Genomic DNA, 72,089 nt, shown 5'->3' with positions numbered 1-72,089 from the left:
TTGGAATCTGGATAAACATTCATGCCCTTCGGAGCTCTATCAGACTGGAATCCGAATTAACATTTGTGCCCTTCGAGGCTTCATCGGATTGGACGCAACTGGTTTAAGGATCGAATCTCGATAAATGGGAGGATATGATGTATAAAAAAGAGTTCATTAGAATATTGTCATTGATAATATTTTCTAACATTTTTAGAATTTCAAGTGCGGAGAATAACAGATCTGTCTAAATTTTCAATTCTATAAGTCCCTAGGCGAACTACATTAGTGACTCGATAAGGCCCTTCCTAATTAGGAGCCAATTTACCTTGCTCAGTAGGCTTTAAAACTTTAGCTCATCTCAAGACGAGGTCATCCTTTTGAAATGACTTCAACTTCATCCGAACATTGTAATATTTAGCGATCCTCTGCTTATAGGTCGTCATTCTGATATGGGCATGTTCTCTTATTTCATCAAGAAGATCCAGATCGATTTTCAATCGATCAGAGTTGGTTGCCTCATGAAAATTTCTGATTCTATTAGATAAAGCCAATCTCCATCAAGATCACAGCTTCGGTCCTATAAGTGATCCTGAAAGCAGTTTCTTCTGTCAGAATCCAATGTGTGGTTTGGTACGCCCACAGTACACTCTGCAACTTTTCAGTCCATAGATCTTTTGCATCAGTAAGTCTTGTTTTCAAATCATGAAGGATAGTTCTATTGGTTACTTCAGTCTCACCATTTGACTGTGGATACCTAACAAAGGTGAGTCAGTGATCAATATGAAACTTGAAACAGAATTCATTGAACTTGGGGTTATCAAACCACCAACCATTATCAGTGATGATGACTCGAGATAAATCAAAATGATAAATTATGAATTTTCAGACAAAATCCTACATCTTTTTCTATGTGATCTAGGCTAATGGTTCTGCTCCTATCCATTTTGTGAAATAATCAATAGTTACCATCAAAAAAAAATTTTGGTCTGTTGCTACTGGGAAAGGTCCTAGTATATCCATTTTCTAAATTGCAAAGGGCTATGGGGCGGTAATAGAAATAAGCTCAGCAGTAGATTGATGTTGGATATTAGCGTACCTTTGACATTAGTCATACTTGTTGATAAGATCAGCTGCATCTTTTTGAATAGTTGGCTAGTAGTAACCTTGTCGGATTACTTTGTAAACAAACGACCTACCCTCCAGATGATTTTCACATATACCCTCATACACTTCTCGAAGTGCGTAGTCAGCTTCATATGGCATCAAGCATCGAAGTAGAGAAAGAGAATAAGATTTTTTATATAAATAACTTTCTTAGAGAACATACCATGGGGCTTGTCTTTTAATGCTTCTGGCCTTGATCGAATCATTGGGTAGAACTCCTTTAGATATATAATCCATGAGAGGATCAATTCAACTCAGCTCATGACCGATCTAAAATATAGAGAGCACTTCAATACTAGGCCAGTCCAACTGTTCAATCAGTACCTTCTGATTCAGTTTGGAGAAATCCGAAGTGGCAAGGTGGGATAGAGCATCAGTCCGGGCATTTTTCGATCTAAGAATCTGGAGCACTTCAAGCTCTTCAAAATTTTCGGATAACTTTTTGACATTCTGCAGATAACAGGCCATTATGAAGTTTTTGATCTCAAACTGACCTCGGACTTAGCCGATAATAAGTTGCGAATCTATAAAAATCTTTAATTTTCTGACTTCAAGCTCTTTTGCCATTTTAAGACTTGCCATTAGGGCTTCATATTCAGTATCATTATTAGAAGTATTGAAATTGAACCTCAGGGTCTGCTCAGTCATAAACCCTTCAGGACTAGTCAAAATCAAACTGGTGCCACTTTCCTGAGAATTTGAGGCTCCATCCACATATAGAATTCAGAATGAATCATCACTTCTAGGACTTGATAGGATTGACCCATCATCTGAGATAGTGCATTCTCCAACAAAATTAGCTAGTACCTAATCTTTAACTGCAGTTCGAAGTCGGTAGTGGACATCAAATTCACTAAGTTTAATGGCCTATTTGATGATCCGACCTGAAATATCAATTCTTTGTAATATCGATCTGAGTGGTTAATCCGTCAGAACTGTAACAGTATGAGCTTGAAAATAAGACATGAGTCTTCGAATTGCTATGATCAAAGTATATATCATCTTTTCGACCTTCTTATATCAGATCTCTGCGTCTCACAGCAATTTGCTAGTGTAGTAGATAGATCTTTGAATGCCACTTCTTTCCGGATAAGAACCGAACTAATTGCATAAGGTAAAACTGAAATATACATATATAGTTCTTCACCTTCAACTGACTTAGAAAGAAGAGGTGGAGAGCCAAGATATTTCTTAAGATCCTCAAAAGCAGTCTGACATTCTTCTATCCAGCTGAAATTTTGGATATTTCTTAGTATTTTGAAGAAAGAAAGATATCTTTCAGCCGATCTGAAAATAAATCGGCTGAGCACTGCCACTCATCCGGTGAGCTACTGGATTTCTTTGATAAAAGTCGGGTATTTCATTTCCAATAATATTTTAATCTTTTTAGAGTTAGCATCTATTCCTCTTTGATTAATGAAAAAGCCAAGAAACTTACCTGAGCCAACTTCAAAAGTATATTTATTTGAATTGAGCTTCATTTGGTACCTTCTAAGTTCTCCAAATGCTTCCTTCAGTTCAGTAATATGTCGATCTTCTTCGATGCTCTTCACTATCATGTCATTAATGTAGTCATTCATATTCCGATCAATTTGTTGCTTGAAAATTTTGTTGACAAGTTGTTGAAATGTAACTTCTATATTTTTAAGATCAAAAAGTATCATTTTATAACAATACAAATGACAAAGATAGTATTTTCTTCAATTTTTAGAGTCATTTGGATCTGATTATAGCCTGAGAAAGCATCCATAAAGCTGAGGAGCTTGTGTCCGAAGATAGCATCTATAAGTTGATCAATTCTCGATAGAGAAAAACTGTCTTTTGGACAAGTTTTATTGAGATCTTTATAGTCGATGCATATCCTTCATTTGTCGTTGGCCTTCTTGACCATAACAACATTGACTATCCATTTTGGGTAGTGAGCTTTCTTGATGAATCTTACTTTTAAAAGCTTGTCGACCTCCTCATCGATGGTTTTTTGCCTTTTTGGGATGAAACTTTTTTTCTTCTGCTGAACCAGCCTACAATTTGGATCCACATTGAGTTTATGAATAATCATATTGACAGGGATGTCAGGCACATCGACAGAGATGTCAGGCATATTAGAAGCTGATCAAGCAAAGACATCAGCATTTATTCGTAAAAACTTGATTAATCGCTCTCTTAAATCAGGCTTAAGGTTTACACCAATCTGGACCATTTTACTCAGATTATCTCCTAAAGGAATGGTCTCAAGCTTTTCTGTTGGTTCACCTCGAATTTTTTTGACCTCATCCAATGCATCCGATATATCAATTGGCATAGTTTCTGTCGGTTGGTTCATTTTAGCAGAAATCATAAAGTAGTATTGAGCCACCATATGGTCTCCACGTATTTCACCAACTCCTTTAATCAGAAAATATACTAGTAGATAGTGAGTAGAGGCAATAGCCTTGAGGGCATTGAGATCAGATCGATCGAGGATAGCATTATAAGCAGATGGGACTCTGACTATAAAAATGAGCTGCACCATTGACTACCTTAGTTCCTATCCTACCGTAATTGGTAAGGTAATTTCTTCCTTAACTGCTACTGGATTTCTTGAGAACCCGACGAGGGGAGTACTGATTCACCTGAGTTATTCGGTCAGATTTATTTTTGAGAAAGCATCATAAAATAATATATCAGCAGAACTTTCATTATCAACGAGAATTCTCTTTACATCATATTTTACTATCGTCACAGAGACAACGACAGCATCATTATAAGGGGTTTGGATCTCCTTTACATCATTTTCAGAAAAAAAAAAAAATATATCTTTAGTTCTCTACCTCTTGAAAGATGGGTCATCAGTATCAGATAGGATGTCAGATATCATATTGATAACACCATTAGTTGGTCGGTTGTGATCATTAGAAGTTCCTTCTACTGGAGGCTTGTACTCTCCAATTTTGATCGATCTGACATATTTATTGAGGTAACCCCGATGCACCAAGATTTCTATTTCATCTCGCAGCTATCTGTATTCCTCGATGTCGTGGCCATGATCTCTGTGGAAGTGATAATACTTTCGTTTGTCTCTCTTTTCTAGAGGGGCCTTCAAAGGATCAAGCCTTCAGAGATATCTTTCTCTTTCAATCTCCATTAGAATTTGAGCTTGGGGGGCGGTCCGAGAGGTATAAAAATTAAAATACCTGGGTGGACTCCTGGACCTTGGATTTTTTCGAAGTCATTTTGAATTTTCAATCTACTCATCATTCTCCCTCGAATCTTTTTTCCATTTTTATCCTTCTTTGCCTCCTTTAAGATAGTTTCTTCCTCCTCGACTTGAGCATACTTGCATATCCGATCAAGCATCTCATCGTAGGTATCCAAAAAATTCTTATTCAGAGAAAAAAATCAGACGATTGCTCTGGAGCCTCTTTTTCAAAGCAGACATGGCAACTGATTCATTAAAATTCTTTACTTCCAGAGTGCCTCCGTTGAAACAAGCCATGTATTTTCGAAGATCTTCTCCTTCTTGCTACTGAACAGAAAAAAATTGACAAACAATCTCCCAAGCTACTCAAAAGAAGAGATGGACCCCTACGAGAGTCCAGAAAACCAAACCCCGTTGCCTTATTAAGGGTTGCAGGAAAAATAATGCATAGTAAGGCATCAGAGGCCCCTTGTAAAGCCATGAGGGCTCTATAACCCTCAATGTGATCCATTGAGAGAAAGAGCATCGAAGAATGAAATTATCTTTATTCTGAGATCGAGCTCCTACTTGGAGCTCCATCAGATGCCTTTCAAAATCCAAGACCTTGTGCTCCAGATCGCCTCCTCTTTGAACTTTCAGCGTATTGAGAGCGAATTTACTGTCAGCCTCATCAATGTGGTATTCGTCTTAATGGGTTGGTTGAGGACTTTGCTGGGACAAAATAATTAGGAGAGGAGCTTCTTTCGACGTCTGCTCCTCCTTCTTTTGAAGCTGCTGAACAGCTGTTGTCAGGACTTGGACTTGCTGAACGAAGAGACTGAATTGTTGAGGATTAATAGTAATTGATTGCTGTGATGGTGCATCAGGTGCTTCTTCTTCTAGAGTGAAGGGAAAGGGATGTTGAGCTTGTGCTTTGACCATCTTTTTCACAAAAAAAAATCAGGCCCTCTTCTAGCACCAATTTTTTGCTTTAGGGCTCAAAATCTAGAGTAGAGTGAATCAACTTGAGTGAGATTAGGCTAGAGCAATCCTTGTGATCTGACAAAAGCTCCTCCAATCTATAAAACCAATCAAGAAATCGAATGGGGATCCTCTGATTCTGCCCTCCGATGCTTAAATCAGTTCGAGCCTTGAGAATAGAAATGAAAAAGAATGGAAAAGCAAAATAAATTGGATGGAACTAAAGGAGAACTAAGTAAGAGTCAAGAAGCTGGCTTAATTTTCTACTAGCAGAGTTTTTCTTAGTTTTAAAGAGCAAAACTTACCGATAGAAGATCCCTGAGCCTCTATTTATAGAGTGGCTAAAGAAGTCATTTCAGAGTTTATTAGGTCGTTAGAAAAATTTATTAGGCGGTTAGAAAGCCACCTGTAAGTGAGTTGGAATATAGCTGTGCATATGAGCTAGACATGAGATCGTAGCCAATTGTGGTCTGGTTGAGAAAATCACTGTGGGCGTTTGCAGAATGGTTAAGTCCATCACAATAATAGCTTACCTCGGTAGATGATCGGGGTGAAATAGAGATAATATAACATTCATTCTGGATAAAGAAGGTATCAGGATATAGGTCAGTATATATCCGACCTGAATATTTTTTTGTCAGCTGAGACGTTCGAATAGAATACATAAGGATGCTTATTATTCAGCCCGATAAAATATCGAGCTGAATCTGCTTATAGGTAAATTAATATACCGATATTTGGTGCTTTAAGATTGATATTTTTTTATCTCATATGATGATGCCACGTATCTCTAGGCTGGTTTAATGTACCAACAATACCCATATCATCTAACATCGTTAAAAATTAATGATTTAAAATTAAAATAACTAAAATATCCTTATGGATAGATGTATAAAAAAAATTATAAAGATATATATATATGTAAATAGCAATTTTATAAGGGTATTTACATAAATTTGAATATTTAGAAGAGTATATATGCAAAAAATCCTTAACATAAATACATCTCTCTTGGTTCGTTAATTTTTTTTTATTCTAATAGAAAAAAATTAACATATACAACTAAAATAATAAATTTACTTAAGTTATTAATTTACATAGATAAAATGATCTTTTTATCAAATAATAGATCAAAATTATTTTATCCAAAAAATAAATAGATCGTAACCATTCATGTTTCCTCTAACATATAATAATATACTTTTAAAAAAAGTATCTAAATATGATATTAGATGAATAGCTTGTACATTTACATAGAATGGACATAGTTGTGGGTTTAGACATTATGTAATAATAAGATTTTATAATCTTATTATTTTTGGTTTAAAAATTTTTATTCAAAAATATCTTTGTGAAGTGTATAAGGTATATCATATTGTTATAAGATGGACATAATCATCCCATCTTGCATAAAAATATAATATAATATAATATTTTACTATATAAGATATTATATAAATCGTCATCGTGTTGTTATATTATATAACATGTTACTATATTGTAGAGTAAGAGGGCCTGAATCCATCTAGATGAAATAGATACAAATTCAATTAGAATTTTTTGCGTATATATACCTAAATATTCAAATTTACATGAATATCTTCATGAAATTGCTATTTGTATATATACCCTTATAAATTTTTTTTTTTGCACATCTATCCATAAGGGTATTTTAGTCATTTAAATTTTAAACCATTAATTTTTTAACAGTGTTAAATGATATGGGTGTATATGCAAAAAAATAAGAAAAAAAAGATATACATGTAAAACAAGTATTTTATGAGAGTATACATATAAATATCAATTTTCAAAGAATATTTACGTAAATTTGAATGTTTAGAAAAGTATACATGCAAAAAAAATTCAAAAAAAAAAAACTTCTCAACTAGTTGGATTATCTAAAAAAAATGTACTTAATAAGTTCTTCCAACACCTAAACACGTCTTCGCCCTCAGCCGGCCAAGGCCAAGTCATTTGGGATTATCCTAACTTTCCCAAGAGCTTCTGTAGTATTGATTTTTGAGCTCATACACGTTTATTCACGGGGAATACTTGCTCAGTGGAACAAAAATGAATTTTTTGAAAAAGACTACTGATTTGTTTTTGTGTTGCAGTTAGGATAGCAAATGCGAGCGATGTGGATGTGGTTTAGAAGTGGTTTTTAAGCCAGAGGCATTGGTCGAGATACAGCTCTGACGAACCAAACAACTCAGGATACTTAAGATTGGTGATTGCGGCTAGCAAAAATGAATAAATACACAAGTAGGTATTTGTTTATTATTTGTAAAAAATTATTAGACAATAATGGCAAATATTAATTTAAGTTACCAATGTTCACGCGCTAAACCGCAATCTTCTTGAACTCAAAGCAGTTCCCATTTTGTCTAAAGATGGAAGGACTAAAATGCCCAACTAACTTATTTCGCACTGTTTTCTGGTGGAAGTCATCCCAACTTTTCGTACTAAAAAGTGTGCCACAATGAAAAAGAAAAGGTGAAAAAGAGAAATAATTCACAGACTGTGTTAGACCTGTTACATCTCTGCCAACGGGGGGACATGCCACGCTCTGCAACGTGGAGCCCTATGAAAAAAATGGTAGAGACAATGAAAGCAAATTCAAATTTGAAAGACACAGCTGCTTTGAGAATAGACAAGCTTAGCTTTCTTTTTCTATGGAGGATAGGAAAAGTATACTTCCTTCAAATAGAAGCTAACGCACTACTATTCGGCATGCAGACGTGCTGTATGCACAAGCAGCCATAGAAGTAAGGCTCTCGGCTATTTGGAGATGAAATTGGTCCCAGAGATGGGTTGGATAAAAGAAGGGATACTTTAATCCCATCATATCTACCACCAAGGAGTTGTCCTCCACTACAATGTGGCCCAACACGAGCCCAGCACCATGTCTGCTTAAAGACAACGAAACCACATCGCTTTTACGGGACCCAAAAAGAAACACCACGGGAATTGATGAGTGGACACTACACTGCCCATTTCCTTGTGTCAGCTTAATGGTACTAATTATTGGACTGGAACTGTTTTTTTTTTTTTTTTTTTTTTGTCTAACAGCACATTGCCATGGGGTCCATAACTAAAGAGAGCAAGCACCATGAGTTCATGTAGAATGAACAGGCTATTTCGTGGGATCACATGAGGCTATGGTATGATCTACATGGATGAGCAAAACTCAATATTCATGGCCACCATTCCCATCTAGAAGAGGTAATCCAAAACCTCATGTTGAGATTCTTAGCAAGGTTGGGCTCATGAAGTGGAAGTCAAAGCCTTCCCAGAGAGTCAGATTCTTCATATCTCAGCTGCCCTATGCTATATCTATGGAGAAGCTGGATAACCCCTAGCATTCTGGTAATAGCAAGGAATCTGCATCCCAAAAAAATCATTTTCAGCACCAAGTTAAAAATAAAAACAAAATCACTTTCACATGCACTAACCAATCTAGAATCGCAAAATTTGGAAAAGGATCCCAAAAACCACAAGAGAAAACATCAACTACTGTAAGCAAAACATATCCCACACTCTAAAGAAAAAAAAAAAAAAAAAAGGATACAAACAATGAGGGTGTTGGGGAAAAAAAAAGCTTGATACCTGTGGTTTAATTTGAGGTCTGATTGGTTTAAGAAATGAGAATATTATCCTCATGAATTCTAGGGTTTCCAAGCTGATGCCCACACCACTGGTTCATCCTTCCACGTCAAGTAGAAGCCTGAAGCATCACCCTCTGCCGGCAGGAGCGACCACCCTGACCGATACCTCTTCAACAATACCTTAACATCATCGATCGCATCGTCGCTAAAGCTCATAGGTGAGAAGCCTTCCATTAGCCTTGCACACCATTGGCTCCCCTTCTCCCTCCTCTCGCAGTCTCCACCACCATTTTGATCACAAGCAAGGACGCTAAGAATACTCCTGGAGCACTCCCTCTCCAACATCAACCTCTCATTGCTGGTGGGAGCAAAGCTTTCCTCTAGCATCTCAAAGAAGACACCGTAAAACCTCAAGCACTCCTCAAAGCACTTGACGAACTCGCTCCTACAGCTTGTGAAGTCTACCTCCTCTTCCACCACAGTGACCACCTTTGGCCGGATGCTGCGAAGCATTTGTAGGAAATCATTCCTCTCTTCCACGCCGACCCGTCGCAAGGCTCCGACGCAATTCACGGCGACTGCTTCATCCTCTTGCAGTCCCAAGTGTTCTTCCTTGAGCTCCCCTAACCGTGTCGCCACCCTCACAACTTGGAACTCAAATGGCACACCCATCAATCTCGCAAACTTTTCCATCCTGTGCCCAATCTCCTTCATGACCGATCCCCCCATGCCGACGGTCGCCACCACCGTTAGCCTTAAATTTGGCGTGTCATCATTTCGGGTTGCCAATGCTTCCAGCAAAGCTGGCCATTGGGTGCAGTAGGTGTTACTGATGTCGATAATATGAAGCTTAGCCTCTCCTTCCATGGCTTCTAAGATCGCACCATTGGATGCTACATGACCAAATGTTGTCCAAGGACTCACCTCCTGAAACTCGAGGATTACCTTCCTTGCAGAGTCAAAAGAGTGGCTCCTCTCCACGACCGATACTAAATTCTTGTAGCAGCGCTCTCCTGATTCAGTTGCTTTACAGAAGAGAGCTTGCAGGAAATAGAATGCCAACTTTTGGTCACATTCTCCGTAGGGGGATGCAAGCTCATTCAACATCCATAGGAGGTGATGGATCTTGCTGGAGTCCTTCTCTGAGATGGCCTTTGCGCACTCTTGGAGGAGCTTTGCAGCCCATTTCTCAGTTGCACCGGTGTCGTTAGGCTCCGAGGTTGTCGGCATGTGGTGGTGGTGTTGGTTTGGATTTTCCATGCTTGCTTGATCATGAGATATATTGCTGGAGGAGATGGAGTAAGGTGGCTTTGGAAGGTGGGGTGTCCAGTCCGTGTAAGGTTTCATGTGTTATGTATGGACACCAAAAGCGAGAGGCAGGGTGAAGGGAGTGCTTTAGTTCAAAGGTAGACTCCATGGAGCAAATCCTATTTTAATCAAATCTTCATCATGCTGATAATCTAATGTTGTCTATTTGCTTATCCCTAGTGATTTGTGTAATAATATTGATGACATGATTAACTACAATACCGCCATCAGCCATCATCTTCATGACACAGTTGTCAGTTTATAAATAATTTTTATTTGGATGTTAGTAGAGATCCTGCAATAGTCCAACTATTATTCCCTTGGAGTTTACATTAAAGTTCATGCAAAATATTTGTACAGACTGATACAGTAGAAAATCTATTTCTTAAAAAAAAAAAAAAAAAAAAATCAAGGAGTCAAGTATTCCACATTTTTAGAGGCCACTAGAATCATTAGAAAGAAAGCACCATAAGAATTTATGTGCATTCATACTTCATGCAGGAAAGAATTGTTTAACAAATGAAGCAATCTATATTTATGTGGACACACATTATTTAACTAAAAGGCCTGATGCTCTTTTATATTTTCTTGTCTGAACTTAATAAGAAGTTCTTTTACTGAAGTAGTGGATAGAAAAGGAGAAGCAGCTTTAGGCCTTGATACAATAAAGATTCATCTATTTGTGCAAGTGAATTACAAACCTCACTCACTTGTTGGAAGTGAGAAACAAGCTTAATTTGTTGTCAAACAAAGTCAAGTTTGTGACATCGCATCATCGCAGATAGAGATTTCTTTGTTTCTTTCTTTGTTTCTTTTTGGGTTTTTTGTTTTCTAAGATCAATAGTTCTGTGCACCAAAATTTCATTAAAATCAGAAGAAGTTACAGAACATCATTGCAAATAAAGATTGAGGAACAAACAACGCACTCCATTTTTTAGCACATGGAAATAATTAAATCATCATCTTCTTAATTTTCACCTTTATTAGTGGCTGGTATTTTCTGTTTGATTTGGCGACTCATGAGTTTCAAATGTGATGAGACAACTAATGCATCTGTATGAGCTCCTAAACCAAAAGGAAAAAATGTGAATACCGTCCTTGTCAGAGTCGTAAAAGGTAATTTTATTTTCAGAAAGTTACACAGATATGTAGCTAATTTTAATTGCTGAGAAAAATATCTTTCTGCCGAGCCATCCTTAATTCTTTTATTATAATAACCTAAATTTGTAATTTTCCATTTGGACCCAACCCCAAGTGAATAATAAAAATATTGGAGCCAGCGGAAGAGGCCAGATGCTCTTTACATTGTCATTATGAACTTAGTCGATATCTGATTCTCTCTTTTTTAAAACTGAGAATTTATGTTGATGGACCTGCAACAAATGCACACAAACAAACAAATCATCAGAAATGAGCTTTCAAAAGACTGAAAGAACCAAAGACCAGGGTATCTTAATTCTAATATTCCTTGTTGTTGATTCCAAAGAAGGACAAGACACCACCCTCTTTTGCTTCTTCCAATCATTAGAAAATTGTCATCCCAAAGCCCCATCTTGCAATGAAAATAGTTGCACGCCATTTTGGGATTCTGGCTCTGTGGCCAATAAAGTTGCAGAACATTTTATCAAGTGTTTCCAGACCCACGAATCACTAGTGTGCAGCTAATGGCCACCATTTTAATCTACAGGGCAGAACCGATGCAACAAGTCCCAACAAAAGGTGGGAAAGATTTATAACTTTTTGACGATATTGAGTGCCTCCGTTCGTGTAATACTAAAGAGACAAATGGTGGGATAAGCTTGCAAAAAGCTTGCTGCACACCAAGTTCATATTCTTGGGTATTGAGTGTGACACCATTCTATATGCTGTGGTGTTAGGAGTTACTAACACTAAACAAAATTTTCAGAAATTAGATGGGTTGATGACACCTGTAATTTTCATAATTGGGCTAAGTCTATTTACTTTACATGTGGAATAATTCTTGTTATTTCTTTGTGGAACCTCTTCATCAGATTGATTAACCATTCTGTTGCTGTATAACCTGTAAACAATTGCTCCACTAAAAACTTCTCCATCTTGAATCACTAATTTTAGTACTACAGGACATTTTATTATTGCATAATCACTTCTGTCATAAGAGAGCTGTGGGATCACACTTGGGTGATTAGCTCCACCCTCAGCTTTTCTTGGGCAATATCTGTACTCCTTTTGGGACTGTAAGCCTGAAAAGGAGCAGGATCAATGCAGTACTGATTGCCCATGCTATTAGACACACCTGCTTCCACACATGCCAGAGGCCACTAGTACCAATGTTCAAAACAATATATTAGTACATGAAAGATTTTGATAGGAAACTTACTGATAGAAAGAGTGGGAGAGCTTGAGCGTGCAAGAATGTTCAACATAAAGGTTTGCACATGCCTTGTCAAGGAACCAACTTGACAAACTCATCAAAAATCAAAACTATAGCATGCGATGAAGAAGGTTTAAATCTAAACATGTAGATGAAACTAACTTTATCGGCAAATCATCTCACGTGAGTTGCCCCACAATGTTTGGTAAGCTCAGTCAAGGTCGGGCCAATCTTTTCAGATGTGCAGCTTTTGCTATTTGCAAATCAGAGGCACTACATAATGCAAGCATATCAGTCCTCTTTGGCACTCCCTGTAGAAAAGGTTTAAGCTTTTCCTCGTTCTCTATGCATCCTGGACCAATGCGGCTCTGCATAGAAATGCTTAGAATTTCAAATCCAAAATGTGGAAATTAAAGTGCATGTCTAGTTCAATAAAACCAACTTGCAGATCTCTGGCTTTGCCTGCTCCTTATTTTGTCACCCCAACAAATACGAAATTAACTTTCGTTGTGCCTGAATAAAAGCCCCACAAACTTTTCATGATGCTCAGAATCTTTGACTGATGAACATATAACTGACAGAAACATGAGCAAAGATAGACAAAGATACTAAAATAAAATTATTTCTATGTTAGATTGTTGCTCTTTGAATTGATTTTGATGATTACAAAATATTTGAGGGGGTTACTAATGATTTTGACTTGGAAAAAGATTTATTGTATTTCAGAGGCAAAATCGTAATTTTATCAAGTTGTGATTCAGAAGCCTCAAGAGCAAGAGCAGAAGATTTGTAATCTATTGGAGGCAATTTCAATATTTTTGGATGTGTATTTTGAAAGAAAATCATGTTTATAAATTTGAGTCGGCCCCATGAGTCGACTCATGGTAAAAAGAGCTGAATGGCACGCTGAATTCTTTGGCTGACACACTCTGTGAGTCGACCCCATGAGTCGACCCCTGAGCATGAGTCGACCTCTGCTGCTGTGTAGGCCAAAATTATAGAACAGTTATTTTCTATTCTGTGCCACAGAAGTCGACCCTATGAGTCGACCCCTGTGATGGAAAAATTTTGCAACGACTAATTTTCAGCTCATTTTGGCTGCATTTAATGCCTATTTAATGTGCTCCAACGGCTCTATTTCAGCCCAGATTACTCTCCACCATTATTTGAAGTTATAAAAGGCACTTAAAGGAGAGAATCAACAAGAATTTAAAAAGGTTCTTCAAGCATTCATTTCAACCCTAAGCAAGAGCCCTCTTAAAAGTTCAAGAAGCTTTTATTTCAAATTCACCAACTCCTCAAGAGCTCATTTAAGTCTTCAACCACCTTGAGAAAAATCAGAAGAGCTTCGTTCTTATTGTGTAAAGTGTATTTAAAGCTTTATTTGCTCATTAAAAGAGCTACATCTGTATTTCTGTATGATTAACTACTATACTCTATTTTGAGTTGATATTTTATTGTGGAAGGGTTCCAAAACATGGAAAGGTTGATCCGAATCTTGAATCGGATTGTATTGGGTTGACTTGTACCCGAAAAATAAGTGTTCTAGCTTGGAATAGCTAGAGTCGGAGGTTCCGGCGTTGTATTCGGGTTGAATACGGTTTAGTGGATTTGAATTCCCAAGTAGGAGCTTGGAGAGTGGACGTAGGTGCAAAGTTGGCACCGAACCACTATAAATCTTTTTGTTTGTGTTGTGCTTACTTGCTCTCCTTTTAAATTTTCTTATCTTCTTGCATTCTTGCATCCAACTTCTACATCTTACATAAATTTCACTCTCCACATTTATCCTGCTCATTGTTAAATAATCCTCATAGTTGTAAGTTAATTTTTAAATTTTTAAAAACTAATTCACTCCCTCTCTTGGGTTGCATAGCTGGGCAATAAATGGTATCAGAGCACGGTGCTCTAGCCCTACTTTGATTTAACCATCAAGAGCTAAAGATCTATGGCAACTCAAGTTGGCACTTCACTAGCCGAGGGGCAGTCCACTTTTCAATGGATCAAATTATACCTATTGGAAAGCTCGGATGAAAATTTTTATTCAAACACTTGACTATGATATGTGGAGTATCATAGTAAATGGACCACACACACCTACTAAAATAATTGATGGTGTGGAATCAACCAAATCCGAAAAAGAATGGGATGAGGTTGATAAGAAAATGGCTCAACTAAATGCTAAAGCCATGAATATTTTGTATTGTGCTCTAGATGCTAATGAATTTAATCATATTTCAACATGCATGTCAGCTAAGGAAATATGGGATAGATTAGAAATAACTCATGAAGGAACTAATCAAGTAAAGGAATCAAAAATCAACATGCTTGTGCATAAATATGAACTTTTTAAAATGGAGCATCATGAATCAATAACTGAGATGTTTAATCATTTTACTGATATTATTAATGGTCTAAAAAGTCTTGATAAGTCTTATTCTAACAGTGATTTTGTAAGAAAGATTCTTAGGTCTTTACCAAGGACTTGAGAGGCCAAAGTGACCGCAATCCAAGAAGCCAAAGATCTGAATATCTTACCCTTCGAGGAGCTTCTAGGATCACTGATGACTTACGAGCTAAGCATGAAACAACACCAAGAAGAAGATGTCAAAAAGAAGAGGATAATCGCCCTCAAATCCACTGCTCAACCTGATGAAGAATCTGATGATACAGAAAATGAAGAGCAGAATGAAGAAATGGCCCTCATTACTAGAAGGTTTAAGAAGTTCTTGAAGAAAAAAAGATAAAAAATAAGGAAGATGCCACCTACAAAAGGGGAACATAGCAAAGAGAAGGATAAGGAGCAACCCCTTATTTGTTATGAATGCAAGAAATCGGGACACTTTAAGTCTGAATGCCCACAACTGAAGAAGGATCACAAGAAGTACAAGAAGAAGGCCATGATGGCTACATGGAGTGGAAGTGATGAGTCAAGTTCTGAAGAAGAAGACTCAAATGAACAAGCCAACTTGTGCCTTATGGCACATGAAAATAAGGTAAATACTGAAACTCCTATTGACTTTACCTTTGAAGAACTTCATGAAGCATTTTATGACCTAATTGATGAACTAAAGAAGATAGGGGTAAAGAACAAAGAATTAAAATCAAAGAATCAATCTTTACTAAAAGAAAATGAGAATATTTCAAATAAAAAATTAATCCTGTCTCAAGAAAATCTGAACTTAAAAAATGAGATTGTCAAGTTAAAATCAATGGTTGAAAAGTTCACTTTAAGTTCAAATAAACTTCACATGATACTTGACAATCAAAAGGCCATTTATGATAAAGTCGGTCTTGGATATAACCCTTTAAAGAAATAAAAATTTCTAAAAAATATCTTTGTAAACTCATCATACAATAAGTTTTCAAATGTAACTTGCTTTAAATGTGGTAGAATATGACACAAATCCTATTCATATTTTTCTAACAAATCTAAAAATTTTAATGTAAAGAAAATATGAGTTTCAAAAGGAACCATTATAACTAACCAAAAAGGACCCAAAAAAATTTGGGTACCTAAAGTCAAAACTTAATTCTTGTGTATAGATGTGTCTTGCATCCCAAGGAGCAAACCAGAGATGGTATCTTGATAGCGGGTACTCAAGACACATGACTGGTGATGAATCCCAATTCATCACACTTATTGCTAAAAATAGGGGGATAGTCACCTTTGGAGATAATGGCAAAGGAAAGATTATCGGTTTAGGTAACATTGGTATCACTTCCTCCAAGTATATTGAAAATATTTTATTAGTAGATGATTTAAAACATAATTTATTAAGCATCAATCAATTTTGTGATAAAAGATACAAAGTCATTTTTGAATCTTCAGTTTGCATTGTAACTAGTCCTATTAATGAAGGCATTAAATTTATTGGGCATAGACATGGTAATATTTATATGGTAGATTTGAATGATCTTTCCAAAATAAACATGCAATGCCTAGTAGCCTTGAATGCCAAGATTAATGAGACTAGTTGGCTTTGGCATCATAGGCTTGCACATATTAGCATGTATTCACTCTCAAAATTTATTAAAAAGGAATTGATTATCAGCTTATCCAAATTAAATTTTGAAAAGGATAAAATTTGTGATGCATGCCAAATAGGTAAACAAACACGAGTCTCATTCAAATCTAAAAATATTGTTTCAACTTCTAGGCCATTAGAACTATTGCACATGGATTTATTTAGACCCACTAGAACTACTAGTCTAGGTGAAAAATGATATAATTTTGTGATTATTGATGATTTTTCTCATTTTACATAGGTCTTCTTCTTAGCACATAAGGATGAAACTTTTCATACTTTCTTAAAATTTTATCGAAAAGTCACAAATGAAAAAGATTTTTCAATTCAAAATACTCGAAGTGATCATGAAACTGAATTTGAAAATTAAGATTTTGAAAAGTTTTGTGATGAAAAAGGTATTGACCACAACTTTTCAGCACCTAGGATATCCCAACAAAATAGAGTAGTAGAAAGAAAAAATAGAACTCTTAAAGAAATAATCCGTACCATGCTATATGAAAGCAACCTTCCAAGATATTTTTGGGCAGAAGCAATTAACACGGCATGTTACATATTAAATCGTGCTTTAATTAGACCAATTTTAAAGAAAACTTCTTATGAGCTTTGGAAAGAAAGAAAATCAAACATTGCATATTTTTATATTTTTGGTTGTCGATATTTTGTTTTGAACAATGGTAAAGAAAGACTAAGAAAATTTGATGCAAAATCTGATGAAGTAATTTTTCTTGGTTACTCCTCTTCTAGCAAAGCTTTTAGAGTTTTCAACAAAAGAACTTTAATAGTAGATGAGTCAATACATATTATTTTTGATGAAACTAACGATCTTCCTTCAAAGAAGAATGAAGGTATTGATGATGCAGATCCTCTAATAGAAGGGATGAAAAAAATTCCTCTAAAAGACTCAACCATTCAAGATGATGAAGAACATGAAGACAAACAGGATGAGAAAAGTAAAGAACAATAAGAACAACCTCTAGGTACAAATGATCTACCCAAAGAATAGAGATATGATCACAATCACCCCAAGAAACTAATCATTGGTGATCCTACACATGGTGTAAGAACTCGCTCTTCACTTAGAGATGCATTCAATCATTTTACTTTAGTCTCTCATCTTGAACCTAAAATCATAGATGTAGCTGAAAAAGATTATAATTGGATAAATGCAATGCAAGAAGAACTTAATCAATTTGAAAGAAATAATGTATGGACTTTAGTTTCAAGACCTAAAAATTATTCAATAATTGGCACAAAATGGGTATATAGGAATAAATTGGATGAACATGAAAATGTGATAAGAAATAAAGCGAGATTAGTTGCAAAAGGTTATAATCAAAAATAAGGAATTGATTTTGATGAGACCTTTGCACCTGTTGCTAGATTAGAAGCAATTAGACTTCTACTTGCATATGCTTGCTTTATGAATTTTAAGTTATTCCAAATGGATGTCAAAAGTATTTTTCTAAATGAATATATTGCTGAAGAAGTTTACGTAGAACAACCTCCAGATTTTGAAAATCATGCTTTTTCTAATCATGTTTTTAAATTAAACAAAATATTATATGGTTTGAAACAAGCACCTAGGGCTTGGTATGAAAAGCTAAGCAAATTTCTGCTTAATAATGATTTTTCAAGAGAAAATGTAGACACAACTCTTTTTATTAAAAGAAATCAAAATGATATATTAGTTATACAAATATATGTTGATGACATTTTTAGGTCTACTAATAAAATACTTTGTCAAGATTTTGCTAAGATCATGCAGGGGGAGTTCGAGATGAGCATGATGAGAAAATTTTCTTCCTCGAACTCCAAATCAAACAAATAAAGAAAGAAATCTCCATCACCCAAAGCAAGTATACAAAAGAACTACTCAAAAGATTTAGAATAGAGAACTCCAAAGCAATTGGTACACCTATGAGCCTATCATGTAAGCTTGACAAGGATGAAGGAGGTAAAAATATAGACTTAAAATTTTATAGAGGCATGATTGATTCTCTATTGTATTTAACTGCTAGTAGACCAGATATTATATTTAGTGTTTGTCTTTGTGCTCACTTTCAATCAAATCCGAAAGAATCTCACTTGAATGTAGTTAAAAAAATTTTTAGATATTTAAATGGTACACAAACTCTAGGATTATGGTATTCTAAGGACTCATCAATTGTCTTGATAGGATATTCAGATGTCGATTTTGCTGAATGTAGATTAGATAAAAAAAGTACTAGTGAAACTTATCAATTTCTTAGAGTTAACTTAATCACTTGGTTTAGCAAGAAGCAAAACTCGATAGCACTGTCTACGGCCGAGACCGAATACATTACAGTCGGAAGTTGTTGTGCTCAAATCTTATGGATTAAGCAACAACTTGAAGACTTTGGCATCAAACTCAATGAAACTCCCATAAGATATGATAACACCAATGCTATAAATCTAACTAAAAATTCAATTCAGCATTCTAAATCAAAACATATTGAAATTAGGCATCATTTCATAAGAGAACATGTCCAAAATAAAGATATAATTCTTGATTATGTTTGTACTGAAAAATAATTGATTGACATCTTTACCAAGACCTTAAGTGAAGATAGATTTTATGAAATTAGGAGAGAACTAGGAATCCTTGATCCATCAGCTTAAGTATCTCTCTGATTCTAAATTCTTAATGCCAAAAATTCATTGAACCAAATCTATTGAGCTCAACTCTCATTTTTCTTAAGAGCTCAAAAGCTCAAAACTATCATTCACATGATCAATATTTAGGTAAACATCCTTCTCTCAGAGTTTTAATTTTTTTTCAAAATTGTCCCATCATTCTTTTGAATTTTTCTGTGCCATGAGTCGACCCCCAGGGTCGACCCTAGGGTAATCTTGCAATTTTGTCAAAACCCTTCGAGTGCTCTCTTCTTATTGGAAATTTTTTCTTGAGCCGACTCAGCTCTTCGTCTTCTTCCTCCCACCGATCCAAAAGCTCTCCATCTCTTCTCCCTCAAACCAAAGATTTCTCTCAAATATCTCCTCCCATCGATTTTCACTCTTCAAATCGTCCGTTTAGGAACCAAGTTTCTCTCCTGTTCCTTCTTCATTTGGGGTGGTTCGAGCTTGCCTTAGACTCTACCCGTCTTCTCCAAATCGGCACATCACCTCTCCAAAATCCTTGCCTTTTTTTCTTCCAAAATCCTTTCCTCTCTGCCTCACATTTAGTCTCCTAAGCTTCTTTCAAGTCTCTCTTGACCTAATGGCTCCCAAAACGAAGTTACCGCAAAGAAAAAAATCCGTTCGCGGGTTGGAAGACAGTGTGCACAGAAAGAGATTAGCAACCGAGCCCTCTCCTGCTTCAATTCTTGCTCCAGATCCTGCTTCAGCTTCCACTCAGTCTCCAATCAGCCCAAGCAAGGTACCTCACTCTGATCGAAAAGTGGAATCCAGAAAAAATATTGATTTTAAGTTTTTTGAAAAAGAAGAGTTCATTATTGGATTGAAGATTAAGTATCAAGGATGAGAATTTTATTGCTCTTTAAAAGAAAATACTTATGTCGATCTAGTCAGAAAATTTTACTTAAATTTGAGCTATAGCAATGGAACAGTGAAATCTATCATAAAAAATATTGATGTTATTCTTGATCCAGTACATTTGGGACAGATACTATATTTGCCTTGTGAAGGCTATACCAATATGGAGCTTCCTATTAAAGAAGAAGGAATTAATGTTATCTTAGGGAGAACCTATACTGGAAGTCTAAATAAATTAGAAACAAAAATTCTTTCTGTTGAGATGAGGCTGTTACATCATTTGGTAACTAAACTGTTTGTCCCTAGAAGTGGTAGACACGACCTTCTATCTGGTAGGGACATTTACATTATATACCATGTGATCACCCAAACCCTCCTGAACCTTCCAGCATTGATGTTTGAGGCCATAAGGGAAATCCTGAACAGGTCCAAGGCTCACTTGCCTTTTGGTATGGCACTCATCTTAGTTTTTAGAAGGTTCAGAATCAGTTTTAAGGGGGAGGCAATTGCTAGACTATCTCATTCCGACACCATCAACCGTCACACACTGCATCGCATGGGTTTCTCTAAGACTGATGGCGGTTGGACAAAGAATGCTGAGGAGAGAGCAAAGGATAGAGCAGAGGAGGAGGGACCATCTTCACCTCTTCGTGATCACAGAGCATCCCCAGATATTCAGTTCATATCTGATCACGAGGCTGGTCCTTCAGAGTCTGTGAGGAGGCATGCTTCAATTCCACAGTCAGAGAGCAGGGTACATCCTTCAGAGTTCAGACTAGCAGATAATCAGATTGAGATGATGTCCCAGCGTGTTGCCTCCATTCTATCTCAGCAATTTATCACTTCAGTCTTTGCACAGAGATCGACATCCCAGGATGACTCAGACCAGACTCTGATCCCTCACATTTTTACTATTTTTTAGGTGCTCACTGCTCAGTCGGTACGTATTGAGCAACTTGAGGGATATATTTTGAGATTGACAGGCAGAGTATTAGATTTACAGGGGCAAGTATTAGCTTTAACCCTCCCCAGCTGCATGAGGACATCACAGAGGTCTCAGACCTAACTGCAGAGGCGGCTAGACTTCGAGAAATCTTAGAGAGTGGTTTTGACTTCTTGAGGAGAGAGATCAGGGGCTCCAGTGAGAATGCTTCTACTCAGTTCAGTGCCTTGATGCAGTCTATATCGAGAGCCTTGGATCTTTTGGACACCATCAGACTTTCTCTTATAACACAGTCTGTAGCTTCTCAGGCTCCAGGATCTTCTCACCCCTCTACTCGTGCTGGTACCTCTACCCGTGGTCGAGGCAAACGCGGTCGAGGTCGTGCCCGTGGACTTGATCCTACATTTCCTCACTCTATCTCTGATTCTTCAGATTCTGATCTCTCTAACCATGACATCTATTAGATCTAGATTAGTTTATCTCCTATGTCTAGGATCTATCTTATGGGCCTTGTATTTATTGGCTAATTAACTCTTGAATAGTTTCTATCCATGACTTTTGTATTTTGAGTTGACTCATGTGTATTGGGACACCTTTTGTATTCAGTCATTTTTGAATATATATATGTGTGTGTGCGCGCGCGCGCGCGCTTTGACTTTCAATGAATATCTATGAATGTGATCAAATTGAATTATTTTAATTATGAGATATGAAAAATAACTCATATTAGTGCTGAGAAATACTATGAATTGCAATATCTTCTAGATGAGCAAGTTGATATATCCTTTATGTTTGCTATCTTGAGGGGAAGTAGAAAAATAAACAATCAAAGAAGGGGGCTAAAGAATTAAAATATGGTATCAAAAAGGGAGAGTAAAGAGAATATGTCCTTTTTGTCATCTTTCTTTTCTTTTTTCTATCCTTAAAATCTCTTAAGATCTTAATTGATGCTATCAAAAAGGGAGAGTAAAAAAAATTTGTCCTTTCAAGATCCCTTAAAACGAGGCGTAGAGAATTTTAATTGATGCTGTCAAAAAGGGGAGTAGAGAATCAAAATCAAATTTGAGCAATAAGCAATAAAGAAATGAGCAATAAGCAATAAAGAAATTAGTAATAAGCAAAATTGTTAAGCAAATGTGTCAAAGAACCAAAAGCGTCAGCTCTTTTTTTATCTAATTTTTAAAATAAATAAACTTATAAGCAAATTTCAAATTGATTTTCAAACTGCTTATGATGCATTTCGTTCAAATACTTGGCTATGATATTGAAGTGATGCATCTTCATAAATTTGAAATTCATGTTCAATGCTTTATATATGCTTTTGCTCAAGTATTTTGTTATCATCAAAAAGGGAGAGATTGTTGCTCCTTGAATTTATTTTGATGATTACAAAGTATTTGAGGGGGTTACTAATGATTTTGGCTTGAAAAAAAATTTATTGTATTTCAGGAATAAAATCATAATTTTATCAAGTTCTAATTCGGAAGCCTCAAGAGCAAGAGCAGAAGATTGTAATCTATTGGAGGCAATTTCAATAATTTTGAATATGTATTTTGAAAGAAAATTATGTTTATAAATTTGAGTCGACCCCATGAGTCGACTTATGGCAAAAGAGACTGAACGGCACGCTGAATTCTTTGGCTGGCACACTCTGTGAGTCGACCCCATGAGTCGACCCCTGAGCATGAGTCGATCCTATGAGTCGACCTCTGCTGCTGTGTAAGCCAAAATTACAGAACAGTCATTTTCTGTTCTATGCCACAGAAATCGACCCCATGAGTCGACTCATGAGCATGAGTCAACCCCTGTGACGGAAAAATTTCGCAATGGCTAATTTTCAGCTCATTTTGGCTGCATTTAATGCCCATTTAATGTACTCCAACGGCTCTATTTCAGCCCAGATTACTCTCCACCATTATTTGAAGTTATAAAATACACTTAAAGGAGGGAATCAACAAGGTTTTAAAAAGGTTCTTCAAGCATTCATTTCAACCTTAAGCAAGAGCCCTCTTAAAAGTTCAAGAAGCTTTTATTTCAAGTTCATCAATCTCTCAAGAGCTCATTCAAGTCTTCAACCACCTCGAAAAAAATCAGAAGAGCTTCGTTCTTATTGTGTAAAGTATATTTAAAGCTTTATTTGCTCATTAAAGGAGCTACATCTGTATTTCTGTATGATTAACTGCTATACTCTATTTTGAGTTGATATTTTATTTTGGAAGGATTTCAAAACGTGGAAAGGTTGATCCGAACTTTGAATCGGATTGTATTAGATTGGCTTATACCTGAGAAACAAGTGTTCTAGCTTGGAATAGCTAGAGTCGGAGGTTCCGACATTGTATTCGGGTTGAATACGGTTTAGTGGATTTGAATTCCCAAGTAGGAGCTTGGGGAGTGGACGTAGATGCAAGGTTGGCACCGAACCACTATAAATCTTTTTGTTTGTGTTGTGCTTACTTGCTCTCCTTTTAAATTTTCTTATCTTCTTGTATTCTTGCATCCAACTTCTACACCTTGCATAAATTTCACTCTCCACATTTATCTTGCTCATTGTTAAATAATTCTCATAATTGTAAGTTAATTTTTAAATTTTTAAAAATTTAATTCACCCTCCTCCCCACTTTTGGGTTGCATAGCTAGACAACATAGGTTTAGAAATATATGCTGATTAAACTCATTTCAAGAAATCATATGCTTTGGCATCTATTAAAGAGATCACAAACATTCAGTTAACGAGAGGTTCTTTCCATGGAAGGAAAATCTGCACCTCAAAATCACGTGTAGTCTTCTCCTTCTGTATCAGTAAACAGACCCTGTAAAATGCAGAAGCGAAAATATACAGACGCAAATGCAAGTAGGAAGATAAGTTTATTATTCTTCCTCACAGTTTTGACTCCATGAAGATACTAGCAAAAGCTTAAATGAACAGTAACCCCATTGACCCCAACAAATGTACTATCTTTATTATAATTACAACAATGAGCAATCTCTATGATTTGTTCACCCAGCAGCCCATAAACTTAAGCAACTTTTGTGTAGGATTTATGAGCTATCAGTCACAAGTCGTAATCTTATGCGACTACAATAAGTTCTTGTATGTCAGAGACCAGCGCATCTTCCTTATTGTACTGCTTTAAAGTTTTGTGATCCTTGAAGGTGGATCAGGAGACTCACTACTTAGAATATATTGCAGCACCTGAAAACAATCACATGCAGAAATTTTCCATATGCTGAATGTAAAACAAATGGGGGTATCATCTGAAAAAGGACTAGATGGAAACAGAATGAACAGTTTCTGTCCCAATGCACCACTAACATCTGAATAATATTTGGGGGCTCAAACCTATTACCAAGATTTTGACTGGCCTACCATTGGCTCAAAGGGGATTGGTGTGATTCACAAGGGATGGTCGTATGAAGCACCGAAGAGTTGTGGTATGAAGCACCAGTCCCCTTGTGCCAGCGGTGCAGGCAAAATTTTTGGCAATAGGTTTTCAGCTTTGTAGCATTTTAACTTTAGAATTTTGGAACTTCCAATACAGAATTCCAGAAGTTTGGAACGAAGCAAACTAGTTTGATTTTACATGTTCAGTTTTCAAAGAACGAAAATTGCATTTATCAAATAACTCTGTTCCTGAAACTGATCATGCTAGCTCATCCTGCCTTCTATTTGCTTTCATTGTTGTTCTAAATTGAAAAAGAGAGAATTGGAAAAGCATGTCTCATTACCCTACACAATCTTCTGATTATCACTGAAATATTAAACAGATGAATGAAATCCAATATAAATTCAAAAACATAGACCAAAAGCCTCATTCAATTTGTGAATTTTTTTCTGCCCATTAGTGTTGGGAATTAAGGCCTCAGGCTTGAAACTTTTTGCAACGAAGGAACCTGATACCACTGGTAATAGGATAAAGGACATGATAACAAACATATGACATAACTGATTATAATCACCAAGAACATTCTCCACAATCTTGTAAATCTTGTTTTTTTCCTTGAGAAACCTCAACTATCTTGTAAATCATATGTAGGCATTAGGTACCTAGTAAGGAAAAAGTTCTCAAGTTGTCAATTGCATTTACATGGGAGCATATAAAGTTATGTATGGTTTCTTCAACAGTAATGAACTGGACTTGGTTGCAGTATTAGCAGTTTGCATATAATTTCAACTTGAAAACAAGAAAATATATGCTTAGGCATTTTCACTGTAAATTACCCCACTATTGCATTGCCGATCGTACTCTAGCAGTTTCACCTGTAAAGTTATTCAAACCAAAACTTAAATTTTACATGTGTGGCATTCAAGTCCTTAATACTAATTTCCTGCCTTCATAGAATCTTTTACTGGTGGGTACAGATCCAGTTAACATAGTTCCACAGTTCTGACTTAAGAGAAAAATTCACAAAGTAACTTCACCAAAATACTACTTTTCCTCACTATTTTATGCTTAAATTCAGATAATCACACTCATGAAAGAAAAATTATTCTTTTCTTGGTGAGAAAAGGTTATCACAGTTACCATCCTGGAGTAGTGTGTATGTATATCAAAAGATGGAAAGTTTCTTGCTGAGACACCAAAGTATTCAATACAAACAGCAACTACTTTTATTTGAACTCCTCATCATTTTGATGTTTATTTGATCAAAATATTATCAGCTTGTCATCTAAAAATAGATACAAGAGAAGTCATGAGAAGAACCTTAATGATACATTTGAGCTAAAAAAAGAACATAAACTGTATCAAAATTGGTGATGAATTATTGCTTGTGGCAGTCACATACATCCCATCATTGATTACAAAGGATGTTGCTATGTACTGACAAATTGTAAGCAGTATCAGTTCGTTTAAAAATCAGATATAAAAGTTAGAAATAAATGTCATAGCCACATTCCTTGCCAAAATTTGCATTCAACAAAATCTTCTATACAAGTTATCACCAATAGCGACCACAAGAGCAAAAACCCTTAAAGTGATGGAAGGGATTGGACCCTAGCTGTGATTTGATGCCCAACAATATAGAGATGACTGTCAAGACACTATGGCAGTCACCACAGACACGTCTGTTCTTTGTGATCCTAATGGCAGTTTCAGGAGAGGCCGCAAGGATGCAATAGGCAATAGCAGGTTTCTTGCTGTGCTTGGAGAGATGGAAACTTTTCTCTTCATCATCAACTTGTAAGGCAAAATGTGTTTGAGGTACGCATCCAATGGCTTTGATGCACGCCATCAAGATCCCTAGAACATCATAGATCTGCCGAGAGTGGAATGAGACCTTTCCCCAACAAAAATTTGGGCAGTGCCCTTCTTCCCCTGAATCCAGCTGCAGCCTGTTCTATTTTTGATCCCTGACTTCTTCATAAATCAGGTATCTGATCCTGGTCACATCTCTCCAACACCAAGCATTCGCAAAAATGTTGGAGAGCAATGTATATGATCCATTAATTTCATACTCCAACTCTAACAATCATGCTGTAGCATATCCACTAAGCTCCAAATTTGCATGAATTCTAACATGCGCTGAGCAAGGCCACCTACACAACTGAAATTGGCTTCATTGGCACACTCTTTAATCATTTCTTAAATGACCTGCACAGCTCAACAGGTCAACAACATAACCATAACGTTCTGCACCTGCAACCACCCTGTCGACCTACCCATGTTGTGAAAGTGCTTCAGCCCCTGATCAACCATGTCACAATGACTACAAGCATAGAGCACCACAAGAAAGGTAATCCCATCAGGCATGAACTCCACTTTTTGCATCTCCTCAAAGACAGCAGATCAGCACCATGACCATGCATTCCATACCCAGTAATTATGGATGTCCAAGAAACAGCATTCTTTTCTGGCATCTTGTGGAAGACTCTTTGAGCAGGCAGTTGGCTATAAACAGCATTGCCGGATCATAGGGATTGCGGGTCATATATGCATGGATCTGTTTACCAAAACACAATGCAGCCAAACGAGCACAAGCCATCAGAACACAAGATATGGTAGAAGAATTAGGTCCAACAGAGCTGGCTTTTAGTATTATCTGGGAGAGGAGTTCCAGGGCAGCATTGGCATCTCCATGCTGTGCATAACCACCAATCATGATAGTCCAACTCACAACATTCTTATCCCTCAAATATGTGGAATCAAATATTGAGCACGCTGCATTAATACTCATGCACTTTAAATACATATCTAACAATGTGTCCACACCATGAGATCTTTGCCTTCACCATCATCATCTCATAAGGCATTTTATAAGAGCTTTGGTATGTGGTTCTTTCCCTTGAGACAAAGCTCCCACAGAAGCATAAGCAGATAGGAGAGAGATAATGGTGACTGCATTAGGCTCCGATCGCCATAATTGCATTTGATGAAAGGCTCCGGGGGCCTCATGGCCTTTATGTTCCACCTAAGCATACGCAGCACTCCATGCAACAACATTTAATGGTATGTTCTCTTCATACATCTTTTTTGAAAAGGTCAAGGCTATTCCCAGTGTTGGCATTTTGGGAATACCGGGTGACCATCACATTCCAAGATATCACATCTTTGTCCTCCATCTCATTAAAAAACCTTGCAAGCATCCTCCATCATCCCACACTTTCCATACACATCAATAATGGTATTGCGCACCAAAATACCCAAGAAGAAACCATTTCTTAAAGCATAACCATGAATATCTTTGCCTGGGGCAATGCCTTGAGAGAGGCACAGTCAAGAAGGATGTTGGCAAGGTGATGATACATATGTCATGGATTTGGCTGACATGTACTTGAATCAATGTATGTCAAAAACTGAACAAAGAAGCAAAGGGGTTAGATATTAGGCTCGAACCTAAATCAGTTTTAAAAGACTACTACAGATTAGAAAAAAAAAATCTTAAAGATCTAATTAAATAGGACCGGTATCAATAAAATCTAGGCAGATTTGGAAGGACCTGGCATCAAAATCAGTCAAAGTTCTCATCCAATCAACAGATGTATTATAGAAAATATTCTTTATTCTTGCAACTATTTTCCACAATTGCAGCATAGTAAATTAAATCCTAGCATATTGTGGAGAATTTTTTTTCTTAATTGTAAAACACTTTCCTTTTTCAGCAAGAAACAAATATGGACACCTCTGTAAGTAGGTTCCCTACAATTATAAAGAGCATCTTGAATGGACTAAAATTTTTAGTTCTCTATTGTCCTGTTAATTGAAAGATCTTTATTGTTGCTTCTTCTTCTTCTTCTTATCTTGCTATTTCATTTTTGGTTAGATCTTTTTTTTCAAGGAGACCGAAATTTCTTCTTAAAAGTGTTGGGTGATCTTTCTCCTTGAGGAAGAAGATCTACTCAACAATGGAGTTACAAGATAGAAGAAATAAGCAACAATAAATAACTCTCAAACTCACCGAATTATGTAGAAGAGAACTAGAAATTTCATTCAATTCAAGATGCTTTTTACAATCGTTAGGCACCCTGTTTATAGTTGTAGAACCCTTAGACCTATCTACAAATGTATCCATATCCATTTCTTACTGATAAGGTAAAAGAGTTCTACAAATAAGGAAGAAATATTCTCTATAATATGCTAGAATTGATTTGGTACAAATATGGAAAGTACTTGCAAGAATAAAGAATATTTTTTATAATATATCTCTTCATCAGATAAGATCTCTAACTAATCTTGATTCTGGATTCTTCCAAATCTACCTAGATCATATTGATACTAACCTTATTCAGTTAGATCTCCAATATTATTTTCCAATCTATAATAGCCATCTAGAACTGATTGAAGATCAAACCCAATATTGAATCACTTTGCTCATTTAGTCAGTCTTCAACACACATGTCAACCAAGTTTGTAACACGTGCATCACAAGGCTTATGATATCTGAATCTCTGCAAGCTAGCCTTGTTGTTGGCATTCTTTTCTATCTAGATAAATACCTCCAAGGGTTTGCCACACTTGAGTTGCTATCATTAAATTCCATGAAATCAAATCATCTATTCCTCGATAAATAATTTCATCAAATACACACCAGCTTCCTAAGACACATAATAGCAGACGTACATAGCCACTAGGATATTGCACAGGAAACATTTGACACAAAGCCGTTGCTGCATACAACAGCATAGACAATAGTCCCCCACCAGTGGGAAGGTAGCTCGCCATAAACCTTGAGGACATAGGGGAAGGTGTAATGGTCAGGCCTGATTCTAACTGTTATAGCCCAAAGCCCAAGCCCATCTAGCAAGACCCAAGTCCAAAAAAAAAAAAAAAAAAAATGAAAATAGGGGAAAAATCGGAAAGAAGACTCCCGATAGGAGTCTTCTTCTCCGATGAGACCTTGGTGAATCGGAAGTCCTAGGACCTCTCGGAGACCTAGGACTCTCTATAAGAAGACCCTCCCCTTCCTTAGAAGCCGATCATCAATCTTCTTTCCCTCTCTTCCTCTCCGATTTTTCCGAATTAGAGCCGCGGATCCTTGCTTCGTTCTCACTGTGATTGCTCACCGGCGGGGTCACCGGAGGCCGAAGTAAGTTCTCCTTCTTTTCCTCCCTTCTTTCCCCTTCTTCCCGTGCCACTGTGCGCGACTGACGGCGACAGGTATCGCCGATTTTTTTGGTCGAAGAAGAGACCCCTGTTTTGGTCTCTTCTTCCCGTGGATTTTTCGGCGCCGGCGATCGCAACCGACCGCCGGCCTTGCCCCTCCGAACCCGGGAAAGTGGCCCTTCCCTGCCGTCGGGTCCGCCGTGTCGGCCGTGGCCTGAACGGCCGATCAAGACAGGAGACCCGTCGGTCCCCTGTTTCGGCCTGGAAGGAGCCTGAGAGAAAAAGAAGAAAAAGAAGAAAAAGAGAAAAGAAAAGAAAAGAAAAGAAAAAGAAGAAAAAGAGAAAAAAAAAAAGAAAAGAAAAAATATATATATATATATAAATAAATAAATAATAATAAAAAATGAGAGAGAGTTTCTCTCACTTCTCTCTCTTCTTTCAATATGAACCCTTATTTTCTCTCTCTAGAATTTTCTCTCTCTAGATTGTTTCTCTCTCTTGATAGATTTCTCTCTCAAAAGTTATTTCTCTAGAATTAGCATAGTGAAAGGTTTCATTTTGATGATTTTGATCGAGTTTAAGGAAGAGCCTGATTTTAAGTGAGGTTTTGATTTTGGATTTGTTTAGATTTAATTTTGAATTAAAATTAATGTAAAAATATAATTTTGGATAATAGGCACTGAAGAATCTCCTAGAAGTTAGTCGATCTATTCATTCAATGCTCCGTGAAAGGTAAGTAATGAATCATCTTCTCGAGATATTTCATATTTATTCTGAAAATAAATAATTATTCTTTAAAATTATGCATGAATTATGAATTATATTTTGAAAGAAAAATACTTTTGAAATATTATGGTACGTCGATTATGCACATGTTTAGTGAAAAATTATGATATATTATGATACAAAGTATTTTGATACACATCAGATTTATGCTCTCAGCCTAACTATGTTTCAGTGGGCCCCGCCAATGGAGATTATACGTTGGTACTCAGTGGACCCTGCCAGTGGGAGTTGTGCGCTAGTGTTTGTGAACCCTGCCAGTGGGGGTTGTGCGCTGGTATTCAGTGGACCCCGTCAATGGGGGTTAAACGTTGGTCATAGTCAAGGCTGTTGAGTTACGAGTGTTTTGAATCGAATCAGATTTATAATTATATTATATGTGAATATTTGAAAATATTAGATTTGTATTAAATCAGCATGAAATATATTTTTATATTTATTTGCAATATTGTTCTTGAAAATTATATAATATCTGAAATATCTAGTTGAGATATTTGTTATTTACTGGGCTGTCTAGCTCATTACCTTTCTTTCTATTTTTTAGATTCAGACAATTAATTTCGAGCGTGAGAAGAAATATTGGGACAGAGCTTTTAGAGGCGAGATTTAGCATTGTCAACTTCATTGAACTTAGATCTATTATTTTATTTTTAGTAAAATTTTATTGGATGTAAGATATTTATTTTAATTACTTGAATTAAAGTTGAATAATAATTATTTAAATTTATTCCGCTGTGATGCATTGATATCGTGATGAGATGTCTTGCGTGCTTATGGAGAGAGTTCTTCATAAGTATGCGGCGGTTGCCGCGACCTCCTGCTCGCGATCTCGGGCCAGGGGCGTGACAATTAATATGGTATCAGAGCATAAATAGATAAATTATGACACATAGAATTAGACATAGTATGAGTGTAGGTGGGTAAACATTAGAAATATTGGGACGATAAAGTATGAGCATCATAATAAACCCATCCTAACAAACAGATAAATGAATCTAATAAGGTTTTACTACTACAAGGTTATCATGCCTCCCCATAGAATGACAAGAACTACTCAAAGAATTGCAAGAGAGACATCACAACCACGGGATGGTAGCACTCCCCATCTGACCAGTGGCACCCCTCAGGAGGAGGGAGTCGTAGATCCTAATGGAAGTACTTCGAGAGCACGTCAGGAACCAGATATGACTTAGTTAATGCAGATCCTAATCAGGATGGTACAAACGCAACAACAAATACAACAGCAAATGCTTGAACAACAGTAGATACAACGAGATACACAACAACATCAGCATCCACCACCACAACATGGAGAGCAATCAGTACAACAGAACAACATTTCAGAATTTAAAAAGCTTGCTCCTCCAGCTTTCAAGGGGACTACTGAACCTTTGGAGGCTGATAACTGGATAATGGAGATGGAAAAGGCCTTCGCTGTCCCAGAGTGTCTTGATGAAGAAAAGATTCGATATGCAGCTTATTTACTACAAGGAGAAGCATACAACTGGTGTCAGCGACTACAGCACAAGTATGAACAAGACGGTGAAATACTTACCTAGGAAAGATTTCGGATTGCATTCTACGATCAGTATTTTCCTCGGAGTATAAGGATCCAGAAAGAGCAAAAATTTATTTATTTGAAGCAAAAGGGTATGAGTGTGACTGAATATGAAGCAAAATTTACAGAGTTAGCAAACTTTGCTCCGAGATTAGTTGATGGTGAGCAAGAAAGTGTTCACAAGTTTGAGATGGAATGAGAACTGAGATTCGAAAATAAGTGGTTCCATATGAATTGACAACTTATGTAGATGTGGTAAACAAAGCACTGATAATTGAAAGAGAAGTCAATGAAGAACGCATGGAAAGGGAAAGAAAGCAAAGAAAGAGAGCAAAATCAAATGATACACAAGGGTAGAATAATAAAAATATCAAAAGTTCAGCTAAGGGAGCAATAGATAATAAGACTCAACAGATTGACAGTAAGCAGTGCTCCAGATATGGCAAAAATCATACAGACAAGGATTGCCATTGGAATACAGGTGCTTGTTTCAAATGTGGTCAAATGGATCATAAAATTGCTAGCTGCTCGCTAAATACTGAAAATCAAGTTGGCCAAAGAACTTATGAAGGACAACATAAGGGTGGTGGACAGATTTCTAAAACCCAGGGAAGAGTTTATGTGCTTACTCAACAGAATGCACAGGCTTCCAATACAATGGTGACAGGTATGAAAAATTTCGAGATCGAAATTTTTTTTAGGGGTGAAGAATGTTATAGTCCAAAGCCCAAGCCCATCTAGCAAGACCCAAGCCCAAAAAAAAAAAAAACAAAAACAGGAGAAAAATTGGGAAGAAGACTCCCGATGGGAGTCTTCTTCTCCGACGAGACCTTGGTGAATCGGGAGTCCTAGGACCTCTCGGAGACCTGGGGCTCTCTATAAGAAGACCCTCCCCTTCCTTAGAAGCCGATCATCGGTCTTCTTTCCCTCTCTTCCTCTCTGATTTTCTCGAATTAGAGCCGCAGATCCTTGCTTCGTTCTCACCGTGATTGCTCACCGGCGGGGTCATCGGAGGTCAAAGTAAGTTCTCCTTCTTTTCCTCCCTTCTTTCCCCTTCTTCCCGTGCCTCTGTGCGCGACTGACGGCGACGGGTATCACCGATTTTTTTGGTCGGAGAAGAGATCCCTGTTTTGGTCTCTTCTTCCCATGGATTTTCTGGCGCTGGCGATCGCAACCGACCGCCGGCCTTGCCCCTCCGAACCCGGGAGAGTGGCCCTTCCCTACCGCTGGGTCCGTCATGCCGGCGTGGCCTGAACGGCCGATCAAGATAGGAGACCCATCGGTTCCCTGTTTCAGCCTGGAAGGAGCCCGAGAGAAAAAGAAGAAAAAGAAGAAAAAGAAGAAAAAGAAGAAAAAAAGAAAAGAAAAGAAAAGAAAAAGAAGAAAAAGAAGAAAAAGAGAAAAGAAAAGAAAAAGAAGAAAAAGAAGAAAAAGAAGAAAAAGAGAAAAAGAAAAGAAAAGAAATATATATATATATATATAAATAAATAAATAAATAAATAAATAAAATGAGAGAGAGTTTCTCTCTCTTCTCTCTCTTCTTTCAGTCTGAACCCTTACTTTCTCTCTCTAGAATTTTCTCTTTCTAGATTATTTCTCTCTCTTGATGGATTTCTCTCTCAAAAATTATTCCTCTAGAATTAGCATAGTGAAAGGCTTTATTTTGATGATTTTGATCGAGTTTAGGGAAGAGCCTGATTTTAAGTGGGGTTTTGATTTTGAATTTGTTTAGATTTAATTTTAAATTAAAATTAATGTAAAAATATAATTTTAGATAATAGGCACTGAAGAATCTCCTAGAAGTTAGTCGATCTATTCATTCAGTGCTCCGTGAAAGGTAAGTAATGAATCATCTTCTCGAGATATTTCATATTTATTCTGAAAATAAATAATTATTCTCTGAAATTATGCATGAATTATGAATTATGTTTTGAAAGAAAAGAACTTTTGAAATATTATGGTACGTCGATTATGCACATGTTCAGTAAAAAATTATGATATATTATGATACAAAATATTTTGATACAGATCGGATTTATGCTCTCAGCCTAACTATGTTTCAGTCAGCCCCGCCAATGGGGATGATACGTTGGTACTCAGTGGACCCTGCCAGTGGGGGTTGTGCGCTGGTGTTTGTGGACCCTGCCAGTGGGGGTTGTACGCTGGTATTCAGTGGACCCCACCAATGGGGGTTAAACGTTGGTCATAGTCGAGGCTGTTGAGTTACAAGTATTTTGAATCGAATCGAATTTATGATTATATTATATGTGAATATTTAAAAATATTAGATTTATATTAAATCAGCATGAAATATATTTTTATGTTTATTTGCAACATTGTTTCTTAAAAATTATATAATATCTGAAATATCTAGTTGAGATATTTGTTACTTACTGGGCTGTCTAGCTCATTACCTTTCTTTCTATTTTTCAAATTCAGATAATTAATTTCGAGCATGGGAAGAAATATTGGGACAGAGCTTTTAGAGGCGAGATTTAGCATTGTCAACTTCATTGAACTTAGATCTATTGTTTTATTGTTAGTAAAATTTTATTAGATATAAGATATTTATTTTAATTACTTGAATTAAAGTTGAATAATAATTATTTAAATTTATTCCGCTATGATGCATTAATATCGTGATGAGATGCCTTGCATACTTATGGAGAGAGTTCTTCATAAGTATGCGACGGTTGCCGCGACCTCCTGCTCGCAATCTCGGGCCGGGGGTGTGACGGCGGTTGTCGCGACCTCCTGCTCGCGATCTCGGACCGGGGGCATGATAATTAAATTAATTGTCACGCCCCCGGCCCGAGATCGCGAGTAGGAGGTCACGGCAACCGCCGCATACTTATGAAGAACTCTCTCCATAAGCATGCATGGCATCTCATCACGATATCAATGCATCACAGCGAAATAAATTCAAATATTTATTATTCAACTTTAATTCAAGTAATTAAAATAAATATCTTACATCTAATAAAATTTTACTAACAATAAAACAATAGATCTAAGTTCAATGAAGTTGACAATGCTAAATCTCGCCTCTAAAAGCTCTGTCCTAATATTTCTTCCCACGCTCGAAATTAATTATCTGAATCTGAAAAATAGAAAGAAAGGTAATGAGCTAGACAGCCCAGTAAGTAACAAATATCTCAACTAGATATTTCAGATATTATATAATTTTCAAGAAACAATATTGCAAATAGACATAAAAATATATTTCATGCTGATTTAATACAAATCCAATATTTTCAAATATTCATATATAATATAATCATAAATCCGATTCGATTTAAAACACTCGTAACTCAACAGCCTCAACTATGACCAACGTTTAACCCTCATTGGTGGGATCCACTGAATACCAGCGCACAACCCCCACTGGCAGGGTCCACAAACACCAGCGCACAATCTCCACTGGCAGGGTCCACTGAGTACCAACGTATAATCCTCATTGGCGGGGCCCACTGAAATATAGTTAGGCTGAAAGCATAAATTTGATCTGTATCAAAACACTTTGTATCATAATATATCATAATTTTTCACTGAACATGTGCATAATCGACGTACCATAATATTTCAAAAGTACTTTTCTTTCAAAACATAATTTTATAAATCATGCATAATTTCAGAGAATAATTATTTATTTTCAGAATAAATATGAAACATCTCGAGAAGATGGTTCATTACTTATCTTTAACGAAGCACTGAATGAATAGATCGACTAACTTCTAGGAGATTCTTCAGTACCTATTATCCAAAATTATATTTTTACATTAATTTTAATTCAAAATTAAATCTAAACAAATCTAAAATCAAAATCTCACTTAAAATCAGGCTCTTCCCTAAACTTGATCAAAATCATCAAAATGAAGCCTTTCACTATGCTAATTCTAAAGGAATAACTTTGGAGAGAGAAATCCATCAAGAGAGAGAAATAATCTAGAGAGAGAAACAATCTAGAGAGAGAAAGTAAGGGTTCAGACTGAAAGAAGAGAGAGAAGGGAGAGAAACTCTCTCTCATTTTTTTATTATTTATTTATTTATTTATTTATATTTTTTTCTTTTCTTTTCTTTTCTTTTCTTTTTCTCTTTTTCTTCTTTTTCTTTTCTTTTCTTTTCTTTTCTTTTCTCTTTTTCTTCTTTTTCTTCTTTTTCTCTCGGGCTCCTTCCAGGCCGAAACAGGGGACTAACAGGTCTCCTGTCTTGATCGATCGTTCAGACCACGACCGGCACGACGGACCCAGTGGTAGGGAAGGGCCACTCTCCCGGGTTCGGAGGGGCAAGGCCGGCGGTCGGTTGCAATCGTCGGTGTCGAAAAATCCACAGGAAGAAGAGACCAAAACAGGGGTCTCTTCTCCGACCAAAAAAATCGACGATACCCGTCGTCGTCAGTCGCGCACAGAGGCACGGGAAGAAGGGGAAAGAAGGGAGGAAAAGAAGGAGAACTTACTTCGGCCTCTGGTGATCCCGCCGGTGAGCAATCACGGTGAGAACGAAGCAAGGATCTGTGGCTCTAATTCGAAAAAATCGAAGAGGAATAGAGGGAAAGAAGATCGATGATCGGCTTCTAAGGAAGGGAAGGGTCTTCTTATAGAGAGCCCTAGGTCTCCGAGAGGTCCTAGGACTCCCGATTCACCAAGGTCTCGTCGGAGAAGAGGACTCCTATCGGGAGTCTTCTTCCCGATTTTTTTTCCTGTTTTTCATTTTTTTTTTTGGGCTTGAGTCTTGCTAGATGGGCTTGGGCTTTGGGCTATAACATTCTTCACCCCTAAAAAAAATTTTGACCTCGAAATTTTTCATACCTGTCACCATTGTATTGGAAGCCTGTGCATTCTGTTGAGTAAGCGCATAAACTCTTCCCTGGGTTTTAGAAATCTATCCACCACCCTTATGTTGTCCTTCATAAGTTCTTTGGCCAACTTGATTTTCAGTATTTAGCGGGCAGCTAGCAATTTTATGATCCATCTGACCACATTTGAAACAAGCACCTGTATTCCAATGGCAATCCTTGTCTGCATGATTTTTGCCACATTTGGAGCACTGCTTACTGTCAATCTGTTGAGTCTTATTATCTATTGCTCCCTTAGCTGAACTTTTGATGTTTTTATTATTCTGCCCTTGTGTATCATTTGATTTTGCTCTCTTTCTTTGCTTTCTTTCCCTTTCCATGCGTTCTTCATTGACTTCTCTTTCAATTATCAGTGCTTTGTTTACCACATCTACATAAGTTGTCAATTCATATGGAACCACTTATTTTCGAATCTCAGTTCTCATTCCATCTCAAACTTGTGAACACGTTCTTGCTCACCATCCACTAATCTCGGAGCAAAGTTTGCTAACTCTGTAAATTTTGCTTCATATTCAGTCACACTCATACCCTTTTGCTTCAAATAAATAAACTTTTGCTCTTTCTGGATCCTTATACTCCGAGGAAAATACTGATTGTAGAATGCAATCCGAATCTTTCCTAGATAAGTATTTCGCCGTCTTGTTCATACTTGTGCTGTAGTCGCTGACATCAGTTGTATGCTTCTCCTTGTAGTAAATAAGCTGCATATCGAATCTTTTCTTCATCAAGGCACTCTTGGACAGCGAAGGCCTTCTCCATCTCCATTATCCAGTTATCAGCCTCCAAAGATTCAGTAGTCCCCTTGAAAGCTGGAGGAGCAAGCTTTTTAAATTCTGAAATGTTGTTCCGTTGTACTGGTTGCTCTCCATATTGTGGTGGTGGATGCTGATGTTGTTGTGTATCTCGTTGTATCTATTGTTGTTCAAGCATTTACTGCTGTATTTGTTGTTGCGCTTGTACCATCCTGATTAGGATCTACGACTCCCTCCTCCTGAGGGGTGCCACTGGTCAGATGGGGAGTGCTACCATCCCGTGGTTGTGATGTCTCTCTTGCAATTTCTTGAGTAGTTCTTATCATTCTACGGGGAGGCATGATAACCTTGTAGTAGTAAAACCTTATTAGATTCATTTATCTATTTGTTAGGATGGGTTTATTATGATGCTCATACTTTATCGTTCCAATATTTCTAATGTTTACCCACCTACACTCATACTATGTCTAATTGTATGTGTCATAATTTATCCACTTATGCTCTGATACCATATTAATTGTCACGCCCCCAGCCCGAGATCTCGAGCAGGAGGTCGCGACAACCGCCGCATACTTATGAAGAACTCTCTCCATAAGCATGCAAGGCATCTCATCACGATATCAATGCATCACAGTGAAATAAATTCAAATAATTATTATTCAATTTTAATTCAAATAATTAAAATAAATATCTTACATCTAATAAAATTTTACTAACAATAAAATAATAGATCTAAGTTCAATGAAGTTGACAATGCTAAATCTCGCCTCTAAAAGCTCTGTCCCAATATTTTTTCCCACGTTTGAAATTAATTATCTGAATCTGAAAAATAGAAAGAAAAGTAATGAGCTAGACAGCCCAGTAAGTAACAAATATCTCAACCAAATATTTCAGATATTATATAATTTGCAAGAAACAATATTGTAAATAAACATAAAAATATATTTCATGCTGATTTAATACAAATCTAATATTTTCAAATATTCACATATAATATAATCATAAATCTGATTCGATTCAAAACACTCGTAACTCAACAGCCTCGACTATGACCAACGTTTAACCCCCATTGATGGGGTCCACTGAATACCAGCGCACAACCCCCACTGGCAGGGTCCACAAACACCAGCACACAACCCTCACTAGCAGGGTCCACTGAGTACCAACGTATAATCCCCATTGACGGAGCCCACTGAAATATAGTTAGGCTGAGAGCATAAATCCGATCTGTATCAAAATACTTTGTATCATAATATATCATAATTTTTCACTGAACATGTGCATAATCGACGTACCATAATATTTCAAAAGTACTTTTCTTTCAAAACATAATTCATAATTCATGCATAATTTCAGAGAATAATTATTTATTTTCAGAATAAATATGAAATATCTCGAGAAGATGATTCATTACTTACCTTTCACGGAGCACTGAATGAATAGATCGACTAACTTCTAGGAGATTCTTCGGTGCCTATTATCCAAAATTATATTTTTATATTAATTTTAATTCAAAATTATATCTAAACAAATCCCAAATCAAAACCTCACTTAAAATCAGACTCTTCTCTAAACTCGATCAAAATGAAGCCTTTCACTACGCTAATCCTAGAGGAATAACTTTGGAGAGAGAAATCCATCATGAGAGAGAAACAATCTAGAGAGAGAAAATTTTAGAGAGAGAAAGTAGAGAGAGAAAGTCCAATTCCAGAGAGAGAAAGTAAGAGTTCAGACTGAAAGAAGAGAGAGAAGAGAAAGAAACTCTCCCTCATTTTTTTTATTTTATTATTTATTTATTTATTTATTTATTTATTTATTTATATATTTTCTTTTCTTTTCTTTTCTTTTATCTTTTTCTTTTTCTTTTTCTTTTTTTTCTTCTTTTTCTTTTCTTTTCTTTTCTTTTCTTTTCTCTTTTTCTTCTTTTTCTTCTTTTTATAGAGTAAGAGAGCATGGTCAAGGTGACCTTCTTTGAAGTCTCATTTGATCAGTGCATTCCACTGGAAGACAGGTGAGGAGATAGATGCTCCAACATAGAGAGGGCATCTACGGGAGCAGTAGCAGCAAGGCACAGAGGTACAATGCCAATTCCTAATGTTGTTGATGATGATACCGGTGATGATCAGTAGGGGAGGAGGAAACAGGAAAGAAAAGAAGGCCATGGGCAAGAATCTTCTGGTGGATTTGTGGGGCAGCTGATAGAGACTTGCATTCCTTCAACAAAGAAGCAAATGCAGACAGTGCTAAGTTTGGAGAGGGGAGTGCACGGCTCGCAGTGGAGAAGAGCCATATTCTGCTTCTAGGCGTTGCCTTTGGTTAGTTGAGGAGCATAATGATGGTAGCATCTTATTCTGCCACCATGAACACACAAAAACCTCACTACACAATGCCAAAGGAAGGTTAAGAAATTTATCAGGTAAACAGCCACCAGGACAATCAGCAATGAAGATACAGATAATTACACTACTATAACAAGGACTATATTCAACATTGACATCAACATACACCACAATGAATAATCAGAACACCAAATGAAATTTAAAAAAATGGCTTTTTTTTTTTGCAAGCTTTCTATCTCATCTCCAATAGATAAACATGTTCTTATTTATAATACATGATAAAAACACAGAAAAAGAAAACCTCCAATTTTTACTTAGAAAATGGAATATATCCACTCTTAAACTATAGAGACAAATGGATAATTATAAATTATCATGGAGATTATAAATTATCATAGAGATAAACATGAAGCATACCATTATTGGTGATCAAAACACCAATTTTGAGCATTGAAATACTCAAGAACACAGCATAGCATGATTTCCATCTCAGCTCTAATTCATCAAGCTCATATTTTCATCAGACAAAAAAAAAATGAACAGTTTATAAAAAGGATATCTAAAGAGGAAAAAAAAATGAAAAAGAAAAATCCAAGATTAGCTTAATTAAAACAAAATTTAGCTTTCTGAGAGAAATTCTTGAGGGTTAACAAGGATCTGCAATCGAGTAGCTGATTGAGAGGAGATTTACTGTCGGATAGCACTTGGATCTCCATGGCATTCTTCGCGGTTCTACCATTTGCTCAAACCCTAGCCAGGCCATAAAACCCTTGCGCTCTCCGCCAGCCTCTGAGTGGCACGTCCCCTCCCGCTGTCCAATTAGTCCAACGGATAAATCACCTGTGGTTCGGCTGGATCTCTGGTTGGGGCTTTCAGCTCTTGTTCGCTCTGGTTCGTCTGGACCAGCTATTTGGGTCTGGACTTGACTCTTGAGCCAAAACTAACCAGACTCAAATTACCTTTGAGTCTGGAAGAGAATTTTCTGCTGGATTCAGTTTATTCAAGCCCGTTTTTTATCAACCCAAAATTTTTTAGGTGTTTAGATTTCTAAATTAGTTGGATATCGAATGGCCAGTTTGGTATTCTTCTTGTTGTTTCATTTTAGTTTCTCTACAAATTAATCTGTGAAATACCACATGGACGTTAATGTTGAAGGTACATTTGCATAAACCTGTTATTATTCCTTGATTTTATTTTTTATTTTTTAAAAATAATAAATGTTTACTATCGAAAAAAAAATCAAAATGATTTTATAAACAATTTGAAAAAAAAAAATTCATCATATATTTTGTTCTATCTAGTTTATTTTTCTTTTTAGATTTTTAAAAATGAATATAGATAACAAAATCAAAAAATAAATGGGCCCATTTTATAAATTGTTTGGTTTCCTATAACTGAACATGCATCATTTTTTTTGGGCTAGTCAAATATCATCTAGACAGCTCTTCATTGATAATTGTTACATGCTTCTAGAACTAGATCACCATCAATTGTTCATTTCTTTCCAATAATGTCAAGGCAGTACAAATATTCTTTAGAGATTGCTCAAAAAAAAAAAAAAAAATCTATAGAGAGATCCCTTAAGTAAATGTTTTTTTTTTTTTTGATAAAAATCCCTTAAGTAAATGTTGAAAAAATCAAGTTCACTACCATTTATAGATCTTATTGCATCCACTACATTGAACTTTTTATAACATGTTGATGAGCAAAGCTATAGATCTGTCAAAAAGAAAAAGAAAGAAGAAAAGATAAGGAAAGCTGACAATTGTAGACTATAATAGCCCAAGGGATCGGTGTGATTTATAGGAGATAGGTGTTTTTTCTTAGGTTATGGTAGGAGGTAGGTTTTTGGTGGCATCTGAGCAGATTTTACCTATGATAGTAGTGCTAAATTGGATTATCTCTCCCCAACCAACCCTAAAGAGAGAGGAGTTAAGTGCAAATGTACTCCATCATGATCCTTAAATTTCTTAAGGAAGGCTTAAAGGATTTTTTTAGGCAATTGGTTTGGTCCAGAACAAAAATATACTACATCCAACTGTTTTGAAGACTTAGATTGCTTTCGACCCCTATGCTTTTAACCATTTTTACAAACTTGCTGTCTTTTAAATTTTTAATTTGATCTCTTAATCCATTAAGTCTTAATTTATGCTAAAATCATCTTCTGCCCATCTCCATTAACCAAATGTTATTAAAGAAAACTTACCAAAAAAGCAGAGACCTTAGTATGCATAAAAGAACAATAACCATAGTTAGTGTAAAAATAGTTGTGCTTAGTTATGGTTAGTATTACATAACTTCTAAACCTATGGACCAATAGTTAGCCACAACATAAAAAGCAGACCACAATTTAGACATAATTGGCATAAAAGGACATCTTTCATACACTAGCTGAATCCAATAGTAAAACAACTTAAATCCAGCATTAAACCGATATTTTAACATTCTTAATTTCATCACTGATACATCTTCAAAAATAATAAAAATAAAATTATGATAAAATAATTTTAAAGGTCATAGACAAGATCCGTGCCAACTTTTCTTCAAATAAAGAGGTCAATGATGTAGTAGATGATAGCTGAAGGGTTTAAGGAAAAAACAAGCAAGCTCGAAATTTACTACCAAATCGAAGTGGAGGCTGACTGAAGGTTTGCCAAAGCTTCCCTAAAGCTTTATAGTGAAATAAGCTCGCTAACATGGTAGTAAAAGTCTCTAATAGCTAGGGTGGGAGTGTTGAAATTTTGTCCTAATCTTCATTAACCATCGAAGTAGCTGTTAAAGAGTTTGGTTATTTCATAATTATCATTAGAAACATCGTAGGATGGATGATGGAAAGGATAACTGCCCAAATTGAAAGTTAAAGAATCAAATTAACAACATTTAAAGAAGAGGGTTCTACATGTAAATGACAAAAAGTACAAAAGGCCCATCAATAACATTTCTAAATCTTAGCCCACATATATCTAATTGTCATTTATCAAGCGAAAATGAAGTCTACTAGAAACGAAAGAACTTTGCATTTAATGCAAATTTCTATATAAAAAAATTAAAGTTTTTGAATCTTACCAAAAAAAAAAAATCCAATGCAGAAGGCTCTGGGCCACATATGGCTAAAAGATTTTTTTTTATATTTCAAATCTGTTAAGAGCTCATAGCTCGACACGTGAGGTATTATCCATTTTAGTCCATAAATCAAGAGTCCTACCATTGCAGGGATGGTCCTTAATCTGATGCACCATTGTCGCGGCCAAAGATTCATGGCTCCGCACATGAGGTATTTGTCTGTTCTGATCCATGGGCCTCACAGTTTTGTCATGAAAAAGATGATCCCTTCCTATATAAACCAGAATTCTCTTTGATTCACAATCAATGTTGGACTAATAATACTTTTTCTTCTACACCACGATAAAATCCATGACACTCAAATCACAGTTACGCAACCATGCAATTATGCCACCCACCCCCTAAAATTGAAGTTCTTGACATTGCCGGGAAGATGCCACCCACCCCCTAAAATTGAAGTTCTTGACATTGCCGGGAAGAAGAGAAACAAAGAAGGGACAAAAATAGATGGAGGTGGAAGAATCCACGATATTCAAAGACTGTGTTGGCCAGATTCTATCGACTCTCTTCCAGGCATTTTAACCTAATCCACAGTCGAGAATTTAACATTTTCAGTGATCTAAAGAGCTGGCTTGCTGGAGTTACAGTAGACCTCCATGTGTTTTAACTCTAGCGAATTATGGCAGCAATTAGGCAATTTATTAAGCCTTTAATGCAAATGCCAGATGTTGGGGAAAAGATTTATCCTGCGTTGCTTAAGCAAGAATAATCTTGAGATGCTATCAAGCGCTAGCCTTGCCATTGTGCCCCAATGATCTGTACTTGGAATCGCCAAGCAACATAACCGTAATCATTTATTCAATTTCCTTGAAATTTTTCTTTACAATTATAGGAGAGAACATTCTCAGCCTATGATATAAATCTCTGTTGTGGCTGGTTTCTCCAAACCAGAAAAGCAAAAAAATAAAAATAAAAAATAAAAATAAAAATAAAAATAGTAAAAAAAATGGCTAGGTTGGACGGTCTCCTTTGGATCCCAGTCTCAATCCCATATATGCCTCACAAATCTCCAAAAAGAAGAGAAGCTCCACTTGTTCATCCACATCTCACCGCATCTTTTCTTTTTCTAATGCTTCCAACTTTAGCTTTGTGCTGAACACTCTCAATATTCCTCAGCAACTTGGTGTCATGGTTGCATTTTAACTTCCATCGGTCTAGTTGCAATCTCAGTTATGTCCGCTTCTGCTGTGTCTGTTGATGATGGGTGGGGTTTTACAGAGCCATCAGTTGAATGTTGTCGATTGTCATGCTGAGCTTCTAATATCCAAAACAAAACAAGAGCCACCATAATTGTTGACAGAGTTGCCAGTGCGGCCCATGTCATGTGGACATATTTCTTCAGTGGTTTGCATTGGTTGGAAAGGATCTCAGAGAATGCATCTTTCACCATTTGGCAATCCACCAGCTTCTCCATACCAGGGAAATCATCAACAATATTCTGAATCGAGCTCGTATAGACTAGCACTCTGTCGTAGTCGCTAGCTGATATACAGGTTCCACCACCATCCTCTGAGCAGGTATACTTCTTCAAAATCTTCAAAAAGATAACACTATATTAGGCATCATTTATTAATAGTGCGAATACATTCTAATTATGATGGATGATGCTCGAACTTCTTGCATATTTCTCACAGATTAAAAATAAGACTCAAACTTATGTTGAACATGTCACAAATATTAAATGGAAGCGTTTTTATGATACTAGAAGCAGATAATGCTAGAATTGGAGGACATAAGACAAATTTACCTGGGGAATTTCTCCTATCTTGATTGTGTTGGAGGAACAATTTTCTGGCTGATAACTGTATTCAGGTGGTCCAGAGAAAGGATTGCAGATATATTCTAGATCTGGAAGAGCCGATGACTTCGCTGCTGATATGTTTGCATTTACCTGCACATTTTTGCAGCTGTGATTTCTGGGTTGTACGTCATGCATTAATGCTAGAAGGATCAGATTTTGCAGTATCAAACTATATGTAAATGATGTATTGATGTATGTAATAAAGTTTTTTTTTTCTGAATATAGGTACAAAGTTTGGCATCTTAAGCATCTATTTTCTGTTCGATTGAATGTTTCTTCAATAATTTTCATTACATGGGAACACAGGCTGCTTGAAATAAGATGTTTCAAAGCATTGGGGCTTGCTAAGTAGAAAACTCCAATTATTTCAGTTGCTAATTTTATGGATACAGATGCCTTTCCATCATGAGAGGGTAATTCTGTTTCTAATATCCTTTTTCTGGACTGTCATCCATATCAAGAGTTCAAAGTTGTTGGATCAACATTCATTGTCATTTCTGTGACCATGTCAAGTTTGTAACTTGGTTAATTTGTTTATGAGCAGGTACAAAAAAACTCAGTTTCATAAAAATGTATTCTGATGCTCTAAGGATGTCATCCAGGATGGCCAACAGTTACCTGCACTCGTGATCAAGTGTAACTAGTAGCATTATTCACATTCAGACACATGCATTGATGGATAAGGGTAAAACATATAAATACAACCAAAGATGCATAAGACTTCATGCTTTTTGGTTAACAGTGTTACGTGATATAGGGTCATGCTAATAAAGGAAAATATTATGGGCTGATACAGGTTGTCACGTGATCCCTAAATCATACTAACAAACATAATGATAAAAAATGCATTTAGCTTTTGTTTTGAAAGCTTTTTATGGACAGCTGCTGTATTTTTTTGGTTGAGCATTTGAACTTTGGTAGTGCTATCAGTAATTAAGCAAAGAAGAACAATGATACCATCTCGAGCCTTAAAACAGGCTCATATATACTATAAATATGAACGCATCATATACATGAGTTCGTGAAGTGCATTGTGCTAGGTTATGGTGTTGAAAATAAAGGTGAATGAATTACTTTCAAATGAGCTTGGAAACATCCAGGAAAAGCATGTTCCATGTGACTCGTTGTGATGTGGTTAACCTTTGGCTCTAAAGGAATTTAGAAATTGAATACCTGATCAACTATATTGTAGATTCCAGCTCCGACATCACGTAGAAGTTTATTGGATGAAAGCTTCTTATTACATGGGAGGATCGAACTTAATGTGCTATTTTCAGGGTTCAACCGGTATTCATCAAGAGCTACACAGGAATCACCAACAAACCTGGAAAAATTCTAAATTTACTCTTCGTAATTGTTTAGGACACAAGAAACTCTCAGATGGTGCAGAATGAATATAGCTTACTTGTCTAGGGAGTAATACAGCCCAAAGTATATCCAGAAGAGGAATGTCAATAACCAGCAAAGAATGATAAGCCTGTCGCATTTAAGATTTTGTTAGACCTTTCCTAGAAACAGATCCTGATTCTGAGCATTGAAACTGTGACAGATGATATGTTTCTTTCTGTTCATTAAAATCTAAACATATGGAGGTGCTTGAATTAGTGCATTTTTTATTGAAGGCAGAATCAGGACTTAAACAAAAAAAGGTGACTTGTTCGACTCTTTCTAGATGATTTAGCCAGGAAAATTTGCAGTTTGCTTACCAATAAAGAGCCTGGTGAAGCTTGAGAGGCCTTGATGCTGAAGTACAAAGAAAAGAAAAGTTTAACACATGAAACAAGATTGATTTGATAGTAGTTTGGAGTGCATTTTGCATACAAATTAGCTCACTTACCTAACAAAGCAAGAATGGCAATCAGGTTTAGCACAACGGTGCCAATGGTAAGCACTTTCCTGGAAATAATGTGCACATCAGCGGTGACAATAGAATCATGGTTAGGTTAACTTTTTTATGGGATTTTTTTCATTTTTCTTAATTCTTACAATATTTTGATGCCCTTGTTGACCAGCCGCATTTTCTTCACTGCTGTTCTCTGTATGCTATCAGCTTCATCATCTAGATTCTCTAATGTCTTATTTAGACTTTTGGATGCTTGAGGGCCACCATAGAACTCTGAGACGTTTTGCATGGCTCCAACAGCTTCAGTTACATTGTATATTGTTCCTGATGCCTCTTCTGCAGTTTCTACAATGATGTTTTTAGTTGACTGGGCTCTTGACTGGAATCTTAAGCTTCCACCAAGTACTACTCCAGAAGCAACTCTGCAGGTATTTTTACCAGCAGCAACTGTTCATTAATTTTTCATCAAAAAAATTTAATATTTTTTCTCTTCTATGGTATTTAAGTACCACACTTACATTGCTAGGATTGTTAAGAGAATGCCCAGGAAAATAGACCAGAGACAGTATCTCTTGGAGCAGGGGAATTGCCCATTCTCTCTTCTTGCTTTCTTGGTGAAGCAAGTGTTTATGGTAACTACAATTGCAGCATAAAGGAGACCCCCAACAAGCCATAGGATTGCAATGATGTACCCATATCTACCTGTAAATATTGTCGACTGAACATAGAAAAATAATTAAAGGATCAGTTTTCTTCTTTTTATTTAAAAAAGAAAGAGAAGGAAAAAACTTTTCAACATGGTCTTTGAGGCACTGGTACACTCACAAAAAGCTGAGACTTATGAAGAATTTTCCAAAGTTTATGGATAGAGAGGAAATAAATAAAAGCACCGGATGTTATTTTGAATTGTTGTAAGTAGGTATTGTGATAAGTGATTTCCAATTAAAGCTCTTCTTTTTTATTTTGGTGGGGGTGGGGTGGGGGTGAACAGATGCCTTTGAGATTTTGGTATGAGATGGTGTCATGTGATTGAAGGACAAGCAAATTGCTACTATAATTAAAAGAATAGCAGATAATATAGTATTAAACTCATTAAATTGTTGATAATCCTGAAGAGTGATTTCAGATGGAGCAATAATTCATGCCCTCAAAAATATGGGTGTTTTAATTTATTTAATTTAGCTCAAAGTTAAAAGCTTTCCTTTTGGCTATAGAACTGATTATTTGCAATTTTGGTAACTGCCCAAAGGCTTATGAGGACATTTTCAGGGTTATTTTCAATCAGCTGTTCATCGTTAATAGTATTGTGTTTCTTGTTTAATTATTTATCATCATCATAATCATGCATGCATGCATGCAAGAGAGAGAGAGAGAGAGAGAGAGAGAGAGAGAGAGAGAGAGATCCTTACACTCCAATAATGCTTGTTCGTAATGTTGTAGCCTCCTTTGTACTTCTTGAAATCATCCAAAGGATCAATTCTTTCTGTTCTAGCTGACAAATTATCCACAGATGCTGAGTCGTTCGCCCCCTCCACTAAAAGTCTTTCTACTAGTAAAAAAAAAAAAAAATTAAAAAAAAGGAAAATATAAGAGCCGATTGCTAGAAATCATTTTGTAAACAACAAGATCTGTCGCTTAAAATCCTGCATGTAATTTGTGGCATAATGCTGTATTTGTATGACCATCTTATAAGGTTAAAACTACTAATCAGGTGAAAATCAAAGAATTTTCTTTTTTTTTTTCTTTGGAACAAAACAGTAACTAAAGTCACACTATTTCATAGATGTTAATAAGTAGTTTTTCTTAAACAAGTACACACTAGAAAGATGTTTCTATCATTCTTTCCATATGAAACATAGCTACAACCATTTTTCGGAAATAACTGCAACATTGAGCATGTGAAACATGAAACAGGCCACAACCATTGTTCTCCAGGAGTAGCATCTGATCTGCATTCTGCTTTGCATGAATACAATGCATGTGAACTTTGATTCTAGATGTCCGATACTAATGAACGCATTCATAGATTCACAAATATATGTATCATAGATTCCAAGGTCATGTCTCTATACTCTTTGACATCAGTTTTTCTTTTCCATTTTTAAGTTCATATTGTACCACTCAGGTGGAACTATTCTTACAGAGCCAGAGGAACAAAAAAACCCCTTGACACATGGATTAAAGTGAGGGTATGGTTCCTACCACTTCCAATGTGGAACTATAGCTCAACACCCCTTTCACTTATAGAGCGCTTGGGACAGAACCACTCGGCAGTTGCATTAAAGTGAGGGGCTTATCAGTGTGGGACTTATGAGTACATAAATGCCTGGAGTGTGGGACTATTGCTTAACATCTACATGTCTTTCTTTGTTTCTGTCAATATGATAAGAAGCCTAATCACTTGTTACAAAAATTTAAAAACCGGCAACAAAACCTAAAAGAAATCAGGGATGCTTTCAATAAAAGGCAACAGGTTTTGTGATTCTCACCTGCCCCAATATGAGAGATAGCAATGAGTTCCTGAGTGCTGCGAGCTGTGACTTCCATACCGAAACCTAAAACCGCCACCAGAGAACAAAGAAGCAGCACGACCACATTCAACTTTCTTGAACCCATTTGAATTACCTGTTAGCATCAAAATTTTTATAAGAACTCGTACTAATATAGAATTATCCAGCCTAATCTAAATAAAAATATAGAACTGAAAGCATCTCAAAATATATGGAAACTTAACAACGTTCTATCATGCAATAAAAGCCAACAAGATATGGACCCACTCATCAGATGACTCCCTTTGATGCAGGCCTCTTATGTCCCACGGATTGGACAGCCTTGATCAGCCAACTTGGCCCAAGTCACCCTCTAACTCCCGTTCAAAATTAAGATAATGACAAAACTTTTTAAACAATTTAGGCCCCATTCACAAGAACATGAAGAAAAGCTTTTTAAGGACATGAAAAGAACTTTTTAACTAATAGACAGAGTAATGCAGGAGTACACAAACAATTGAAACCACACTCACCATTGATCTTTGGATTTTTCTCAAAAACACCTCCAAAAGCTGACTTGCCTCCAATGAACTACTAGATTTCTTTACGAAGAAAACCAATCTAAATAGATCTTGGCATAAAATCTGCTTCCAAATCCCTCCAGCAAGCCTTTTGACACCTTAAAACTCCATCTTCTCCTCAACGAAACAATATAAAGGACTGCTATCGGCAACGGATGATTAAATTTCTGCCAAGAAGCGAAACACAACACCTCAGAAACGTCTCAGACTAGTCCACAGCAGCCATTTCCAATCTTGACAAAATACCATGATTTCTGGAAAGAACTAGAAACAAAATACTTGTAAAATTGTTAAACGTCTTTACCTCATTCACTTAAATGCTCATAAATTCAAACACCATTTCTCCAGAAGCCCGCAAAAATCCTGAACCCGGAACCCGTGTCAAACGAGAGCTCCGGCATAAGGTAAAGTCCTCCCTCTCTCCCTATATACATATATATATCCAGCCTGAGAAAACTATTTGCACCCGTACTTTTCTTGTGGAGTGGGGAAAGAAGACTAAACCACCTTAGCTTAGAAAGCACTTCATTGAAAGATGCAAAGGGGAAAAAATAAATGGAGTCCGTGTAACAACTTTTTGATCATAGACGCCTCGTCATCAGCGGATTCCTTCCCTCCTCACAACGTGTGAAACCTGACAAAAAAGGACGAGATAAAGAGCTCAGCTAACCTTCGTTCCTTTCGGCTTATAAACCTTTTCTTTTTCTTTTCTCAGTTCTAAACTCGAAAGAGTTGAGAAACGGCTCCGCAACAAGGTGGCAACCTGAATCCTAATACTCAAATGCTCTTCTCAATGCATGATGGGTCCCAAAGGTCGCTGTTTCTGAGAATATTTAAGGCAGTCTAAGAAGAAGCGGATTTAGGGCCCACAAAGACTGAAGATTTTGACGACTTGGTCAGGCTATGTGACCAAGACTATGAACATGAATCGTCCGATCTGGACGTCATGCAAGCATTGATACATGGAGATGGAGAAAAGAAGGGACGCGGAAAGTTTGTTGGTGGCTTAAGAGTTAAGAGAGGCGGCTGTTTTGGTCTAACTTTCCCACTAATCCTTTGGAAAATTTTTTTTTATCGGCCTGAGTACGCTCCCTTCTGCCAATCCCCACCGGAAGAGCGGGCAGGCACATCTACAATGTCCCATTCTGTCAATTGTCGGCCGTCGGTGCGTTCGGTTCACGACTAGCATAGAAATCTAAGTCAGAATTGAAATGGTTATGTTTTTCAATATATTTAATAAATATTTAAAATTGATATCAAAACTGAAATTTAAATATTTTTAAATAAATTTTAAAAAACAATTCAATATGAAAATTTTTTTAAAAAAAATATTTTTTAAAATAAAATAAAATTTAAATATTAAAAAAATAATTAAAAATATTCATTAAAAAATTAAAATATTTCGTTCAAGTTAGAATGAGAGTCATTTATCTGCGTTTCTGTTTTAAAATCTAACTCTTTCCGATTAAATGCACCGATTAGTTCAAACAAGCAGCCAAGTTCACCATTGCAAGATCGCGGACGTTGAATGCAACTCAGCATCAGGTCTTTCTAAAATTTTCTAAATCTAGTTTTTTTTTTATTTATATTGAATCTTACTAGAGCCTAATCCATCGCCACCCATAAAGACTCGCACCCAAGCCGTGCCCCCTTTGAACTTCTTGCGGCAAATTCTGACTTTGTTTCTAGTCCATAGCATGTGCCGCCAGGCAAAACTTCAAACATGCGATCACATTGTTGCGTTGCTGACATACCTTCGAGATGCATTGGCCCACGTGCATCATAGCTGATATTTTTACCCATCTCGATGCACAATCAGAGACTGGTGTTGCAATGGAGCATCAGATGTTAGACCATCCAGCTTGCTCCTCCTGCCTTTGTAGTTGTGAAACTAGGAAAGGACGAGTTTGAGAACAATGCAACAAAACAGGAAAAGAAGAGGAAACAAGAAGCATGTTTGGCACTTTCAATTACTGTAGGAAATAGTAGTTGGTGCTAATTGAGCACCAAATAAACGAATATTTAGTCATTTTTTTGTGCTTTCAGCCTCAAGATGCGACGGTGTTATACAATCCTTCACGATACTGATTTCAGTAAGCTATACTAACCTTTTGTCCATATGAGGTTGTACAAAAAGGAGGAGGAGGAGAGAAAAAATTCTACTAAAAAAGAAAAAAAAAAGAAGAAGAAGAAATAAAATATAACACTGGGTTTGGTCCGTCGGAATCAAAAAGAATTGGAATGTGAATAAAAATGAGATGCTTATGGAAGGCATGGAAGAGGAATCAAGATTCCTAATCTATTATTTGGACTTAAGAAATACACAAAAATGAATTACCAATTCAATTCTCATATTTAATTTAGCTAGTTATATATTATTTTTAAATTTTAATTAACATATTTTATTATTATGTTAATTTTATACTTCTCTAATGAGGTATTCTGTTTCTTTTTCCCCCCTAAATTTTCATTCATATTTTCTTTCCATATATTATGTTGATTGGCTTTCTAATATTTATCTAATATTTTTCATTTATTTAATAATTTATATCTATATTTTTATAAATTATTTCATAAACTTGCACAATTCTCGAATGTTAGTGGGGCACGTAGTAAACCTTAAAATAACAATTAACATAAATTTACAGCCCATGTTGATTGTTATTTTAATGTAATAATAATCATTATTTAAATATTAATTATAATATTTATATTTTTTTTCTTATATCATAATCATCAATACTTAAGTTATGTCATCTATATTATTCATCATAAATGCTATTGATCAGTTTATTTTCAAAAATAAATAGCATTCATTACATTCTTGGTGGACCAGCCATTCCTCGGAACGGGTCAAAGATAACATCTCCATTCGCTTCCCAAACAAGGCACAAGAATCGAGTTTTGGATGTAGTTTCAGCTGTTGTTTCCAACGAAATCTTGACTTGAAGTACAACCTAGGTCTTACCTTGTTGGTAAATCAATTAAGGGTAATTGATGCTACAAGAATACGGCAAATGAAACATTAGTCACCGAGCAAAGCTTAGAAGATAACTAATATTTTCAACCATATGGAACTTTAGAGGGTTACCTAGCAAGGATAACTAGGATGATGTAGGAACTTGGACTTAATGGATAGGGATGCCGTGCCTCCTGACCTGGTGCTTCTGCTGCAAATAGACTTGTATTTTGTCTTTCTTTGCCTTCTTGTTTTCTTCCCTCGAGGAATCACCTAAAAGAAAAAAAACAAAAAGCTAGGACCTTCCAACAGTAAAGCAGAAGCCCAAGCCAAACATTACAGCTTTATGCTTTGCCCGGGCTCTCGCCCACAGGACCAACAGCTAAGCTTTAGAGCCTTCGGATCCACCGGGCCACCCTTCACATTGATAACTCCAACAGCACAAACTTGGAGGATAAGAAACATGCTATGCTAAACTTCTGAAGATGATTTAAAACAAGATCTATATCACAATGATCAGGAGAAATTCTAGTGCAATCTTTTTTCAGTATCTTAGATCTCATACACTTAGAACAATGGATAATGATGGTACACAAGTCAGCAATTAGTGAACCACATGCAAAAAATAAAATAAAATAAAAAACAAGATGCCAAAACCAAATATGGTCTTGCAGCATTATGATTTCTTAATCTCTTAAAACATTCAAGAAATGTTTATCAGACTTAAACCTACACTAGAGAATTCTCGAGAACACCCATTCAATTATAAGCAGATAGAGCTAATCCTTTTCATCAGTTCAACAAACATTTCTTACAAAAAATATTCTAACTTTCATGCCGAGAACAAATGCACAGGATTTGTATAGAGAACATATAAGCAACTGGGAATGAGTAGACACAGGGAAGGGTTAAGCGGATAATTTACTGCTAAGAAAAATGAACTAGGACAAGATCAGACTGGTGCCTTTATTTGTTCTTGCAACAGAGATGGCAAACCAGACATACGATCATCCACATGTCTAATATCATGTTTGCATTGGCATAGCTGTCCCTGGAAGGATAGAGTGGGCCAACTCCTCGTTTATTTTCACTGGAAGTGGTGGCATCTGCTTCATTATTTCAGGCATATCGTTCCAACTGCAACACAAGTTCGCTCAGGTTTAAAATTGATAAATAAAAAACACTAAAACTACATATGGAGGGAAAAGAAGAAAATACCAAAAACATCTCCCAAGTTCTACCTAGTGAAGTGCTTCAAAGTAGGTAATAAAACATTCCAGGGTTCTTTTGGCTGACATAAACATTAATATTGTATATGAAACAATGTGGGAGGCTGGTCAGGATCAAATCTTGTCAATATATAATGGCCTAATGGGATACTAATGATACATAGTAATAACTTCATACGTCAGTTCAACAACATGGCTGATTACGATAGTCTCCCACAACTAGCAGGAGTATCTTTTTTGAGTGTCAATTAGCAAGAATACCAAGATAAAAGGTAATTCTTTTCTTTTTTGCTGAAGATTTTCGTTAAGCTGATTTTGTGAAACTAGATTGCCATTTATTTCTTTCTTTGTCAAATAAAAGAAGATAACATAACAATGAAAATGAATGTAGATGGATCAAACAAATGTGTGAGATTCCACAAAAGTATGGCATCAAGGCAAAGTACAGACTACAAAGACATCGTTTCCCAGCACCCTTTTCCTTTTTTGCTAAACACCAGCACCCTTTGCACCAGAAAAGCTGGGCACATCACGCAAAGCTGACAAGCATAGAACAACACCATGAAGAGCGGCATAAATAAACTCATAAATGAGAGGGTTTTACAAGGGAAAAACCAATAGATAAGCAACCTTTTCTTATATGTAGAAGACGTACAAGCAATTGTAGCAGATAGGAGTATAGATTTATGCATTGCAAATCTTGAAAGGAAGATTTAGTTACTTCGGCCATTAAAAGAATTTTACGCTTTTATCTTACAAGAGCATCAGGTGCATGCTTGTAGCTATATGTTCCATATCAATTTAAGTTAAGAAACAATTTCTGTATGAGCAACAATGCCTATATACAAGAAGTTGATGTGGCAGCTATTAGAATTCTTCTACCATGGAGAATCTAGAAGCATGGGAGAAAAATCCAACTACCAATATATTTGATACTAGTAACCAAAGAGAACCCAGAATACACTATCCCATGAAATTGCTTACAGGAACATGTTTCTCAGCCTACAAAAAATGCTTCGAACGACACACTTAATTTCATGTATGTGAGAATTCGCATTGATCTTTCATAGATTTGAAAATGAGAAAAAGATGAAGCATTTGACAACATACTCTTTCAAGATTGTCAGAATATTGTCCCGTGTTTGGCAAAAAAGACTGATGTTTTCCTGTATCTGCAAGAGAATCAATATATTAAAACCACCAGCGCAATAAAACCAAACATATTCTGCATGCCACTTTTGTGGGAAAGCACCTAGTTGGAAAATAAACATCTATTAACCTAACTGTTGCTGCTTAGGCCTCTTTTTTATTTTTAGAAGAAGTTTGAGCAAGCTAACCTACTTTCATGAAGCAAATGAAAGGAGATACAAGATGAGGAAAAAGGAAAGGAAAATAAGGAACAGAAGAGAAAAATCACAGCATGTGACACCAATACATCCACGATTCATGCTGCTGATCAGCATATACCTGAAGGTTGGCAAGGTTTGCAGAAATTTGACTGAAGATCTGCGCGTTATGTTCAAGGAGCTGTCCTGTTGGACCACCAATTTCTGCAAAGATAAATTAGTGGATCTAATCAGCTACTCTATATAGGACCATAAATATTCAAAGATCACCTTAAAAAGATTTAACTGCAAGTTAATAAAAATTTTGAGACAGACACAGAGAGAGAGAGAGAGGCTATTTCTTCCCACCTACTTTATGCAAAACCTCTTCATCGAACCCCCCCCCCCCAACAACACACACACACACACCCCCCAACAAGAAAGAAAAAAAGAAGCACACACACACACACACATAGAGAAGGAAAAGATGGCCAGTGCAAAAGATGTGACAATTAGAGACATTTAGAACCTTGATAAAGAGTAAGAATAAGTATGAACATGCAACTAATATGACAATAACAATCAGATCTGGTGCAACTAAGTGCAAAATGTAGAGGCTTTTGTAGAATAGCACCAAAAAGAAGCCTACCAGCCATAAAGAAAACCATGTCATATTTGTAAAAAATATATATAAGTATAACTAGAACATAACAAACCTTTATATGAAATTTCATCATCATCCGTAGGAAGCATAGGTGGAGCATATGGAAGAACATTAGGGCGTGCTGCCAAATTAGCTGGTGGTTTTGCAGAATGATCAGCAACTCTTTCCTGCACATTAGATGGCCAGATTTTTCTCAGGCATTGACAAAGTGACTTAGTATGATTTCACAAGGATATAAAGGAAAAAAAGAGAAAATACGATACATACACGTGCACAAACATGCCCACATATACACATGTACATAGAGGTCAACTAGGCTCTAGTTGACTGGATTTGAAGTTTGATTTGGTCATGCAAAATCAGAAGATGAGGTTCAAAATAAGATGATCCAAGTTTGTGAATGTGAATTCTCTCTAAACTACATAGAGATCAAAAATCAGGTTCTCTGGTGACCTCTAGCCTATGCATCAAGTGGTTAAAAACAAGCAGTCTAAAATTTTAAATAACAAGATATAATGCCCATTTGTGACCGCTAGATGCATACATTAGAGGTATCCAAAATATACGATTATTGGTCTGTACTTTGTCGACAGTTTAGAGCCAGTAAATCACATTCAACGGCTCAAATCATCATTATCAGACCCCCATCTTTTGATGTTACCTAACTGGATCTGCCTCCAAATATGGTAGTCTGTTCATATACACACGCATGCTTTCATGTGTATGTACATAAGGCATGCATGCATGCATATGACTTATTTTCTCAAAAAAAAATAATAAACATATCCTTCCCAAAATCAATATCAGCCTCATAAAACTGGATATATAAATTAAGACCGTTTTATGAAGAGGGTTAGAAGGTAAAAGCAAGATGGGTTGCTTTCAATGCTATCAGTTAATTAAAGAACATAGTCTGGTATCTAATGGTTCACAGGTCAAAGTAAATGAAAATGTACATGAAAATGATATACAGCAAGATGCACATGCCTTTTATAATTAACTGACAAGTTTAGATGAATAACATCTTTTCATGTTCAATCCAAACAGATTAGTAATCAATTCACTTACATGATGCATGATGATGTGCCTCAAATGCTCCTAAACTCCAGACCCTCTATATTCCCTTTATGTTACTTTTGGCTTTCAAGATCAGAAATAATGGAGAAAGAAGCAAAACTTATCATATTTTAGCTGAGAAAAACGTAAGAAAGGTAGAGAGAATTTAAGAAATGTGTAAAGAAAATATAGTTAACTAGTGGGATTTTTCCTACTCATACTAATTACAACCCTAATGAAGAATCAAATTGAATCAATAAGATTTTAAGGTCAACAAATCATCATGAAGATAACTTACAACTCAAACATATTTTTCTTTTTAATTTCTTCATTCTCACAAAATAGCAGCTTCATAATGAGGGATCTTTAGTCTTAACCAAAGTAAACAGCTTATGAAATAACAACTGAAGTTACAAGCAAGCAAAATATCTAATCCAAAGGCAGACTAGAAATATCTAGTGCAAGATAATATCTTACCTTGATGAAATAGAAACCATGCCTAAACAAAAACAAAATTAAATTGAACTGTTCCAAGGGATCCAGCAGCAGGATCATGAACAGTAGCTAGAATGCTCAAAAATCAAATTACCCATTGGCTATCCCATGCATGATGATCAACATAATACAAGGCACGCATATCAGCATACACCCACCTTTTTATCTTTGCTTTTCCTTGACAAGTTATGATCCTCTCTCCTCCTCTTGCCACTTTCCTTTTTCTGTAGAAGAAATGAAACCAGCATTAGTCACTAAAGAAAACCAATTTCGAGGTTAATCATATGTAATTATCTGTCCTAAGCATGTAAAATTCACTTTACAACACATTTTTTTGAAAATATAAGTTTTTTTTTTTTTGGTGCAGATTTCAATTTGACATCTTAAAAAAAAAAAAAGAGAGAGAGAGAGAGAGGAGATATGTCCTGGAACGGCATGTATCATTCCTATATTAAACCATGCGGGTCACCGACCAGTACAAGCCCCAATGCCAATTCGGCGAACCTTGGATAGGTGTAAACTTTGGACTAGCTTCATTAATATAGAATGTGGTATTAATACTACCTCATCACAGGCTGGAAAGATGACATTATTATTGCGTCATTACAGGCTAGAAACATGACCATGGTTAGCCAGAAGTCAAAGACAAATCAATTTACTTTTTGTGCACTGATGTCTGCCGACTGGATCCCTTCCAAAAGAATCACAAAATGATAGCAAACTGTTTATTTGAATGTGCCATAAATGGAGTTATTAGTTTAATTATGTTATTTATTGATACATTGTGACCTGTGGAGTGGAACATAGGAGAACACAAGTACTAGTATCTTGAATGTGCATTCTTAACAATGATATTTTTAAATCATTATATTTGTTGTAAAATAATTGCTATTAACTCTCATTTAATTAAACTTATCTTGGTGTGTAAGGAAGGGGGATTCTTACTAAACTGTTAGCCAATGGCGTTACTTTATTTTTTTTCTTTTCAAGTAACAAGTGCTTGGAACTCAGCTAAGGTTTGAAAGGTATATGCCAAGGGAACAGGTGAATTGCACAGCTAACAGTGAACTAACACGTGCAAGCATATTCAAAACAGGACCAACATGATTGTAATGGTCATAATGAAAGCTATCAACTATCAGACTTAACAGTCATCCATCTGCACCGCAAGGCCACATCTCGGACTGTTTTATCATTCAGCTGCATGGCAATTTTTGCATAACGAACTATAGTTGATTCAGATGCATGTCTGCAGATGAAAACAATCGACGAATCAGGAAACTTGCCTTACTCCAAGAAGAAAAGAACCAAATAGCAAGGTCAACATGAAATTGAGATAAAGATACTGGTATTGACAATCTAAGACCCAAACAGTCATTAATAATAAAAATGGAAGGAATGAAAAAAAATCCACAAAACATTCCTCACAAGGATCTTCCCACCAAAAGTTCGAAACAAAGAAATCGGGAAGCATCAATATCCTATCATATAAAGAGCCATACAGTAGCATCGCTCATCACTTTCTAATACTACAGTTATTGTTTCTTTTGATATAACTCAAAGCACAAAAACTTCCCAGATACTGATCTCTTCAACCAAAATTCTGCATGCTCTAGGCAGATTGTCATACAATCAAGTCCTGGGATGCAGATATAAACATAGTAAGAGATTCATTACCATACTTAAATATATTTACAGATTGTATTCAAAGATCCTAATATTGATTTTGGATATTAAAACTGATGGGTTTACACAAAGATTGAACATTAAGAGATTTTATGTGAAAACAATTTATATAGCTAGACTTACTAGTCGAACATGATGGGTATAGTCTTGACTTTGCTAATGAGACCAAGAAGACCTTGCCCTTATAAACTTTAGAGAATGGACAGAGAATTTATAGAAGTTATAATTTGACATAGTCATCAACCTCCAAAGGGGTGCACCACATTCATCAAGATTAATAGATTAATGTTGATCTTATAAATGAAGAAGGGCTTGATCTGTGTATCAAGCTTGGTTCTAAATTAGATTTAAAGTGAAACATCCTGCGTAAGACCCAATTTATTGTTGCATTCTAAGGAAACATGATGGAATTAAATTACATCCACTTCCAGTGAAACTACTAAACAGTCGAGTGCCAGACAATTTTCTTGTACTTAAAGATGTATATGCATCTTGTTTTCCTTTACTTAATGAAGAAACCAGTGTTCCAACTTAAACTATAGAATATCAATAGAGACCTAAAGGAATTCATTATAAAAGGCAAGGTAATTATTTTACATTTTTTTAATTTTTCCCATACTTACATTTTTTTATTTTTCCCATACTCTTTCTAAGTTTCTATTTTATATTTCACCATGGAAATTAATTTCCAGTTTCCACCAATTGAGGTCAAAACCCATCTCTAGCAGAATTCAGTGTTGATATTTTTCCGCCCATGGTTGGGCTTTGCAAATTCTAATATTGATATGTTAAAGCTAGGTGTCATGTGAAACCATATCTCAACAAAAAATTATTTTTGAATGCCTTATGATAATAAGCAGACATAACTTCAGCTTTCTATATACATGCATTATTGTTTGATTTACATACGTCCTCTTCAGCATTCATTCTTTTATTAATAAATGTCAATAAAAACACAAACTGCATCATATTAATAACTCTTAAAGTCTAAACAACAAATATCATTAAGATAGCATTTGTAAGAAAGCAAAACAAAAAATGTTTATTTACTTTAATGCTTATATAGTGCTGTCTTATTATGTCCCAGTCAACAAGATAGATAGAAAGCAATATTAGTCTTTTTTGAGGGAAAAAGCAATATTAGTGAATCCTAGGTCCATAGAAATATTTTAATGAGACCTTGACAAATATGTGTTGAGTTGTATGTACACGACACAGTGATAATTGGCTCTGAATTTTGAGCAGACTATCTTTGAAGATCCATATCAGTTTTTCTTATTGATATGGACCAGGTTGAATATGCTCTCGAGACTCCTTTTTATCTTCTTTAAGATGCATGTGTCCTAACTCTCCATTCTTCATTGAGAGACCATAATTTTTCTTTTCTTTTTTTTCCAGGAGATGTTGAGACTAATTCAATTATATTACACCAAGTCTGTTCCAAAGCAAGAATTGATGGTATGGGACAAACAGGTTAAAATGATGAAAAAGTGATAATACAGTTTGGACAAAAAGCACTATTGAGACATACATGATCACATGGAACCATTCAACTCAAGATGAATTTCTTTGGACTAAGGAGACCAATGAGAGCATAACAGCATTCAGATAAGGGTTTTCATATTATATTACTTGTCAGTTACATAGGATCAATGGAAACTCAGGGAAGTGATCAGGGATATGGAGACTTATGGTTGGTGCATAAGTCCATAAACAGTGGCAGAACCAGGATTATTTCCCTTGGGAAGGGGAAGGGGAAGGGGAAGGGGCAATATCGAAATTATCAAAGTTTACTGATATCTTTTTCTTGATTCCATATGCACATATGTAACTGAAGTTCTGCTTGAAAGTAATTAGAAGAGATGTAGCACTTTATTGGATGCTTTACAAATTACAGTCCCTATAACTAGACTAGATAGGTTATTTTGTATTTACTTATAAACAGAGAAAGATAAAGGAGACAACAGCTTCCACCATGTTTCATTCACTAACTAAAGAATTAGATTATTTATATAATGAAAATAAGAAATGGAGATAGACGGACATCTGAGCAAATCAGAAATTTTTTTCCAGTTTTTATGTTCAGCATAAGTTAACTTTTTGGAGCTCGAAAGGTAAAGTTCTCGCCCTATGTAATGTAATATTATTAAAAGAATAAAGTGTTCAACAGCAAAGAGCAATCAAAATCTCCTGATTTGGTAATATGACCAGCACCAATGAATGAAATTTTATTAATTACAAAGTCAAAATGTAGCTCATAAAAGGTTTAAGGTCATAAAAATTACAAACACCATTTAAAAGCTAATAATAAAGTATCACTTATAAGTTACAGTGTGCACAGGGAAAGAAATTTAATGATTTACAAACCAAAACTAAGAGAAAGTTTTTCTTGATATAAAACATAAGAGAAGGTAAAACAAATAAAATTGTCAATGACATGAAATCTAAAATAGATGGGAAAAAGGTAAAACAAATAGAAAAGAATAAGAAACATACCTTATATCATTTATGCTACAGGTCTACTAGTTCTTCCTCCCACCTATCCCTTCCCATGGTCAAGAACCTCGCTCTCACTCTCCAAACCCCAAAAACCAAATGGGAAAGAGAACCATATTAATGATATCTATTAACTGAGATGGATGATAAAGACCTAAAGATGTTCATTAAATATCATTTCTTTCCATTTGCAGATCTTCCCTAGATGACTTGGTTGGGAAGAAAAAGCGGCCATGCATATTCCATTCATTTAAATAAAAGTAGGCTAGATCGCCTTTAGGAATGATATGGAAATGTGCAGTTAAATATATGATAAAAATTAAAAATTTTATTCCTATCCAAAAATCTATTTCTAAAATTGAGATTTAAGGAATCTTAAATTAGTGGACAGTTTTAACAGGATCAAGAGACAAAGGAGAGAGAATATGTAAAAATATGAAAGAAAATATTTCAAGTCGGGTGCATGAGACCAAATATGTAGCTGCATATGTGTATGGATCCTCTAACCGTGCCACATTCCCTATATGTGGCTAGTATATGCAGTTGGGCCACGTACAAAAATATAACTTGCCTAGCACTATATAGATGTTGCGCCATCAGGATACGGTACCACAAGGTGCAGCAGGAAGAAAGAAGAAACAAAACAAGAAACACAATATAAATAGGTGGATCGACCTCAAGCCTACCTCCATGGGGCGTGCAAGCTTCACTATGAGAGAATAAAATAAAACCAATTCAAGAAAAACTCACCACTCAATCCTTGTACAAGAATCTCTCACAAAAAAGTCCCAAAACCCTCACAAAAGCTCTCTGAAACCTCTGTTGAAGCCTTTCTGCACCTCCAGGACGTCACCAGCTCTCTGACACAACAAACGGTTCATCAATCGGAACTATATAGGCTCCAGAATCACAAAAATATCATTTCAGTGGAAAACAGAGTTCCAATCAAGCCTAGAATCATCCATGGCCGTCCGATCGTGACCGGCTCGCACCAAAGCCGTTCGATCGTGCAAAACAGTCTCTTATCATGTCTGATCAAACTCGAAATCACCCTCAGCCGTCCGATCGCGACCAACTGCGATCTGGGCCCTCCGATTGTCAAAAAGCAGTCTGAACCGCACGTGGACCCCGTGTTCGATCCATGCCGGTCCCATGGACCGCCAACACCCCGCGGTCCAGGTGGACTACGCGAGCGCTGGGCCTAGGTACCCCGCGCGCACTGGGCCGACCCACGCGCGCGCCCGCACTGGGCCCGCCTGCACGCTGGGCCGCACGTGCCTGCGCGCACGCGTCTCCGTTGGGCCCGACGGCACTCCGCCGGTCCCCGCTGGCCACCCCCGCCTCCTACACCGTGCCGCCCTCTTTCACACGTATCTCCTCCATTTAGACTTCGATTGGGCTGTTCTTGGGCTCGTTGGACTCCATTCGTCGTCCTGAACCTCGCTGTGGGCTCAATATGGATCGAATCTTGAGGCATATTTTCTAATAATCTCCACCTCAACTCAATATTCGACCTCCATCTGTCTTTGAGAGCCTGTGATCCATCTCACCCCCACACCCTGGGACATACCTGCTATCTCATGGATGGGTAAACGTGAGAGTCGAGCCAGGCCGCTCGATCCCACCTCCATCATGGGCTGTCTACTCTGACCAAAGACCTGCTCGGAGTATCATCCTGCGACAATAGAAATCTCATCCTGCGACGTCCCCTCTCGTCCTCCCGAGTCTCCAGTCCAGTGCCCGATCCATCTCCACCTAGAGCTCCACCTCACTCTGGGCTCCTCCTGGCTCCTGAAGCTCCACCTCGTACTGGACTGCCCGCTAGGTAGTAAAGTCCTCTCATCCTCTTCTTTTCCTCCAGAACAATTCTATCGCCACACAACACCTTCAAGATTCCTTCACCAACTACCATCCTATAGCCTCTCAAATCCAGTCTGCTCAGTTAGATAAGATTCCGTTTGAAATCGAATATGTATTGGACCTCCCCCAATCTCCTCACTGCACCATCATGTGTCCTCCAGCTGACCGTCACATCATATGTTCTCCACTAGAAGAGCAGTCACCAAAGACTCATACGAAGGGGGAGCAGCGCTAGCAAGACTAGCGCCCTGATCTTCTACTCAACTTTCTCGCCAACACTGAGGAGGTCGGTGAGGATCTTCTGGAAGTGGCTAAGATCCTCTTGCACGCTGTCCCTCAGTCATCCGCAGCTGGTAAAACTGCCTCCAAAGGAAAAGAGTGTTAGTGAGAGACTTTGTCATGTACAACTCCTCGAGCTTTGATTACAGCATCGTCGGAGAAGTCTCGTCAAGCACATGGATCAGCACCTTTTCCGTTAGATACAAGCGGATCGTACTCACCACCTGCATCTAGAGCCACCTCCAATCCTTCACCTCCATGGTGGTCAGCTTTTCGTCGCACAAGAGAGCATCGATCAACCCTTGCTGGATGAGCACATCTTTTACCCTCACCTGTCACAAAAAAAAAATTGCTCTTTCCATCAAACCTGTTGATCTCCATCTTGATTATGCTTGTCTTCTCCATCTTCTATCTCGATCACCATCGCTACAACCTACGCTCTGGCACCACCTTGCTCTGATACCAATTATTGCGCCCCCAGGATTCGGTACCACAAGGTGCAGCAAGAAGAAAGAAGAAACAAAACAAAGAACACAATACAAATACGTGGATCGGCCTCAAGCTTACCTCCACAGAACATGCAAGCTTTACTATGAGAGAATAAAATAAAATCAATACAAGAGAAACTCACCACTCAACCCTTGTACAAAAGTCTCTCACAAAAAAGTCCCAAAATCCTCACAAAAGCTCTCTAAAATCTCTATTGAAGTCTTTCTGCACCTCCAGAACGTCACCAGCTCTCCGATACAACAAACGGTTCCTCAATCGAAACTATATAGACTTCAGAATCACAAAAACATCGTTTCAATAGAAAACAGAGTCTCAATCAAGCCTAGAATCATTCGTGGCCATCGGATCGTGACCGGCTCGCACCAGAGCCATCCGATTGTGCAAAACAGTCTCTGATCATGTTTGATCAAACTCGAAATCATCCTCAGCCGTCCGATCGCGATCGACTGTGATCTGGACCCTCCGATCACGCAAAAAGCAGTCTGAACCGTGCGTGGACCGCGTGTTCGGTCCATGCCAGTCCCATGGACCGCCAGCGCCCCATGGTCCATGGTGGACCGTGCGAGCACTGGGCCTGGGAGCCCTGCACGCGCTGGGCCGACCCACACGCACGCCCGCGCTAGGCCCGCCCGCGCACTGGGCCGCACGCGTGCTTCTCCATCGGGCCCGATGGTGCTCCGCCGGCCCGCCGCCAGCCGCTGCCACCTCGTGCACCATGCCGTCCTCTTTCGCGCGTATCTCCTCCATTTAGACTCCGATTGGACTGTTCTTGGGCTCGTTGGACTCCGTTCGTCATCTTGGACCTCACTGTGGGTTCAATGTGGATCGAATCTTGAGACGTATTTTCTAACAATAAAATTATAGATGCATATGGATTAGGATTATCATTATGTGGCTGCACATGCAGCCAACCTGTCATTGTGTGAGCAAATATGTGGCCCCTTTAGCATTGTGTGACCACATGTATGGCCACTCTTCTGCAAACCCCACGCAAATAGGGCAGGGTCAAGCTGATGCTTGTATTGGTTGTGGGTTTCAAGCACACTAGATAAGCGAATTTTCATAAGGACAGTATGCTAATTATGTTATAATTATTTCTATTGAGAACTAACTACTATGTAGTAAGAACAAATTGCTATGTAGTAAGAACAAATTGCTAGATATTATTGTTATAGATATTACTATTGTTTAAAAAAAAAAAATACTATTATTGTTTCATTTAATAAGTCTTATTTAATTTAAATATTTAAAATACCGACCAAATATGTGTCTGCACATGTGGCTTGCATAATGCATATGCGCTGTGTAGTCACCAACCACTCACATATTGAAGCTGCCATTTGAAACATTTATGGAGAGCCAAAGCAAGGTGGGGCCATGTAAAATAAAATAGGGAGCTGGAGGGAGACCTACATATACATATATACAAGGATTTCTAGATCCTTAAGAATGGGGCCATGTAAAATAAAATGGGGTATGAGGATTTCTAGATCCTTAAGGGAGTGTTCCTCCCATCCCCCACCCAAGGCCCCTAGATCTGCCTTCATGCACAAATCAAAGACTTTATCTTTGGTTAATAATAGTCTCTTTTATCATTCACGAAAGTCAAGTATTTGTCCCAATAGGCTTTGCATAGAATAGAACAAAATGCTAAAAAATCTTATTTCTCATCTAGTTTAAAATGTTAAAAATATTTAAGTTGCCGACATTAGGGTTTTTGATGTCATGATATACAAAGACATGAAACTCAAAATTGTATAACTTATATTCACATATTCAATTACTAGCAAAAATTGAATTGTTCTTTGGAAAATTACTCCCTCCATCCCCCAATTCTTCTTGTCTTGATGTCTTTTCTTTCCTTTTCTTGGGTTTCAAATTCTACACTTCCTTTCTTTCTCCTTTGTCAGAAGATGCTTCAATTTCAATCCAGATCTTCAACCAAGACCAAAGCAACACTTATTGCTATGTTCATTAGGTTATCTCCAGCAATGTTTTATGGCCTCCAAATTGGACTCATAGTGATACTTTATCAATGCAGCACAAGACACTGTGGAATGGTACAATACACATCTCTACCAATACATGGTATACTATCACAGCTAGCACAGCAACAGAACCATGTGTGGGCATGGTAGTGTACCAAGCCAGATCCGATCCTGTATCCTACCGAGTATTATAGCAAACCATGCACAGTAATGATACCAACACTTAAACATTGATCTCAAGTATTAATTTACATGAATTATGACTAAGCAATTATATATTCATCAATCTAGCTCAATGTTAGGGGTGATGACTAGTCTTTCCTCCAAATTTAAACTCTTTCTATCCCAACTCATCCACTGACACATCTCAACACCCTCATTTTTGCTTATCTGTCTAACACTATTCTACATGCATGTAGCATTGTACTATTGATAATATACTCAATAGACTCCCACTATTCTGCCTCAATTTTTCCCCTTGAATGTTAAATAGGTTACAATCAGATAACACACATATCGTACATATCCGTTTTGTCCAACTTCACCTAATTGTGAAGGTCTTCTTTATTTATTTACTCACCGACTTAGTTCAAAAACCACTAAAACAAAAACTTGGCATGAAAGCTGATCTTTCACCTCCGAATCATTCGAATGTTTCAGCAATAAAGTAAATCCAAATAAGGAAGATTAATGTGCGCAAAAAATAAAATGTCGGGATGCATCTGTAGAAAAAGCAAAAAAAAAAAAAGAAAAAGTGAGGAACAGCTCTATTCAAAGAGGTATAAGACTTCAAAAATAAGAAGAAAGCGAAGTGTTAACTGAAATGACGTGAAGTGACTAGGATATGAACAACTAGGCCTTGTTAAGAAATGGTGCTTCATTCTATGTCAAACGGAAGGACTTGGAAAAGTTTGCAGAAGCACTAGAAGTCATCCTTAATAGGTGTAGCAGGCGAATGAAGATTCAGAATACCAACTCTAAAAGAGTCAGGGCAAGGTTTGATAGTTATCGTTATGATTTCTAGTTAAAAATATACCCAATACTAATGAAAGAACATCAACATAGTGCAGACATTTTAATCACCAAAGGGACAATCAGTAGCCCATGGTCCAACAACTCTTCACGTTAATAGCAACCATAACTATGAGTAGCTAGCTAAGATCACACAGTTGGCCCAAAACTTATGCTTTGCACTAGGCCTAGTGGGTTGTACAACTGATAGCATTCAGCAACAACTAATAATTTGAGCATTATAAGACAGTTTTACATGAGTCCCTTATAAAATATATCTTCCTTTACCTGCAGAGAACCCTTCCAGAAGAGGCCAAGAAATTCTTAGTAAGTCATGGAGGGTCACTTAGTAAGTAAACAAGAACAATAAATCCACTGAAACGCACCAAACAAAGCAAAATAGTCAAACATAAAACCAACAAGACAAGTAGCAAAAGACACGGACTCATTAATATAATCCAGAACAACCGCAACAAACAATCCGCCATTTGATCTTTATGAGAGGCATCTCCTGCGAGAAAATGCATAAAGATTGACACACCTCCTAAACCCTAATCTCTTATCATGTGCACCTCATATCTCCGTAATTAAAAACTGAGATGTCAACCATGCACCAAATCTAACTCAAGTTTCAATTTTTTTTTACATCTAAACGATTTTTAGTCACTGAAAGGTTTAAAAAAAAAAACATATAATTCAGAAATCCACGCCATAATGCAAAGCTGAAAACGCCAATTCTAACAAAAAAAGAAATCTGTAAACATGAAAAGCTTATCATAAAAATAGAAAGGCCCTAAAATGAATAAATCAAAGTTAAAAATACTAACTTGTTTAGCCCTTCTTCTAGGACGGCCTGCTCCTCCGCCGACCACTCCATCGAAAGGCCCGGATTATGCTTCAACGCCTGCGCCGTGCCCAAATTCCCACCCCCCGCCGCCGCCGTGCTGCCGTTGCTAGGGTTCCCGGCGGGGGCCCCTCCACCTCCTCCGCGCCTCCATCGTGCAAGGAAGTGGGCCCAGGTCCCCCATGGGTCCCATCCTGATTCCCCGACGGGTTCGCGTTCGCACCCATCTCTAAGAGAGAAACAACCCCAGCCACCTTTCGGACTCTCAGAACCCTCCTCTAATTACCCCCTAATTTGAAGCTTCTTCGCGCCACAAAAAGCAAAGAGAATTTGGCGAAGAAGAAGAATAATAAGGAAAGAGCGAAGGAGAAGATTACGCCAATGACGAAAATGAGCTTGCTAAAAATAAAAACTTTCCGAGGATGAAACAACGGGAGGGAAAGAGAGAAGAAGGAAAGGGTGGGGGATTGGAAGGGAGAGGAAGAAAGTATTGCCGGGATTCTTCTCTGTTCCTCTTTTTGCCTTCAAAAAAAAAAAAAAAAAAAGGGAATGGAGAGAGAGAAAGAAAAAGCTCCGATTTTTTTTTTTTTTTTTTTCTCTTGACCGTTTTCTCTCTCTATTCCTAAGCTTACAGTTTACGTATTATATAATCCTTTAGGTCAAGCCATTTGACCAATAAATGATTGGATAGAGAAGGGTTATATTATATGAGACACTGAAATTACTAAATTGTCCCCCATTTCTTGAGAACGATGACCATGGCTGTAAATTGCATAAGCTTGTAGTTAATCAAACCTAGCGTACTAAATGTTTCATATAGAATGTTTCTCTTTTGAAATGTCTTCCTAAAGGTTGATATTTAGGGTTCGTCACGAAAAAAATTGATATTTTAGGGATGAGATCAGGCCTTTTGTGCATAATTATCAAATCATATTGGAGAGGCATTTAGCAATATATGATTATTCATGATCATGCATCTTAACATATGATCAAGTGGTTGCATGTACGAAAAATAAAGATATTTCATGCGAAAGATCTCACTCACTTTGGATCCAAACACCCAAAAATTGAGTTTACAACTAGAAGGACACCTTGTTAAATCATGCCGGATCTAGTTTTGCTATTGCCATGGCTCATATTGTATGTTTCTCGGCATGGTTGGCGGGAATTAAGGGTGTTTTTGTAAATGACTTGATAAAGAAGAATGGTATTATGATCATTTGATATCTACATCCTAGTAGTCCTTTTATCTCCGTAATAAGTAGCTTTTGCATGGGCCATAAAATCATCTAACAAGTTGACACGTGATCTTGCAGATGGCATTGACTCAATAATTAGGTTCCATGGTCTTAAAAATTTAACTTAAATGGTAAAAACATAGATTCATTGATACAGTGAATACTATAAATAGGCCAGGTTTATAAATCCCTAATGTGTTGCCTCAAAGGAGCAGTTGATGTTTAAGAAAATGGAATTCTCATGATCCAGAAAATGCTTCAGACTACTATGGCTTGCAACACAAATATTTGCAACCACAAAAGATGGGATTAGGGTAAATGGGAGCCAAGGATTAAGATACTATGCCCTACAATGTATGTGAATCTCATATGAGGTCAATACATTTAATACGTTTCATTATGGGTATAGCATCCCCTTGATGCCCACCCTACCATTATGAATATGTCAATATATGATATTCTAATTGGGCTTTTTAATATTTTATTTATAGATCTGATGATTACATTTATTCTAGATTGGTTTAATAAATCCGGTTTATCCAAAAAAAAAAAAGATAACAATATGTGGCAGCATAAATCAATTTCCTCAATTTATTTAGATAGAAAATTTTATTTAGAATCTTAGCATGCATATAAAAAAAATAAAAATATGGATATCTATGCCGATATAACAAAACTAAAATTTACTACTATTTTAGGTTTTGATTTTGATATTGTTAACCACAATTTATTAAAATAGTTGAAAATTTAAAATATGTTAACTATGATATAATATCATTTTATCAATCCATGGTTCTCATCTCAATAGGGATATCGATTTCAAATACTCATACATTTAATATGTTGACTTCTTTCCTCACGAAAGAGAATTTGTCCCCACCTCCACAATCTCAAATGACATAGAGATATCCCAATATTATAGTCAATACAGTATAAGATCTTCACCAATATTTTATATGTATGGGCAGATAGATGTTTCCTATACAGATATTGCAGGACATGGATTGCTTTGATTATTGATATATGTTTAGCTTAATTTAGAAATTTAATTAACTTTCAACCTATAATTTGTCCTCTTGGTCCAAAATGAGTGTAATAGATAGTGGATAGCATCATGATAGTGCTATCTAGATAGTATCCATACTTTGTCCAATTTTTGATAAATAATTTATAAATTCAAATTATTTTTATTTATAAAATATTTCAAAATATATCTAATCAATGTAATTGTTTTTGGATTTACCTTATTAGTCACACATCCATAAGTCTCGATTCCATAATATTGTTGGAACCTTCAAAGGTTTTGACAAGTCTTGAATCAGAAGAAAGTCTTTGTGCACCGCGTGCAGTGCAATAAATTTGATGTGGAATACACCACCTAATTATCTTAAAGTACATAGCGCACTTAACGATGGGACATACATTTAATACCATTCAGTTTTTTCTTCCTCTAATTTTCAATGACGAAAATATTCTTTCCTCTATACAATAAAGAAAAATAGTATTATTACTTATTAATTCTTATATGACTTTTCATGAATATATATGACATTTGAATATATATATGACTTCTATATATTTATGACATCTTGAATAATTAATATATATGACTTTCTGATGTCTTGTATGACTTTCTGATTCTTGTATGACTTTCTATGAATATATATGACATCTCGAATAATATATATGATATTTATAAATATATATGATATCTTGAACAATATTTATAGCTTCTTAATGCTTATATGACTTTTTTAAGTATATATGACATCTCGAATAATATATATGACTTCTTGTGAATATATATAATTTTGAACAATATATATGGCTTTCTAATGATTTATATGATTTCTATAAATACATATGATATTTTGAAAATATATATATTTTTTATGAATATATATGATATTTTGAATAATATATATAATTTTTATGAATATATATGACGTTTTGGATAATATATATGACTTTCTGATGTCATATAAGTGTTAGAAAGTCATATATATTATTTAGGATGTCATATATATTCATAAAAATATATACATTATTCAGATTCAATATATTTATAAAAATAATATAAGATATTAAAAAGTAATATATATTATTCAGGATGTCATACATATTCACAGATATCATATATATTATTTGGGATTTCATATATACTTACAAAATCATATAAGATGTTAAAAAATATATATATTATTAAAATATCATATATATTCAAAAATATCATATATATTATTTGGGATGTCATACATGCTCAAAGAAAATCCTATAAGCATTAGGAAGCCATATATATTATTCAAGATGTCATATATATTGTTCAAGATATCATATATATTAATAGAAAATATACAAGACATCAAAAAATTATATATATTATTCAGAATGTCATAAATATACAGAAAGTCATATATATGGTTCACGGTATTATATATATTCACCAGAAGTTATAGAATGCATTAGAAAATAATAATACTGTTCCTTCTTTGTTGTATAGAAGAAGGATAGTTTCATTATTAAAAATTAGGGAAAGAAAAAAGTTTGCAGTATTAAATGTTCATCTTATCTAAATGCGTTACGTACTAATATTAGCAGTATACTAATATTGCACGCACGGTCAAAAGAATATTCTTGAATCAGTCCATTTTAATCATACTTTCTTTGCAAACAAATGCCAAGACTTCACCAAGCTTACTAGTATTAAAAGGCTGGGGCATACTAATTTATATGGACCAAACAATAAGAATG

The 72,089-nt window shown here is 36.4% G+C and overlaps 3 protein-coding genes and 1 pseudogene across 6 annotated transcripts; all 4 read right to left on the bottom strand.

Annotated features, from left to right (window-relative positions):
* Positions 1-8,362: 8,362 nt before the first annotated feature.
* LOC105051632 (protein SHORT-ROOT) lies at positions 8,363-10,230 on the bottom strand. The gene is made up of 2 exons (XM_029266755.2): positions 8,891-10,230; positions 8,363-8,665 (listed from the first exon to the last, which is right to left on the bottom strand). Exon 1 carries the CDS (start codon positions 10,147-10,149, stop codon positions 8,950-8,952), a length of 1,200 nt encoding a protein of 399 aa, XP_029122588.2. The 5' UTR covers positions 10,150-10,230; the 3' UTR covers positions 8,363-8,665; positions 8,891-8,949.
* Positions 10,231-25,939: 15,709 nt separating this feature from the next.
* LOC105051633 (pentatricopeptide repeat-containing protein At5g16860-like) lies at positions 25,940-27,779 on the bottom strand (annotated as a pseudogene).
* Positions 27,780-43,741: 15,962 nt separating this feature from the next.
* On the bottom strand, positions 43,742-53,245 carry LOC105051482 (uncharacterized). Of its 4 annotated transcripts, XM_073243200.1 has the most exons (14): positions 52,790-53,245; positions 50,206-50,332; positions 50,003-50,122; positions 49,651-49,865; positions 49,118-49,253; positions 48,038-48,177; positions 47,147-47,346; positions 46,772-47,050; positions 46,623-46,681; positions 46,492-46,528; positions 46,191-46,262; positions 45,959-46,109; positions 44,732-44,875; positions 43,742-44,518 (listed from the first exon to the last, which is right to left on the bottom strand). In XM_073243200.1, exons 4-14 carry the CDS (start codon positions 49,651-49,653, stop codon positions 44,111-44,113), a joined length of 1,629 nt encoding a protein of 542 aa, XP_073099301.1. In that variant the 5' UTR covers positions 49,654-49,865; positions 50,003-50,122; positions 50,206-50,332; positions 52,790-53,245; the 3' UTR covers positions 43,742-44,110. The 4 variants fall into 4 exon arrangements, with proteins under 4 accessions (XP_073099301.1, XP_073099299.1, XP_073099302.1 ...); XM_073243198.1 differs by having other exon boundaries at positions 50,003-50,332; XM_073243201.1 differs by having other exon boundaries at positions 48,038-48,174; positions 50,003-50,332.
* A 154-nt stretch (positions 53,246-53,399) lies between these two features.
* LOC105051483 (uncharacterized) lies at positions 53,400-68,691 on the bottom strand. The gene is given in 8 exon segments (XM_010931961.4): positions 53,400-53,794; positions 54,997-55,058; positions 55,354-55,436; positions 55,928-56,042; positions 57,585-57,650; positions 58,576-58,675; positions 68,084-68,246; positions 68,249-68,691. Coding segments are annotated over 8 exon segments (780 nt in total). The 5' UTR covers positions 68,328-68,691; the 3' UTR covers positions 53,400-53,682.
* Positions 68,692-72,089: the final 3,398 nt, after the last annotated feature.

Source organism: Elaeis guineensis, chromosome 9 (assembly GCF_000442705.2).
Source record: "Elaeis guineensis isolate ETL-2024a chromosome 9, EG11, whole genome shotgun sequence".
NCBI lineage: Eukaryota > Viridiplantae > Streptophyta > Magnoliopsida > Arecales > Arecaceae > Elaeis > Elaeis guineensis.
This window is presented reverse-complemented; position numbering and strand designations above follow the sequence as displayed.

Coding starts and splice junctions, on each gene's coding strand:
- LOC105051482 (XM_073243198.1), bottom strand. Junction 46,682..46,771: donor AACAAGGGCATCAAAATATT/GTAAGAATTAAG, acceptor CATTATTTCCAG/GAAAGTGCTTACCATTGGCA. Junction 46,110..46,190: donor CTGTATTACTCCCTAGACAA/GTAAGCTATATT, acceptor GAATTTTTCCAG/GTTTGTTGGTGATTCCTGTG.
- LOC105051632 (XM_029266755.2), bottom strand. CDS start 10,149: ATGGAAAATCCAAACCAACACCACCACCACATGCCGACAACCTCGGAG.